The 69,643-nt window shown below is 44.9% G+C and overlaps 6 protein-coding genes across 15 annotated transcripts in view; 3 read left to right on the forward strand and 3 right to left on the reverse strand.

Moving 5' to 3' along the window:
- The first annotated feature begins 6,131 nt into the window (after positions 1–6,131).
- Positions 6,132–17,335, forward strand: LOC126053629 (cell adhesion molecule Dscam2-like). Of its 6 annotated transcripts, none has more exons than XM_064043748.1 (6): positions 6,132–7,019; positions 13,243–13,359; positions 13,439–13,548; positions 15,697–15,874; positions 16,030–16,316; positions 16,528–17,335. In XM_064043748.1, the coding sequence occupies exons 3-6, from the start codon at positions 13,506–13,508 to the stop codon at positions 16,827–16,829; spliced, it is 810 nt and encodes a 269-aa protein (XP_063899818.1). In that variant the 5' UTR covers positions 6,132–7,019; positions 13,243–13,359; positions 13,439–13,505; the 3' UTR covers positions 16,830–17,335. The 6 variants fall into 6 exon arrangements, with proteins under 6 accessions (XP_063899818.1, XP_063899819.1, XP_063899820.1 ...); XM_064043749.1 differs by having other exon boundaries at positions 13,319–13,359; XM_064043750.1 differs by having other exon boundaries at positions 6,132–6,986.
- Positions 17,336–17,776: 441 nt separating this feature from the next.
- LOC126053708 (cell adhesion molecule Dscam2-like) lies at positions 17,777–25,255 on the forward strand. The gene is made up of 19 exons (XM_064043254.1): positions 17,777–18,001; positions 18,098–18,305; positions 18,471–18,776; positions 18,937–19,027; positions 19,517–19,698; positions 19,782–19,927; positions 20,296–20,431; positions 20,500–20,619; positions 20,696–20,899; positions 21,418–21,562; positions 22,007–22,155; positions 22,219–22,399; positions 22,531–22,676; positions 22,819–22,889; positions 22,959–23,346; positions 24,059–24,208; positions 24,291–24,689; positions 24,801–24,962; positions 25,041–25,255. Exons 1-19 carry the CDS (start codon positions 17,777–17,779, stop codon positions 25,253–25,255), a joined length of 3,624 nt encoding a protein of 1,207 aa, XP_063899324.1.
- Positions 25,256–25,419: 164 nt separating this feature from the next.
- Positions 25,420–29,164, forward strand: LOC110383338 (uncharacterized). Of its 3 annotated transcripts, XM_064043752.1 has the most exons (10): positions 25,420–25,874; positions 26,067–26,236; positions 26,313–26,421; positions 26,497–26,661; positions 26,726–26,866; positions 26,978–27,202; positions 27,457–27,555; positions 27,658–27,832; positions 28,072–28,116; positions 28,966–29,164. In XM_064043752.1, exons 1-9 carry the CDS (start codon positions 25,670–25,672, stop codon positions 28,082–28,084), a joined length of 1,302 nt encoding a protein of 433 aa, XP_063899822.1. In that variant the 5' UTR covers positions 25,420–25,669; the 3' UTR covers positions 28,085–28,116; positions 28,966–29,164. The 3 variants fall into 3 exon arrangements, with proteins under 3 accessions (XP_063899822.1, XP_063899821.1, XP_049692118.2); XM_064043751.1 differs by having other exon boundaries at positions 28,072–29,164; XM_049836161.2 differs by lacking the exon at positions 28,072–28,116.
- A 1,694-nt stretch (positions 29,165–30,858) lies between these two features.
- On the reverse strand, positions 30,859–41,911 carry LOC110383340 (odorant receptor 94a). Of its 3 annotated transcripts, none has more exons than XM_064043754.1 (9): positions 40,331–41,911; positions 40,111–40,240; positions 39,839–40,043; positions 39,640–39,762; positions 37,851–37,973; positions 37,667–37,766; positions 37,215–37,319; positions 36,932–37,087; positions 30,859–31,120 (listed from the first exon to the last, which is right to left on the reverse strand). In XM_064043754.1, exons 2-9 carry the CDS (start codon positions 40,226–40,228, stop codon positions 31,070–31,072), a joined length of 981 nt encoding a protein of 326 aa, XP_063899824.1. In that variant the 5' UTR covers positions 40,229–40,240; positions 40,331–41,911; the 3' UTR covers positions 30,859–31,069. The 3 variants fall into 3 exon arrangements, 2 of the variants coding, with proteins under 2 accessions (XP_063899824.1, XP_063899823.1); XM_064043753.1 differs by having other exon boundaries at positions 36,607–37,087; XR_010278197.1 differs by lacking the exons at positions 36,932–37,087; positions 37,215–37,319; positions 37,667–37,766; ... (3 more) ...; positions 40,111–40,240; positions 40,331–41,911 and adding exons at positions 31,470–32,252; positions 32,349–32,546 and having other exon boundaries at positions 31,106–31,120.
- A 2,002-nt stretch (positions 41,912–43,913) lies between these two features.
- Positions 43,914–52,570, reverse strand: LOC126053622 (odorant receptor 4). The gene is made up of 9 exons (XM_049836184.2): positions 52,336–52,570; positions 51,030–51,159; positions 50,759–50,963; positions 49,737–49,859; positions 47,817–47,939; positions 47,654–47,753; positions 47,480–47,584; positions 47,253–47,408; positions 43,914–45,468 (listed from the first exon to the last, which is right to left on the reverse strand). The coding sequence occupies exons 1-9, from the start codon at positions 52,534–52,536 to the stop codon at positions 45,418–45,420; spliced, it is 1,194 nt and encodes a 397-aa protein (XP_049692141.2). The 5' UTR covers positions 52,537–52,570; the 3' UTR covers positions 43,914–45,417.
- A 13,601-nt stretch (positions 52,571–66,171) lies between these two features.
- Positions 66,172–69,643, reverse strand: part of LOC135119210 (uncharacterized) — a 5,107-nt gene continuing 1,635 nt past the window's right edge. The window contains exon 2 of the mRNA XM_064043263.1: positions 66,172–69,643. This exon is cut by the window's right edge and continues 170 nt beyond it. Within this exon, the coding sequence (XP_063899333.1) occupies positions 66,172–69,643 (3,472 nt within the window).

A 69,643-nucleotide genomic window follows, 5' to 3' on the forward strand; every position in this document is an offset into this window, starting at 1 on the left:
TATATATACAATGAAACCTTCCTCGAGAATCATACTATCGAGTGATGAAAACCGATGTAATCTTGAAAATCGGTGTAGTAAGTAGTTTTTGATTTTATCGCGAACAGACAGACACGGTTTGCTACTTTGTCTGATAATAATGTTAAATTAAGTAAAAACAAGATAGGTACTGTAAAAATGAATAATTAGATAGCAAAGAAAAGCACCTGGCATCGAACCCGCGCGCTCGTGCTTTAACCATTACACCATCATACGTTCATGCCAATTTAATATTCCGCAATTAATATTATTCAGCGATATAATAAAATACTCCAATTTTACTGTACTAACTAAAACTGTCAGGAGCACGCACGATGCGGGATATTACTCTCTGTTTGTGTAAAGTAAATAACATCGGTTTCAGTGCAAACAGCGAACTCCTCAGACGACCAACTGTTATTATTTCGGTTAATTTTTCATGCAATTTTCATCGTGTGGCGTCCCCCGCTGCGCTATCATACAAATGTATAAGCTGTAACGATTTCTATTAAAACTTAGGTGTTTTCTTCCTTTTGGTATTCAGTACTACGATATTTTAATGAAAAGTGAGCTCAGAGATGTAGTACAATGTATGACACCAGTGTTCGTGTATCGATGCAACACGGACAGTGCCCCCCCGCCCCGCACGGCGGGGGGGTGAGCGCGGGCGGCTCATTGCTGTTGCTGATCGCTTTGTAATGCGTGCTCACAGAACCACTCAAGCGATTCATTCCTTTGTTCACTTATTTAATACAATAATTTATGATTTAATTTAATTTAATTTAATTTGTGAGTTCACATGTTTCTGTTGTTTCATATACTATTTGATGTATGAGATGAACATTACGGTTGCTGCAGTATTATCTATACTGTTTAATGGCGTATTGTGCGAGTTCAGCCCGGCCAGCTGTTGCTGATCCAACAGTAGCGAGTTTGTCAGCATTTCTCACAAAGTGCTTCAGCAATGTATGAGGGTGTCACGGCGGCTCGACGACTGCGGACGACTGTCTCGACAGGTTGCACACATTGTTCGGGTGTTTGTTCATTACATACATACTTATTGTTTTCCTTTACCTCGTTGTATACAGTGCTGCCATGAGGTTTATACGATAAATGTCGCGGTAGCAAAGTATTCATTACGTTATCATAACGTAACAAAGCTACGTGTTTATAATAAACAAAAACCGACTCCCAAAAACACTGAAAAGCAAAAAAAAACTATTCTTTGGTGCATCGGCGTAGAAGTCAGTGTCTAATGGATGTAACTAAGTTTATAACGCCACCGACTTCTAGGCCGATGCACCTAAGAATAGTTTTTTTTTTTGCTTTTCAGTGTTTTTGGGAGTCGGTTTAATTTTTTTGTAAAAAGTTTTTTATTTTTAGCTTTTCAGTGACAAGCATAGTTGTCACTATCCGCACGTCATATCCGCAGTGGAAAGTTCTCATCAATACGAACAATATAAGCCCAAACACGAGGTAGTTTACATATTCAATTGTCGAGTTCCCTCGACCTTCGCTGGTCTCCATCATCAGGTCAGCTTCAAACTTTCACTGTTGCATAGTGTTATCAGGCATACGCCTTAGTGTCAAGTTTTTACCCTACGTATGCCTACAATTTTCGATAGTTGCCTTCGATTTCTCAGGGTTTCCATCATCAGATCCTGACCTGGTGACTATGGGACCACCTGGGAGGTAAACACTATCAAACAAAAAAAAAATCGGTCGAGGCGTCTCCGAGTAATTGGTGAACATACATAAAAAAAAAAAAAGATCCCGACGAATTGAGAACCTCCTCCTTTTTGGGAAGTCGGTTAAAAACACAGTATCCCAAGTCGCCTTACTTACATTTACTTCCGCGACAGCTTCTGTTTACTCCAGTTGTTATTGTTATGTTTGCAATGATTTCGTCCACTAAGAAGCAAACGATAGTAGTTAGCCATATAACGTAGTCAACAGGTACAAGCCGAGCGGCGATGAATAGCGACCACTCGCGCACTCACTGCCCTGACTTCAGTACACTACACCACAGTATTTCATTAAAATATTGTATTTTGCACAGAACTTAAAAAAAATATGATAGTTGTATTAGCCGGTTCTGGCGCGGAGTGTGAGATGCGATGTAATGTATCGAGCACCGCGAGTGACGTCACGCGCCGGCCGCCGCGACCTGCCTCACGCCGCTGCACTGACGGCGGACATCAACGACTCATCACCCTACTTCTGTACACGACATACAGCGCGTCATCTCGCTGCCACTGAACAGTCTCCAAACCACGAAATGTATTTATTTATTCAAATATTTATTTTTTTAGTTAGAATCTTGGGGGTGTTTATTTACATGGATATTTACAATACATACTTACAATAAAAATCAAAAACTATCCTAGTAAAACAAACAACTAAAAAGCGTAAAAAAATTCGTCCCCATCGCTGTCAACTGGAAGCGTGCCCAAGAGGCTGGCAGCATTACCTCGTTGGATCGCCATGCTGATTCTTTGTCCGAGGTAATAGCCAGCCTTCTGGTCACGAGAAGCGTCAACCAGCCGCCTAGAGAGATCTTTAAATAGAATGTGGGCATTCGGACCCCACGACCCGAGGGTTTCAACCCCAAACGGTTCGAAAATATAGTTTCCGACAAGGCCACTATATTTCCGCCGCTTGAGGTTCTCCGCAGCGAGCAGCAGCACAGCACGCAGAACTTGGAAGGTGGGATGGCGCAAGAGTATCGACACAGGTTGCGTCCCATACTAAAGGACTACCCATCTTCCAAGGGAATAACGACATGCCGTCTGGTCTTTTACCGTCGTCGCGTGCCAAGCCGTTTGGTTCTAATACAGCTGGTACCCCGACGGCAACAAGAGCTCGACGTATCATGTCATTGATGTTTGCATGCCGCGCAATAAATATTTATTTGAATTCTATGTTATTTTATGTCACAATAAGTTTAAAATTAGGTACAATTATGGACCCTGTCTAAGTCGCAACAATGCTACATTGCAGTATCTACTAGGTACTCATACGAGACATGTTTTTATCACATACGTAGAGTGTACATATATTTAGGGATGTCTGTACCGCTCTCGAGAATTCTCATCAGATAGGTAACGAAGTTGTCGCGAATTTTGTATGCGGGCTGCGGGTCGTCCGCCGCGCCTTAGTGTTCTCACGGTGGTCGCACACCATTCAACGTCTCGTTAAAATTATAAAATAAAAACTCCGGAAAGCTTTATGCAAAATATAAAAACTAAGAAGAATAGTGAATGTGAGGGCGGCAGGGGCGCGCACTGTCTGCGCTCTATCATCTCGGTTTCATTTTCTTTTCATCACGGTGTGTTCACGCTCGACGGACGACGTCTCCGCGTGAGCCTCGCCCCCTCCCCCCGCCGCCCGCCGCCGCCCCGCGGACCTCCCTTGCCTTCTCGTTTTGATAACGTTTTACATTTTTTAAGTTTATTAATGCTGCAGTGAAATAAGAGACCACTCGAAGCGGACGGCTCGCCCGCTCCACCGCGACTACGCCCCGACATCGCCGCGACATCACCGCGACACTCGAGCGACACGCCACACGCCCTCTGCTTTCTTCAAATATTAATATTTATTAGATGTTTCATTAAATACGCGTATTTAGGAGCTTCATTTTATTAGTATGAATAATAGAAAACATCACGACCGGCGAATTATTGAAAAGATGGTATGACGATACACAAAAAAGTCTTGAATGAATGATGTTGATTTGCCAGAAATTTTCAAAAATTCTGCGGACAGTTTTGGGGTGATGAGGTCCTTATAACCTATAATATTCAAGCTGTTGATTTGAATCTATGCCAAATTCAAAGAGGTTGAAGTAAAATACGTAAATAATAAATTGCTATAACTGCCTCGTTGGTCTAGCTGTCGCAAGAGGTCTCAGGTTCGATGCCCGGGTCGGGCCGAAATCGCTTTGAAGGTTTTAGAAACTTTCACGAAGCAACCCGGAGCCTGGAAGTTGGTGATTGGTACACCCGTGCATCTGGAAGCACGTAATTGCACGTAATTTATGAATGACCATTGCGTATGCTTTGTGTTTGCGTTCGTGTGAGAGCGCAGCGCAGTAACGTGTGTAACTAGCTAGCACCGAGTTCAAATACGGCTGGGTATCACTGACGGATTTTCGTAAATAATAAAAAAAACCTATTGATTTGGGTCGAGAATCATTAGAATAATGACGTCCTTTTTGGCACGGATGCAAAACAACAGCTTGTATATGAAACAGCCAGTCACTTTGGAAGAGTTCAGAAATGCTTATGCGTATGGTCAGGGTTCTAGATTTATAGGATAACATCGTTGTCGGTCAACAGTGAATGTCCGCTGATACATGTTCACACAGAGATACAAAATTATACAAGATATAAAACATTACAGGAATTTAAAATAAACACATAATTTTACGACAAGAAAAAGATACAAAAGTTGAATCGGAAACAAAATAATGAGATATGTGAACCCTTCAAGCCAACCTTGAAACAAATCAAATCCCAAGAAGTTTACTTATTTAGAATTATAATTATTTGGCAAGGTGCAATACCTTGTAGCCCAAGCATTGAAATAAACTGAAAACTAGTAATGTTACAGTAACTCGTTTACTTTTAGGAACTTTTCAGCAGTTGGTGATCATCTCACATTTCTTACAGAACTCAGCTTCCCACTCAGCACAAACATTTGCGAGAATTAAAACACCATTTATGAGTCAGTCATTACAAATAACGGAAATTCTCCCTTGAAAATTAACAGCTGTCAACTGATCAAAACATTTGATACCTAACTTTATCTCTGCTTTACACATCATGTTGTAAAATTATGAAAACGAAAATTGACTTTTGTGGTTAATCACTGAATGGATTAGATTATTTTTTTCACAATTCGCCATAGAATATTATAAAGTACCTATATGATCTAGACACACGGCAGTGTGTCCGCCAAGTTCGAGCAAAAAAAGCGACACACCGGCCGTGGGTTATATTACACGAACCATTTCGTGCCAAATTCGACCCCCCTGTAACTCAAAATCTATTTTATTTACGCATATCAAATTTCTAGTATCTGTTGAGACCCCCTCACTTATCTAAAATACAAAATTTCATTAATATACCTATTGTAGGTCTTGAGATATTGACGTCAGAAAATCGCTATTTTTACTATACACTCACTGACTGACTGACTGACTGACTGACTGACTGACTCACTCACTCATCAAAAACCTAGACCACTTCCAATGGTCGTATTGACTTGAAATTTTACATGGAGGTAGGTCTTTATGTCAAGGTAAAGGGAAAAATCTGAAAATGGCCAAGTGTGAGTCGGTTTCAAAATAATGAAGGTGTTTTATACCCGGTGTAAATTTATACCCCTAAGGAACTAAAACGAACTATATTTATATAATATATCTTCGAATGGTCGTACCGATCTGAAATTCGTAACAAAAGTTTGTATTTAGTCAAAGTAAAGTAAAAATCTAAAAACGGCCAAGTGTGAATCACTTTTGAAAATAACGAAAGTGTAACTTTTATCCACGAACATAATATATGATAACATGTCATGTCAGTCAGTTGGTAAATCTAGTCCATTTAGTTAATCTAGTTCATTTCTTTGTAAGAAACATAGTGCATATTAAAAAATCTGAAAGATAGTATAAATGAGACATTTCTTTAACTAACTTCATCATAAGAACAAAATAAAATAAAAAACCTTACAAAAATAAATGAAATCCCACCCAAAACAAAAATGTGAAAGACTGCCAAGTTCGATAATATGGGAATGCTTCGCCTATAAAAGAAGTGAGATCTTAATAAGTACCAAGTTCCATACACATACCTCAGTTAAAAATAGTTACTTTTTAATGATGATTACTTGGCAAGTTTTAATAGAAAATTAAATACTTGATTCATTGCGTGTAGTAGGTTTATAACAAGGTGTGTGAAATCTTGCCAAGTAACATCATTAAAAAGTAACTATTTTTAACTGAGGTATGTGTATGGAACTTGGTACTTATTAAGATCTCACTTCTTTTATAGGCGAAGCATTCCCATATTATCGAACTTGGCAGTCTTTCACATTTTTGTTTTGGGTGGGTAGAATTTAATGTGATTAGGTACGACACATCTGATATATCCAGATGTTTTTGGCCTATGCCATGTTGAACGAGTATTTGTCAAAAATAATAAATTATCATGTATTTTTTAACAAGACGAAAATAGCTTAGCAGCGTATAGAAGCTTGCTTCGTAGCTGCTGGCGTAGCATAGCAGCGTCGTAGCTGCTGGCGTAGCATGGCAGCGTCGTAGCTGCTGGCGTAGCATGGCAGCGTCGTAGCAGCGTAGCGTGCCAACAAATAGTTTGATCGGCAATTAGTGTGAGCGGGGCGGTGGAGACAAAGGATTAATGAAATCATTGAGCAGGCAATATCATGTCACAATTGGTAGGTAACTACGCGCGGCGTGCTCGCCGAGCGCCTCACCGGCCGCGCTCGCCAGTCGACGCTCGGGAGCCGGCGGCGCGGACGTGTCGTGCGGCGCTCTCGCGGTGCTCTTCGCGGCAACTACTTCACGTGCGTCGAGTTTATCCTGTGTTCATCCAGTGTGTGCTGCTATTCATTATTGCATTACTAATCTACATTAACATATTTAAACTAACTAAACATGGAGTTTACGTCATCATCTCAGTGAAAAAGTTTATTGTAGCCCAAAAATATTGTGAAGTTATTCTTAAATCTGTTGCTCTTGTTTTTTAACACGCTTATTTATAATCGCACATCACTTTAGTAACAGTGAATTTAATATTTTAAAAAGTGCAGTGAAATCAGTTTATCAGGCAGTTGCTTGAATGAGACTCACAGTGATGTTACAACATATATCTGTCATTCACAAGTTTAAGTTGAGGTGTGCGAGCATCAGGTCGGCGTGCTGACTTGCTGAGCGAGTGTCACGCTCCGGGGTAGGCTTCAATCTTGAATCATGAATTCATAGGGTATGCACAAGAAAATACGTACCTAGTTTAAGATTTCAGCATACATAGGGATGGACAGACGACGACACCGACTTTGCTTTATACTATACCAGCGACCCGCTCCGACTTCGCACGGGATGACGGGATAGCAGTATTTCCCCACTATGTTATTATGCATATAAGCCTTCCTCTTTAATTACTCCATCTATTAAAAAACAGCACGAAAACTGGTTGCGTAGTTTTGAAGATTTAAGCGTACAAAGGGACAATGGGACAGAAAAACCGGCCAAGTGCGAGTCGGACTCGCGGACGAGGGGTTCCGTACCATTATTTATAAAACGGACAAAAAAAAAACACATTTTTTGTATGGGAGCCCTAAAATATGTATTTAATTCTAGTTTTCAGTATTTGTTGTTATAGCGGCAACAGAAATATATCACCTGTGACAGCTCTCTAACTATCACGGTTCATGAGATACAGCCTGCTGACAGACAGACGGACAGACGGACGGATGGACGGACAGAGGAGCGAAAACAATAGGGTCCCGGTTTACCCTTTGGGTACGGAACCCTAAAAATCGACTTTGCTATTAACTATGTAGTCATAGTGATGATTCTTGACTTTCGACTATAAAAGTCAATAACATAAATCATAATAGTTAAGTAAGTAGGTACATAACTTAAAAATAAAGATAATATCAAAATTTCTAAAAACTTAAAGTATAATATAATGTTAGATATGAATCCTCCTTGCTACCAACCTGGCCTGACCGGGCTGGTATAGAAGAAGAAGTTATGACGGATAGAAGGATGACGGACGTTGAAGATGTCACATTGTGATCTTATAATTAATTATCAATATTGTATTTGCTATTCAAAGTTGGCTTCTGCTAAATCCTTTGTAAGAAATAAACCTTACCAGGTTAAATGTTTATAGACGTGTGTTATTCATTTTCAAGTACCACTTCTGATCTGACCTCTAAGAATAATAACAATAGGGTCCCGCCTATTGTTTTCGCTCCTCTGTCCGTCCGTCCGTCTGTCTGTCACCAGGCTGTATCTCATGAACCGTGATAGTTAGAGAGTTGAAATTTTCACAGATGATAGATTTCTGTTGCCGCTATAACAACAAATACTGAAAACTATAATATAATAATATATGTCGAGGGGCTCTCATACAACAAACGTGATTTTTTTGCTCATTTTTGCTCGATATCCATAAATATATATAGAATACTAGCTGTTGCCCGCGACTTCGTCTGCGTGGGCAATATAGAATTTTATATAGCCTATGGAATGTCACTATCACAAAGGATCACCAAAGTAAAGAATGTTCTCGCGCACGAAGCCACAAATATAGAAGGATGCACTCATAGATATCGTAACTCGTAACACGTGCTCTGAAATGCGACAGGATGGATTGACATATTAGTTGGTTGTCAAAAATTAATAATGTTATTCATTTTCAAGTACCACTTCTGATCTGACCTCTAAGATCAGAAGTGGGATCGCCACGCGTACTTTACCCTTTGCCATCTGATTCCAATAATGATTTATTTTATTCATGAAATTACATCTCAACCGTAAATAAGTTTTATTTCTTACACTCGAGAGTATTCTGAAGAAAAAGTATGAACTAGTTATAGTTCCGATACCGTTGCGATTCTATGAATGATCCTCATGTGCTGTGAAACAACCACGATATAACCGACAGCACATTGGAAGCCACAACATCAACATTATGGCAAAGAACTGGTCAAAGTCTTGACTAGAAATTGCGAGAGGAAAAGTGACAGCTGCTGTGTCTTGTTTGTAAAACAAAAAGCGATCGAATGCTGGAGATACTGAAGATAGCCCACCAGCTGGAACAGTCTCAGTTCGATCTTACGAAGATTCCTTTCAGCAGCAGATTTGTGTTTTAGAGTGAACCTCTTCTCTTGGATTTCTTTTTCAGGATGTGTAAAGCACTGAAGCTCGAAGACAGTGGCCCTGAAAAGCCATGTTGAAGTTTTACAAGTTGCACATAATAAATTTATGATCAATATTTTATGATTTGAACAGTTTTTAATTATGAATTTTGCAGATAGGGCTGAAACTTTTCAACTTATCATAGTACGAGGTATAAGTATGTCTGGCGAAGAAGCGCTGTATCGTGTCCCTACCTTTTGTCACGCTTTTAGAAAATGATTTCAACATAAAGGCCTAAAACTGGCAACTGTTAAAACAAATTGAATATTCTGTGCGATGCATGATTTGCTGTACTAAAAATTGTGTTGAAAGAAGAGTATCGGTGTTGTTTTCATTATTCTTGGATACATTTTAAGAAATAATGGGAAATAATTTCTACTTATAATAACAAGGCCGCTTGTAGCTACAAAAAAATATCACCGGTTTCCATGGTGACATATCAAAGTTGTTATCCAGTTATTGTGTTTTTATGTTTCATGTGGTACATTTGTCTTATGGCGAGAATAGTAGGTATCTAATACGTGAGCTGGGAACATGTATCCTGTCTGTCGAGTGGAGCAGCTCATCAACATATCGCGAGGTCGCTCGTGCGTTTCGTGTGGAAGGAACCTCTACTCCTGTCTCGCTGTGGTGTCACATAATGTGATTCCCTGCTGTTATCATAAAGCGCAAAGGCCTAGCGCTGTTTGCAGAGATATTACAAGAAGCATGGAGTGATAATGCCTGGTGAGATCAATCCAGTTCTTATGTATCCCATCATGACCTTTTACCATTATTTTATAAAAGATGATTAAAACTGCATACGTGTCAATTTTAACCTTTGATCACTTATGTTTGTTGGCACTTGATATGAGTAATGATGATATTTTGGATTACTATTTTGATTTTATGTGTCAAAGTTATGTGTGTCGTGCAGCTATTGGCTTATTTAGCCATAAAAGAAAGTGATTGCGGCACTAATAACCGCATAGACAAGCACTGCCACAATCGTCTGACCAAGATGCTATGTGGCCAATGATGATGATGATGATGTCAAAGTTATAATTAAGTCATGGATTTATTTCTTTGGAAACTTAGATCCTTCAAATGAATGGTCAGCAGTGGCCGAGCGAAATGTGACCTCCTTGGCTTTCTTTGAGAGCTGCAAGGCAATTTGACAATGACAAGGACTTTGAGGACGTTCGAATGTACATGAGTCTTTGTGTGCGTGCCATGAAAGGGTGCATGAATATTGATGTGTTGATCTAATTGACCTACTTTCAATGACTGATTTTGACCTTGACTGTAATTTTAGCTTGGAAATGGTCTTTTCCTTGATTTTGACTTTGACATACTGATGGTGCTAGTTGTCTAGACCACTTTGAGAGAACATACGACGGTATGGGTCTCTGTTCCACGTCTTCATAGTATGCTACCTATAGCTTATATGCGTGCCTATGCTATGAGCGTGTGTAATGACAAGCAAACTGGGAGCCTCTGTCACCGAGAACATACGGACGCATGGGTCTCTGTTTCACATCGTCATAGTATGCAACCTATAGCCTAAATGCGTGCCTATGCTATGAATTTGTGAAATGACATGCAACATTTTTTTTGTTACCCTTCCTTTTCTCCTGCTTCAGACTTATACACAAAAACGACTACTACGAGTAAATTACTAATACCTTGCTTAACATGTTTCAGATCATGAGCAACATGTCGGTGATCAGCTTATGGGGAGTTGATCTGATGCTGAAGAGGCGAATAATACTGCTGGCGAGGACGCCGCAGGGTCAGGAACGGCCGTGTTAGATATGAATCCTCCTTGCTACCAACCTGGCCTGACCGGGCTGGTATAGAAGAAGAAGTTATGACGGATAGAAGGATGACGGACGTTGAAGATGTCACATTGTGATCTTATAATTAATTATCAATATTGTATTTGCTATTCAAAGTTGGCTTCTGCTAAATCCTTTGTAAGAAATAAACCTTACCAGGTTAAATGTTTATAGACGTGTGTTATTCATTTTCAAGTACCACTTCTGATCTGACCTCTAAGAATAATAACAATAGGGTCCCGCCTATTGTTTTCGCTCCTCTGTCCGTCCGTCCGTCTGTCTGTCACCAGGCTGTATCTCATGAACCGTGATAGTTAGAGAGTTGAAATTTTCACAGATGATAGATTTCTGTTGCCGCTATAACAACAAATACTGAAAACTATAATATAATAATATATGTCGAGGGGCTCTCATACAACAAACGTGATTTTTTTGCTCATTTTTGCTCGATATCCATAAATATATATAGAATACTAGCTGTTGCCCGCGACTTCGTCTGCGTGGGCAATATAGAATTTTATATAGCCTATGGAATGTCACTATCACAAAGGATCACCAAAGTAAAGAATGTTCTCGCGCACGAAGCCACAAATATAGAAGGATGCACTCATAGATATCGTAACTCGTAACACGTGCTCTGAAATGCGACAGGATGGATTGACATATTAGTTGGTTGTCAAATCTAATGTCAAATATTATGATTGCGTTCAGAAATTTAACTTAAGATTTATAATTTAATTTCTGACAAAACTGAAGATTTATCTTTCGATTTCTATATAGTCTTATTAAAAAAATAATCGGACAGATTAACAACTGAAGTTGGTTAAAATTGAGTTTCTCGAAGCCGACCACTATCTATGTACTATGTATTTTGAGACTATGCAATTTTGTCGCGTTTGTTGAGTTTCAGAACGCGATATTAGATCCTCCAACGCGCACGCGAATTTGAACTTTATAAAGCGGTAATAAATTACAAATTGACTCTCCATTTTATTTAGAAAACGTTTGTATGGGAAATAGAAAAATGCTGTTTTGAAGATTTTCCCGGCAATTATTAGAATTTTTCTCACCTTTTAAACCTTCCCTGGATCTCTACAAACATTTTAAAACCAAAATCAGCTCAATCGGCCCAGCCGTTCTCGAGTTTTAGCGAGACTAACGAACAGCAATTCATTTTTATATATATAGAGATATATAGAGATTAGTTTGTATAGCACGGAACCCTACGTGCGCGAGTCCGACTCGCACTTGGCCGGTTTTTTTTACTGTTAGTTCACGCCCGGCTTTACCTTATATGTCATACGTTACCATTATATCTATTGGTAAAGCGTGTGTTTTTCGCATCTCGTAGTACATTTGCTGCGGACTGCTACGGAAGCTACGAGCGCTACGACGCTACGTAGCACGTGTAGCCGCCGGAGGCGCTCGGTGCTGAACGTAACAACAGACTGATACTTACTACACTGCCGAGCTACGCCTGATTGTTGTGTGCTTTCTTATAACGTCGTACATTCCCGAACCACTCTGTGGTACTCGTGTCACACAGTTCTAAAATGTTACCACTACACAAACACTAAATTCTTGCTATGAATTCCGTCACTGTTATCTATCGCATAAAAAATGAAAACTTACAGCTCGACTACGGTAACTAGTCTCGCCGCTTCCAAAACCACCGACCAAATGCAATAACCATCTCGGCCAATCAAACGATTTTTTAATGCTTTTAGTTTTAGCTTCTGTACAAGAATAGTTCTTAATGTAAATATTTTTATGGACTAAATAAAAAATATTGAATGAAACGACTAATAAATGACCTAATCAGGTTAAGAGAACACTGCAAACTTTTAGTCAGCCGATAGTTTGTTTGAGCTCATAATCTAGATGGATGATGATAATATAATCGGTCACGGAGGCTGCTGTTATCGTTTAGAGTTAGCCAACTGCGAAGGGCATGTTATAGTGCACAAGCATGTGCACGAACACAAGTGCAACACCGGAGAGAGATCAGACTCCGGGAAACTTAGTGAAAGTTTCTGAAACCCACAAAGCGAATGCGGGCCGGTGCACGACCCGGAAATCAAACCCGATCCCTCATGTACAGCAGCCACGCTATGCGACAGCTAGACATACATTATAAATATCAGGTTGTTTTAGCATCAGCACCTGCAACACAAGCCAATAAATAAGTTTATCATGGGGCTAACCGACCGTGTGTGCAAGATATATTATTATTATTTCTCGTTACTTTTTAAATACCTCACATCTATACGTGGGTGAAATTGGCACGGGCCGAAGCCAGGTACGGTTAAGTAGAATTAATTGTTGTTATTAAGTATTTAATCATGTTCGGGTTAATCTGCATGTGTTTACAACAGCTTTTTTCTGGAATAGAATAGAATAGAACCTATAAATAGATATAAGTAGACAGACTAATTATCAATAACTTAGGCTATTGTACAGGTTGTTTGGGATGACTCCTGCTAGATATTTTGCTGGATAGTATGATAGAATTGTCTTGACATGGGTAATATTCCAGTGTGTTAGTATCAAGAGGGCAACAGGGACATGAGCGGCTGAAGAGGTTACCTCGGTGGACTTTAAACGCAGATCACGCGCTCCGTGTGCGCACACTCGCCACTTATGTGTGACTTGTCGGAAGGTTGGAAAGCCGGCGCGGGCGCGGGTCGCGGTGTGCGGGGCGCGGGGCGCGGGCGGGGGGAGACATGCCGCCGCTGCTGCCGCTGCTGCTGGCGCTGCTCGTGCCGCGTGAGTATCCCGCACTGGCGCACCTGTGTACTTGTCGCATCATTTCCTAACACATACAGTCGTGGTCACATAATTAAAGACACCCCCCAACTCGAAGTGAAATAAATAGTTATGGTACTGACATGAGCTTAAGCACGGTATAAAATGTAATGTAATTTATTATTAGAACAAACATTACATTGTGTTCTTCAAATTAAGTACAAAAAATATTTACTTTCTTTAATACTTTCAGTCAGCTAATTAAAGACAGTTAAAGCCCAGTTAAGAAAAAAAAGCGAAAGATAGAAATAGTTGCCATACTTTTTTTTAGAAGTGGGTAAATACTTATGAAAACTCGAATTAGGTAATGATTTAGGTTTCTTTCATTAAAATTTTTCATTTTAGTCCTATCAATAAGACTAGAACAAAAATTCTGGTAAGTAAAATGTTTTAGGCTTTTTTATATTATATTTTAACATGCGGTACCACTTGATCTGTAGTAAGGACATGGTAATAAATTTATTATTAAAGATTCCTTATCAATGGCACTAAAAAAGGCATGGTTTGAGAACAAGTCAAAACCGACCCCAAGGAAAACTTGTCCGCAAACAGACTTTAAGGCGGTGCTATAGGCAAATAGTGAACCATTTACATGATTCGGTACTGGCTTTTTTGGGAGTCATCTGATGCTAAAAGGACGACAATTGTGTCTGCAGAACTTTTAGACTACAACCGGGTCGGGAAAAGCTGTAAGGCATGGGTATCGGAAGATGTTACTTTTGGAATAGCACCGCGTGTCCATACTGTAGTTGGCTATTTCTATCAAATGTGAAAGGTGCAGTGAACAAGTGTTCAAAAATGATTTTTTTTGATTTTGACTTTGACTTTGACTTTATCGGAAGATGTTACTTTTGGAATAGCACCGCGTGTCCTTACTGTAGTTGGCTATTTCTATCAAATGTGAAAGGTGCAGTGAACAAGTGTTCAAAAATGATTTTTTTTCTCATTAAACAAAGGGATACGAATAATTCTAAAATAATGTATCGAAATTAGTCGCCTCCAAAACATGAGATGGAACCAAAGTACCTACACTAAAAAGTTCTCAAACATAGGAGGCGAAAAAGTAATAGTGTGGGGCTTCTCTCTACTACTTGGTGTGGTGATCCTTTAGAAAGATATTATTAAAAATAGGCGAATTCAAGTACTATAATATTTTAGAAATAGCATGTTGTTATATGCTAAGCATAATTTACCGGTCCTTAGCGCTTTCCAAATTAGAAAAGTTCTGAAAAACACTGTAAGAGTAGTAAAAAGGACTCTTTGATCGAGCAATTTAACTTATGACGGTTTTGGTTTGGCCCATCGCAAATTTAATAGAAAAAAAACTGGTGATCGGCCAGAAAACACAATGGCGATAAGTCATACATGAAACATTGATCAATTTTACACAGATAGCATGGAAGAAAATTCCCGTAGCGACTTAAAACAAAACTGACCGCTTGCACGCTTAGGGATGTCGTGCTGTCATTGAGGTAAAAGGAAATAAACCGAATATTAGTACTCATTAGTATGCTTCGTTATAGTGTAGGGAATGTTGTTTATAGAAAATTACCATCAATAATATTAATAATTTGCATTTCTTCCTCTGAGCAAATGGAGTGTCTTTAATTAGTTGACCACGACTGTATATATTTATGTAGTTTAGGCAGCAATCGAGCGATACCACTAATTCAACACGTTCCTCGCTAGCCGAATGATCCCTGACTGCGAAATGTTTAATATCATCTGAGATGACAATAAAAGCAATGGTTACTCAATCTAACTGTAAAAGTAAACAAATACTATAAGCAAGAAGCAACCAACTCAACTGAATTACACATTTGAGGACAATTCTGTGAGAGGACAGCGACGCAACTTTCACAAAGTAGCGGCGGCCGCGCGCCCGCTCGCTCCCGCCGACAAACGGCCACTTTTTTTAGGTCAAACGGTTTTAAAACTGAAGTTGCGCTGTTAGACTTTTAAGTGGCTTAAAGTTAGTCTTTGTTTGTGTGCGGAATCCCACCGCGGGCTCTCAAACTCGTATCTTGGAATAAATTCGTAATTGTTCTCAGAAGAAATCGCATAAAAATACGTAGGTCGTGAGGTACGAGTGATAACACAATGGCGTAGGTTTGCGCGCGGAGCTGACGATGCGCGCGCCGGTGCTGGTGCGCGAGCCGCCGCCGCGCGTGACGTACGCGGCGCGCGCCGGCGTGCGGCTCACGTGCGCCGCGCGCGCAGACCCGCCGCCCGACATCACGTGGCTCGCCGACGACGGCGCCGTGCTGCGGGACCTGCCGCCGCACAGGTGCGCACACACCAATTACTATCTCACGTCTCACCTTGTAGACTTTGGTTCTTAATTCCAGCTAAAAATCTAAATCTTAAACTTTAATAGTATTAATTTATAGAAAAGCATGTAAACTGTCATATGAGTAGGAAAGATATTCGGTGTGGATACAGGCGCATATACAACAACGGCACGCTGGAGATATTGGCGACGAGCGCGCACGCGGCGGCGGCGCAGACGACGGTGCGGTGCCGCGCCGCCAACGCGCACGGCGTGACACTGTCGCGCGACGTGACGCTGGTGCCGGTGGGCGAGGCGGCGTGGGAGGCGGCGGCGCGCGCGGCGGACGCGGCGGCGGGCGCGGTGGCGGCCGTGCACTGCGGCGCCGCCGACCCGCTGGTGCGCGCCGAGCTCTGGTACCGCGGCGACGCGCTGCTGCACCTCGACCCGCCCGCGCCAGGTACCTATCACTTCATAAAACAAATTATTGACTCTCTAACGAAAACCACCTCAATAGCCAAGAAGAGAGCTGGTTGACCGCGGCCATCATTGTATCTCTGCCGGAAGTCTTTGTTGTGTAATTAGATGACGACGTGCGCGCCAGCTAAGTGTAACATATGTAGACACAAACATGTATAGCAGTGGTAGTGTGAGTGTGGGTGTGTGTACAGAGTCGCGCTACCTGGTGGCGGGCAACACGCTGCTGATCCGCGAGGCGGGCGCGGCGGACGCGGGCGCGTACAGCTGCCTGGCGCGCCACGCGCTGACCGGCGCGGCCCGGCGCGCGCGCCCCGCCACGCTGTCGGTGCGCGGCGCGGGCCCCGCGTCGGCGCCGCGCCTGCTGGCCGCGCCCGCCGAGCTCAGCGTGCCGGCCGGCCAGCTCGTGTGTCTGCCGTGCGTCGCCTCCGACCACCCCCCGCCGCAGTACACGTACGCATTGTCTATCATGTTAATACATGACCAAAACGCTTAAGCTCTTCACTAAGTTAATATCACGTATGCTGCTACTACTTCTTCTTTCTTTCTCCTGCCCTGTTCCCAAATTTTACTTGGGGTCGGCGCAATATGTCATTTTCTTCCATTTTCCCCTGTCACTCGTCATACTGACACTCACTCCCTTCCTATTCATATCATCTTACAGGCAATCCATCCATCTTTTCTTAGGTCTTCCTCTTCCTCTCCATCCATCTACAGCTGCTACTACTTCTAATGGCTTAATAAGTTTTTAGATAATATGTTTTGCACCCTGTATTCGGTTTTATCTGCTAGGTTAGGATTCTTTTATTAATTAATCTTCTTCGGTTTTATCTAAGTACATAGTTATATTTAGTTTCTTTTATTTCATCATCATCATCACCCGAGCCTTTACCCAATTGTTGGGGTCGGCTTCCAGTCTAGCCGGATTCAGTTGAGTACCAGTGTTTAACAAGGAGCTACTGCCTATCTGACCTCCTCAACCCAAGTACTCCGGCAACCCAATACCCCTTGGTTAGACTGGTGTCAGACTTACTGGCTTCTGACTACCCGTAACGACTGCCAAGGATGTTCAATGACAGCCGGGACCAACAGTTTAACGTGAAATCCGAAACACAGCCATTGGTGTCAAGATATACTTAGAATGTATGTACATAAAAACTTAGAAAAATTGCATTGGTACTCGTCGTCATACTTGATAGGTTGGCTCTTTACTCACTAGGCCACCACGACCTTTATTTAGATTCTTTTATTTATTTATCTATTACCTATATTATACTTTTTTGTATGATTGTTATATTGTTTACTTTTTGATTCCTTTAAGAAAAATAAACACGCTCACGTCGCTAGCGGCTTCTTTCTCAAATTTGCATTTTTTTGATGTGATCATCATGATTTTTAAAAGCTTGTTGTTAATTGCCAAGTGGCAGGTAGTGAAGTGTGCGTATGTGGCGCAGGTGGTACCGCTCGCGCGAGGGTCGTCTGCAGCCGGCCAGCGCGCCGGAGGACGGCTGGGCGTGGGGCGGCGGCGCAGCTCGCTGCGTGCGCGCCGCCGCCCACCACGCCGGCCTCTGGATCTGCAAGGCTTACAATGTGTTCGGCGACGCCACCGCGCACACCACGCTGCACGTGCAGGACTCACTCAGCGTCACCGTCACGCCCACCGTGCTAGTGAGCGCACTCGCCACTTTACTAATCGAATATCAAAATAATGTTTTAAACGGAGCTCCGTCTCCCAACTGTAGACTGAGCATCTGTACCGTGCAGGTGGCACAGGCGGGCAGCACGGCGCGGTTCAACTGCAGCGCGTCGGACGCGCGCGCGGCGCTGAGCTGGCTGCACGACGGCGCGCCGGCGGGCGCGGGCGCGGCGCTGCTGCTGCGCGGCGTGGCGCGCGCGAGTCGCGGCGTCTACCAGTGCGTGGCGCGCCGCGCGCACGACTCCGCGCAGGCCGCCGCGGAGCTGCGCCTTGGCGGTGAGCGCGCGCTATCTATGTTGTTCCACTGAACTTTCAACTTACACCTGCTGTATTTACATTTATTTTGACCCAAATCTTCACAAATAAGTGCCTACTCAAATGGAGCATATCTTTTTTGGAGTATTGACTCCACGAAAAATGAGTGATATTGCATGTGCGCAGATTCGACACCGGAACTGCACTACACGTTCATCGAGCAGGCGCTGCGGCCGGGCGGCGCGGTGTCGCTGCGCTGCGCCGCGTCCGCGTCGCCGGCGCCGCGCTTCACGTGGCTGCTGGACGAGCAGCCGCTCGAGCACGTGCGCGCGCCGCACCGCTACTTCATCAGCGAGGAGACGTCGCTCAGCGGCGACGTGGTGTCCACGCTCAACATGAGCTCGGTGGCGCCGGAGGACGGCGGCCGCTACACGTGCCGCGCGCACAACGCGCTCGGCCACGCGCACCACTCCGCACGCCTCAACATATACGGTACTCACCTCCGCAGCGCTCGCGGTGTGCCGACACCCGCTACGGCTTATACGAACAACTAGCAAACTTGATAAGATTATTATCGAAACAATAAACTGTTAGGATTGGAATGAACTCTTATCGGTGTCACTAATGAATAGTGTACTTTGATACACCGCAGGGCCGCCGTCAATCCGCGCGCTGGGCCCGGTGCGCGTGGTGGCGGGCGCCAACGCTACCGTCTACTGCCCCTACGCCGGATATCCGATCAGGTCCATAGAGGTGCATTTTGATAGGATATTTCCTAAATTTACTAGTGCTAGGTCAATCGATGATAGACCATGCGTCATTTTCGTTGTGGTATAAAAAGACACGATAACGCTGGCATTGAACTAATCACATTAAATTAAATAGGTACGTTAATATGTATATGTTTGTCGATTAACACAGAGTAAATATAACAAAATTTTGCTAGAATTAGAACAACATTTACCCAAGTCATTACAAACAGTATATACAAATGTACTTTGTGGATTTTTTTCGTAATAAGCTTCCCCCTATAAATAACTGTTACACTTTAGTTTGTTACTATTAATAAATATTATGAAATTGTGATTTCTACTGTATATTCCGACAATATGTGTCTAGTTTATGAGAACTGCTTGAAAAAGAGGTGGATTATGTCGGTATTGAGAAATATGAGTCATTTAAAGAAAGACAGCGGCTGGAGCGTTGAGGTATCGTATGATGTGTTGTGGCAGCTCCATCTCGTGGTGGCGGCGCGGGGCGGGCGTGGCGGTGGGCGGCGCGGGCCGCGTGAGCGCGCGCGGCCCCGAGCTGCGCCTGGCGCCGGCGCTGGCGTCCGACGCGGGCGTCTACGCCTGCGCCGTGGCGGCGCCCGCGGGCCCGGCCGCTCGCCGCGACATCGACATACAAGTCCGCAGTCAGTACACACCACTTCAAATTACTGACCTTGTTATTCAAACTACAAATGTTCGATTGAAATAAATATTTATTTTTTTCCAGACCCTCCGAAAATTTCTCCATTTATTTTTTCATCGGAACTCACTGAGGGTAGTTCAGTGCAGGTGCTGTGCGGCGTGTCGTCCGGGGACAAGCCCATGTACTTCACATGGCTTAAGGACGGGGCTCCTCTGCCGCCGAACCTACAGGTACCGTGCTGTTACATACTGCTGCCGGCGTCAGTCTCCTCGACCAATCTTGAAAGTTTAACCGATAACATTTCATGCTCACATTGTCATTCAACTTACTAAACATCATAATCTTGACCTTTTATTTATTTATTTTATTCACTATTTCTTTATCCCAGCAAGGCTTACTGCAGTTACAGCCTCATTATCACAGGCATTATCAAGTGTCTAACCTTTTCCCATTATGTTGGAATCGGCTTCCAGTCTAACCTGGTGCAGCGAGTGCCTCAATAACCTGGGCAACCCTTGGTAAGACGGTTGTCAGACTTATTATAAAACAAGATGAACTGCCAACGGTAACTCAATGAAACGATTTTGTGTTCGTACAGATAGAAGAAAAGAGTCTGAATGAGTTCTCTCTACTGATGTTCTCGGATCTGACGGCACGACACAGTGGCGAGTACACGTGTCGCGTGTCCAACCACGCCGCCACCGTCAACTACACCGCGCAGCTCAGCGTCAAGGGTGAGTGTGCCCCGCCTCCTGCGCACTGCGCCCGGCAGCCAAGGTGACCGTTGCTTTGCTCGCTGCAGTGGCTCCGGCGTGGGCCACGGAGCCCCTGGACGCGGCCGTGCTGCTGGGCGCGCCGCTGCAGCTCGAGTGCGCCGCGCGCGGACATCCCGCGCCCGCTGTCACGTGGTACCGCCGTATGGGTCAGTTACATCATTGCTTGTGCGGTTAACTTGCCTTTCTGCAACTTTGTTCCTACCAGTGAGCCCTTACTTCCAGGCGAGGGCGCTTCGCTAGGCGGTGACAGTGGAGAGCAGTGGGAGCCGGTGGGGGCAGGCGAATGGGGAGCAGACGGAGTGCGGGCGCGCAACGGTTCGCTCGCAGCCAGCGCGGCGGCGCGCGCGCACCAGGGCCTGTACCGCTGCGTGGCCGACAACGGAGTGGGGCCGCCGCTGCTCAAGCACGTCAACATTACTGTGCACGGTACCAAGCTCATCAACGTCTGCAATAGTGCGCTCATATTCCGTTCCATCATCATCAGACTACCTAATCTGTACCTAAATACGGTATCATAACCCGGTGTAGCCAAGTTGGCACCAATGTTTACTACTGCGGTGCCCTAAGGTACGTGCTGTACGAAGCACGAAAGAAGCTACACTATCCCCGAGTAACATATTTTAACTAGCCGTTTCCCCGCGGTTTCACCCGCGTCCCGAGGGAGCTACTGCCCGCCCCGGGATAAAATATAGCCTATGTTACTCGCAAATAATATAGCTTTCTAATGGTGAAAGAATATTTCAAATCGGTCCAATAGTTTTTGAGTTTATCCATTACAACCAAACAAACAAAGTTTTCCTCTTTATAATATTAGTATAGACTAGAGAAGAAGTTCCCCCAGGACGAGGGTAAAACCGCGGGAAAACAGCTAGTGCAACAATAAGAACGAATTCGAAAGTCGTTTGAGGCTAGTTATGTTCGCACTCATGCGCGTGTATGTGCAGAGCCGGCGCACCTGGAGGGCGCGGGCGGCAACGCGTCCAGCGTGCGCGGCCAGCCCGCCGCGCTCGCGTGCGTGGCGCGAGGCGACGCGCCGCTGCACGTGCACTGGACGCACCGCGGCGCGCGCCTCGACACTGCCTCCTACCGGTGCGCATACACTTCTCTACATAATTTACTATCTTGTGGACAATTCATACAAACGTACTCATACGTGCTAGGCTTTCTTTAAATGACTCATATTCCTCAATACTCGGTAAATCTACTAATAATACTACTTTAGGGATTGTAGTTAGGTGGGATCCCTGATTGAGCACTGCCTCTTCTGGTCGTGGGGCGCAGGGGGTTTAGTGAAACACGGTGTTAGGATACCGGATATATTTCGCGTAAACCCCCAGATAGAACCGTTCATTCGGACCAGTGCGCAGTAACTGTCCGTGCATCGCATACTTCACGCTCACACAAGTTTTTGCTTGCCTTGCACTCTGCCATACACACTTACATGTGTCCCTACACTACCCTAGATACACCTATAAAGGGATAAATAGTTGAGTTAGCCGTACGAGCACGACGTGAGCAGTGAGTGTCACGCAGGTGGGCAGTGACGGAGACGCGCGCGGGCGGCGCGCTGCGCTCCACGCTGCAGCTGCGCGCCGCCGAGCGCGCCGACGCCGGCGAGTACCGCTGCCACGCGCACAACCAGTTCGGGCGCAGCGAGCAACTGCACTACCTGCACGTGGAAGGTATGCCTCGGCGTGCGCGCGCCCGGCGCCGCGCGCTGCCTGCTCACGCTCCGTGTGTCGCAGAGCCGCCGGAGGCGCCGCGCGGGCTGCGGCTGGGCGGCGTGGGCGCGCGCTGGGTGCGGCTGCAGTGGGCCGCGCCGCCGGGGCTGCAGTACGCGGCGCGCTACACGGCGCTGCACGCGCTGCCCGCCGCCGCCGACCGCTCCGCCGCCGCCAACCTCTCCGTGCGGGACGATGGGCCCAGGTGGACACCTTATCTCACACTCACACATCTCACACTCACACTCACACATCAATAGTTATTGCGTTAGACTATTTTGTTATCACCACCATTAAGTTAGGTACCTTCTGTTCTATAGATTTATATTTTTATAGAACAGACGCAGACGGGCTGCACACGCTGTCTGCCAGGTTGGAGGGACTGCGCCCTGCCGCCGCCTACTCCCTGCGCCTCACGGCGGCCAACCACGTGGGCGTGTCTCCGCACTCTGAACCTCTCATGTTTACTACGCTGGAAGAAGGTACAGCTCGTATCATTGATAGAGTGCTTGTCAACATTAAAGTATATAATTTATACTCGTGCGATTTATAGGTCGAAATATATAAATAAAATAAATAAATAGGACCGTAGTCAGACCAGAATATTGTCTATATTGCCCACAGCTCCCACTGCCTCTCCGCAAAATGTAAGAGTGAGAGCGGCTAATCCCGGGGAGCTGCACGTGTCGTGGTCGGTAAGTACGACATGCTACAGAGGATGTCGCCGTCGGTAGGCTGCATGAACAGGCGTGATGTTCGTACAGGCGCCGCCCCAGGACAGCTGGAACGGGGAGCTGCTGGGCTACGTGGCGACGTGGCGCGAGCTGGGCCGCGTGGAGGAGGAGGCGGGGGCGGCGCGCGCCGGCAGCGCGGTGGCGCCCGGCTGGAGCAGCGCCGAGCTCGCGCTGGGCGGGCTGCGCTCGTCCGCGCGCTACGCGCTCAGCCTGCGCGCCTACAACCGCGCGGGCGCCGGGCCCGCCTCGCCCGCCGCCTACGCCAGCACGCCGGACGGCGAGCCCGACGCCGCGCCGGCGCACGTGGCGTGCGAGGCGCTGTCGCCGCGCGAGCTGCGCGTGCGCTGGGCGCCGCTGCCCTCCGCGCATGCGCTCCGGGGCTACGACCTCCACTACGCACCGCTGCACTTTGCTACCTGTAAATGACATCACTAACTGAATATTTGTATGTTTACTTACAATGTTTAGGGAAGGACTGGTCGCTAAACCGCTCGGATCATTTTACCAGGGATCGTCAGAAGATGGAAAGTCAGAAAACCATCTTATCAGGGGGTATTTTGTTGCCTGGGCAACGGATTTGTGGAGATCAAATCATCATCTACCAAGCCTTTTCCCAACTATGTTGGGGTCGGCTTCCAGTTTAAGCGGAAGCAGCTGAGAGCCACTCAGAGCGAGTGTTTTACGTGAAGCGACTGGCTATATAATATCGGGTAATAATAATAATGGCGTCCCAGCCGATTGTCAACCACGGCGGGTGCTCTCATAAGCTAGTTATTACCTGGGACATATCCTACACATGCATTTGCGCCTCTATCGGTCAAATTCGACTATACAAATCCCACAACAACAACAATTACACACACAAACGTACACCTCTCACCCTAAACGCATATACCTGCTCCGTTCCGTCGTGGGTAAAAAGCATTTAAATGTTATATTCAAAATAGGTATTTTGCATTTTGTATTTACAATTTAAATAGAAATACTTCAAATAAATCGGATCTGTGGCTATATTAATATTTTGTTATTCCTAATCAGTTATGGCAATGAACGTAATTTGCTAGAAATAGCGAAATAATATTTGGCGGTAGGTGTAAGCGGTACGCTAGCTAATTGTGTGTGTGTGACAGCGTGGAGTGGCGCGCGCGCCGGGCCGGGCGGCGAGGCCACGCTGCAGGGGCTGCGCGCCGCCACCAACTACTCCGTGTGGGTGCGAGCACGCGCCGCCGCCGGGCCCGGCCCGCCCGCGCCGCCCGTCTACTGCGCCACCGCCGACGACGGTCAGTACCTACCCACCCGCGCCCCCATCCTGCGCCCCCACCCCGCGCCCCCACCCCGCGCTCACCGCCCGCCTGACCGCAGTGCCCGAGCCCGTGCAGCACGTGCGCGCGCTGCCGGCGGGCGCGGCCGCCGTGCGCGTCACGTGGCTGTCGCCGGCCGCCGCGCACCTCACGCACTACACCCTGTACACGCGGGAGCTCGGCAAGTTCGTATGTTACTCGCTCGCATGCCTCACTACCGGAGACAATGTGCACTGCGCTGGTGGTGCAATAGCTTCTGAGATGTGTAGAGTGGGCGGCGAGTGGGCACAGCGCGTGGAGGCCGCGGCGCCGGAGAGCGCGCTGGGCGGCGCGCTGGAGCAGTGGCGCGAGGTGCGCGGCCTGCGCGAGCGCACCGTGTACGAGTTCTGGCTGCGCGCCGCGTCGGCCGCCGGCGCCGGCGCGCCCAGCCGCCCCGTCACGGCCGCGCCCGCTCCCTCACGTACGTTTAAGAAACCATGCAGATAAGCGGCTTTCCTGAAACTGTTTTGTGCACTTACCTAAATGACTGCGTTATAAATGCTGGCAATTTAATTACCTGAACCGACTCTAGTGATGGCCAGGATATCGTCGTTCAGTCGCGTGGTGGTCGCAGCTCTCGGGTCGCGCGTGCGGCTGCGCTGCGCGGCGGTCGGGGCTCCGCCGCTGCGCTGGCGCTGGTCGCCGCTGCCCGGCGCACACACGGTCACTGACGACGGGGATCTCATCATACACAGTAAGGGCGTGCGCTAATACGCTGAGCGAGCTGGCACGGGCAGCGAGACAGCGGCCATAGTATCGGGTGTGTCCGCAGAGGTGGAGGCGGCGGCGAGCGGCAACTACACGTGCGAGGTGCGCAACGCGCTGGGCTCGGACGCGCTGGGCGTGGCGCTGTCGGTGCGCGCGCCGCCCGCCGCGCCCGCGCCGCGCCTGCGCAGCGCCGCCGCGCACGAGCTGCGCCTCGCCTGGGACCCGCCGCACGACGGTGGCGCGCACATACTCGGTAACACGAGCCTAATCAACTTCTAAATCGGCCAACACGCTTCACACCTTATTGGCATCCAGTCGAACTGAATGCAGTTGAACAACTCTAAAATTAGCAAATTCTACAAATAAGGAAAGTGAAACTTTGCACATGACGTTGATATACCTATGTATGTTTTGTACCCTTTCTCGTATATACTACTACAATTTGAGGTGCCTCTAGATCAGAATAATAAGTTCTTGGGGTTTCTTAGGGTGCAGGAGGTAGTTGCCTCAGGAACCCATGATACGGCGGCTCTACATTGGAGCCGTAAATTCTTGCAAGCTTATGAAAACGTTTTAAAAAAATTAAGATGGTGAACCCCGCGAAAACCATCCACGTTCACGTTCACGCCTGTTGACGGGGCTTCACGGCACTAATGTGGAGCCGCCAATGTAGCGTCAGCCATTGCCGGAGTGATGAGCCTAGAGGCCGCGGCAGGGTACACGGTGTGGTGGTCGGGCGGCGCGGCGTCGGGCTCGCGGCGGCTGCCGGCGGCGGACACGGCGCTGCGCCTGGCGCGGCTGGCGTGCGGCGCGCGCTACCGCGTCACGCTGCAGGCGCACAACGTCGTCGGCGCCTCGCCGCACTCCGCGCCGCTGCTGGCGCGCACCAGGGGGGACAGTCAGTTCATTATCTACATCTTACGTCTGCTCCATAAATAGACTACTCAAATAACATCATGTTTTTACAGTTGCTATCGTTTAAATAACTTTCATAAAACTGCTACTATCAAATTGGAAGGTTGTCAGATGGATTCGATTGTGTCTATTCATTGCTCTTGTTTGAGAGAATGAGAGAATATACTGTGCATAGAGGCTAAGCCACCTCCGGGCAAAGAGTTCGTGTGGGCTAACAGCACGGCTCTGCGCCTCAACCTGCTGGCGTGGGGAGGCCGCTGCCCCGTGGCGGCGTGGTCCTTAGCGCTGCGGCCTGCAGGCGCGGGCGCCTGGCGTGACCTGCCCAGCGACGGGGAGACTGCCGAAGTAAGACCACGTGTTTGGATCGCTTGCCGAGCACTGACGTCACTGACACTTGTGCTTACTTACTAACCTCTTGCAGGCTGGCGGGCTGCAGCCGGGCGCTTGGTACGAGGTGCGCGTAGAAGCACGGTCACCGGCCGGCGACACCACGGCACTGTACCGTGCCGCCACACATACGCTCAGCGGAGGTACATACACAGCCTTTACATGCTATGTTCCAGCTTTAGTTAAATAGCACACTTCAACAGTTTTACGTGCAACAGAACGCATAGGCGAGCCGGTGGAGATGCCAAGCGAGGTGCGCGGGGTCGTGTTGGGCGGCGCAGGCGAGAGCTCGCCGGGAGGCTCCGGCGCGGCGCTGTGGCGAGCCGGCCTGGCGCCCGCGCTGCTGGGAGGAGGCCTGGCTGCGCTGCTGGCGGCGCTCGCGGGTACGTCCCGTGTGCCGCACTGCAGTCTCTCACGACTTGATGTAATTCATATTGGACTGTGCAGGGCTGGTGGTAGCTCGGCGACGGCAGGCAGCCTCCTGCCTGCGCCGCGACTGCTCCTTGCACCGCGTGTGCCAGCCGCACCCTCAGCTGTACACCACTGAGCCCAGTAAACGCAATGGCAAAACTCTTACTCCACCCGATCGTAAGTGTTGGTTTCCGAGATACGTAACTCTCTGAATTAACTAAAATATCGTAACAAGGCTGATATACATAATATGTATGTAGGTATATGTGTAAACGTGTACTTGTACAGTTGCTGGTGAATTGCACGAGATCAGTCCGTATGCAACGTTCAGTATGGCTGGAGGCGCAGGCGGCGCGGGTGGCGGGGGCGGTGCGGGGGGTGCGGGGGCTGCGACGCCGAGCGAGGGGGGCGGCGGGGGGGGCTGCGCGCTGCACCTGCGCACGTTCGGCCGCGCCGAGCCGCTCGACCTGGCCGCGCCGCCGCCCCGTCCCAACCTCCTGGCGCACACACCAGGTATTAACTTTCTACCATTACCATTGTCAAATAAAATTATTAACACTGATACGTACGTAGTTAGAAGGTAGGTAACACTAATGATCCAATCCTCTATGGGTGCAGCGGAAGTTAGTGCCGGACTTTAGTACTGACTAAACCTATCTAGGTTCTTTAAAGAGCTATTCGTCTACAAGTATGCGCTTACTCTTAGGAATAAAACTTTTTGATAACCCACATAGTTCAAATCATAAAAAATGTATTGTATGTGTCAGAGTACGGGCATTCTCGCGAAAGCGACTCGGAGTCGAGCGGCTCACCATGCGCCGCGTGCGCCGCGGAGCTGTACCGCGTGCCCGCCGCGCACCTGTCCGGTGAGCCCCGCGCGCCCCGCCCCGCGCCCCACCCCGCGCCCCGCCCCGCGCCCCGCCCCGCGCCCCGCCCGCTCGTCGCGCTCATCCGTCTCTGTGCCGCAGACACGCTACCTGCCGTGGACTCCAGCGCCGAGGACTCGGTGTACGCACCGGGAGCACCGGGGCCCCGCGCGCCGGGCTCCCACCAGCCGGGGGCCAGGGGCCCGCGTGGCCGCCCCGCGCCCCGCGCCCGCCGCCGACGTGACCACCCGCGCCACGCCGACCCGCCTACCGTCAGGTGAATGCGCACTATTCGCACACATTAAGCGTACTTTCTGCAGCCGGTACGCTACAATATTATCTATCACACAAAAGCACGTACTTAAATTACAAATAAATTATTTTCAATTAGGTAGGTATAACTTACACTGTGAAATAATACATAATTATGTTACTGTAATCTATAATATCTAAGCTGTGCTAATATTCGAACACATCATCAGGATAGTAAACTGGCATTTTCTGTTTTCAATGAAGCCACCGTTTCTAAGAAGAAGACGATATAGAGGACCGTTAGACTCGGTAATTACTTATTAAACCTGCATCGACTAGTGAGCCAGTCGCGACCCCAGCATGGCTTGTGCTTGCCGACGCTAACAACACACAGCGATCGCAGACTCTGCATGTTACCCCACCCCTTCCTCCTGCCAAGTAGATCATAGTGACTCAGACCTGATGTGAAGTCCCAAACGCTCCCATCCTTTTTGTTTCGGGGGATATCTTCATGGACTACCTCCGCCTGGGGAGAGGCAGAGGGGCTTACCGGACTCTTACCGCCTAAAAACCCCGGCGACCTCCTTGTTCGTGCGCGCGGGGCCGCAGGAATCCAGAATCTCTCGCTCGGGCCTCATCTCTTGCACGGGGTAGTAACGTGTTCACCAACTCCTTGCTTCACCGCGTGATACACACGCGCGTCTCACCGTCTCGAGTCCATTGAGAAGGGGGTGGGGACTTCCCCAAGTCTCTCGCCCTTGGACCCATTCATGGGGGCGGAAGAGGATGTTGTCCGCCCTTCTCCTGCCCCCGGTACGCCTTCTGCGTCCCATCAGGGTCCATAATTGTGATAATCTTTGTATATTTTCCACTTAATATATGTAGGTACATTATGGAATGCAATAAACTATGATATGAAATCTCCCTCTCCCGTTCTCCTTCTGAAACGCTCCCGTCCTTCGTTAACGCAGAGAGAAGGATACGTTACCTAATTGTATTACCCATACCGGACATGATACCTTCAGTATTTTTACTGGGCGGTCCCGTATGCATCTTGAGAGTCCCGACCAGTATCATTCATTATTAGAATTAGAGACTTACATACTTGGTTCTGCTTAAAATGATTGTTTGGATCAATGTACAGCAAATTGCTAACAGTGCCAGCAGGCGAGTAGCGCCGGAGCTGCAGTAGCGGCTGGCGTGGGGCGGGCACGAGGCGGACACGAGGCGGCCTCGGGCGCGTGCCGCAGCTGTCCACGCGACCTGCTGTGCACGCTGTACATACTCACCTAGCTGTAAGCGTTGTCGTGTCATACCACTTACCACATGTTGATTAAACTTATTTCCATGAGTTTCAGTACTTTGTTTCATTTCACTATCGAAATGCATGTGTCCTGTTGAAGAAGAACCGATCGTTCTGTGTGCCGTTAGACTCTGATCTACTATGTGAGACAATAGTTATTTTCATCCCACCATCTCGGCAAGAGTAGTTTTGCTCTTCGATATTGAAGTGCAAAAGCCGTTTTTATCCTCTAGCTAAACTCTAGAGCTTCAAAGTAATTTGAATTTCGAACATCGTCGTGTACAATACTCCATTTCTGACAACCGTGACAAGGCTTTTTAAACAAATAGATCCCACCAAAAACATTACATTATTGTAAAAAAAAGCCAATCCTCTACGCAATTCCTCCACCGTAAAAAGTTTTGAGATCGCATAGAAGCCAAGTCCTGTTCAACTTTATTTGTACTAATAAATCAATATTTGGTGACTATATCAATAGTTTTGTTCACTTGGCCATTAATTTATTTCGCGATAAATCAAAAATCAATACAATGATAAAAAAAATATGTTAAATAACTCTTTATGGGGAGCCATTTTAAACTCCCTTTCGGCCTTACGGATAGCATTGTAACACTGTTAGACTGCAAGCTGACCCCAATATAGTCAGAAATGAAGCCAGTGCATAACAATTACATAAAAACTTCATAAAAATAATAAATTAGTAAATAAGTAATTTTATTATTAACTATTAACTAATTTATAATAAGTTAGTATTTACCCGACTGCCAAAGAAGGAGGGTAATGTTTTTCGAGTGTATGTAAGTATGTATGTATGTCTGTTCCTTTGTGACCTCCTGTAGCCTAAACGGCTTGATGGATTTTGATGTATGAGGTATCGTTAGATTTGTCTTGATTACGGGAGTGTCATAGGATACATTTTATCCTAAAAGTCCCACGGGATATTTTTTCTAAATTTCCCTTTAAAAAAATATGTATGCGGTATCATTAGATTCATTTCAATCACGGGAGTAATTAATATAGGATACGTTTTTTCTCAAAATTCCCACGGGAACATGTTAATTCTGCGTCAACGCAAAGCAACTCATGCGTTAGCAAGCAAAAAGCGATTCTTTTGGCGATACAATCACGTCGTCTTGATCAAATGCATGAACGTCGTCTTGATCGTCTTGAACGTCGCATTGGCGGTAAATTTATGTTGCGGAGTAACATCACTCGTAATCTAAAGCCAAATGTCGTCGAAATAATTTAAAATGGTACTTACATATACATAGTCTTCTACATCTACAACATTTTCGTTAAATAAAACAGCTAAAAGTTATAAATAAAAGAATTATTATTAAAAACAAAATACCCGACTGCACACTAAAAGAGTAAAACAAGCCCCACAATAATATTGATCAATACAACTTTACTGAATATAATTTATAAATATTGATGGAAAGCATCGCAGGCGGGGACCACCTTGACCGCCACCAACGAAAATTCTGCTAAATGGTGCACAACCGAAATGACTATAAATAAGCCTCTGTTGGTCCCCGCCTGCGATGCTTTCCATCAATATTTATAAATTATATTCAGTAAAGTTGTATTGATCAATATTATTGTGGGGCTTGTTTTACTCTTTTTTTAGTGTGCAGTCGGGTATTTTGTTTTTTTAATAATAATTTAAATAAGTGCCTCACTAACGCATTGGATGTACCTGTCTGTAATGTTAGTGGTAAGGTTGAGAAATAAATAAATATCCAAAATGAAACGAAAAATTTTATTGCAGCATTTTCCAGAATTATTTATATACATATATAGTATTCGCCGTAGAACGTACTAACAATGCAATCAAAATAAAACTCAAAACCATAATAGATGCATCTAGGTAAATGTTTTAGCAATCAATTGAAACTACAATATTATAAATTGCAACAAATATTATAAAAGCAGTAGGGAGTGCGCTGTATCGTCGCTCTACTTTGTCTGCCGAAGAACCGCATAAAAAGTGTATGAAGACTTTATTATCTGAAAAAGAAAAATATATCTACTTACACTAAATAAAGATTTTCCTATTGGACACGAAAAGATGATAAAGGTTACGCAGAAACTCTCAACAGAACAAAAAAACACCCGATTTCGAAACATTATTCATTTCTGCTCCGCTCCTATTAGTCTTAGCGTGAAGATATAGCCTATAGCCTTCTTCAATAAATGGGCGATCTAACGTTCAAAGAGTTTTCCAAATCGGAAAAGTACTTTCGGGGGTAGGTGAACGAAAAGTAAATACGTGTCTCAGATGCTCTGAGTGTTTTAAAATATATTTAATAGTATTTTAACAGTTTTTTAAAATAAATTTAATTTATTACTTACTTACATAACATATTTATATGTAATAGTTGTGTAAAAATATCACCTGCCACATCACCTTCATCACATCTACTTAGTCACAGAAAGCACAACCACTATGTCACAGTTATCGGAGATCTTGTCCATTCAGAAGAGCCTTGAGGAACATTTCACCAAGAAAATGGATCAACTCGGAGCCCAAATTCAAGCAGCGGGTCCGGTGAAGGACACGGTGGCCAAGGTTGCAGAGGAGTTCCGAGCCTTCAGGGAACTGATCTACAGTGTGTTGGGTTTGCTGCGTAAGCAAATTGCTGAGTGTGTTTCACACATTGACATGCTGGAGATGAGACACCGTAGGAAGGCGTTAATTTTTCAAGGACTTCCTGAAGCTGAGAAGGAAGACTGTTCTTCCAAAATAATCCATCTTCTTAGCAGTAAATTGGCTCTGAGAAACATCACAGCAGCGAACATTAAAGTTGCTCACAGACTTGGCAGTCCTGGTAAAGATCACCCGAGGCCCATTCTTGTGAGATTTTCTAATCTAGAGGTAAAATCTTTGATTTGGAAAGCGAAGACTGGCTTGAAGGGGTCCAAAATCTCAGTAAAGGAATTTCTGACGAAGACTAGGCAGTCCGTCTTCACTCAGGCACGGCAGCACTTCGGAATGCGGTCATGTTGGACGCAGGACGGCGTGATTGTTGTTAAGGCCTCAGACGGAACTCGCCACAAGATTACTTCGATGGACGAGTTAAAGCCGCTCCTGGACAAGTACCCCACTAAGTCTTCGCCCTCGTCGACTGCTTGAGACCTTCTGGAATGCAAATAACACCGTATGTAATGAATAGTTCTTGGATATCGATTTTATCTCATTCTCTTTTTTTTATATAAAATTAGTGAAGGTACTTACTAGTTGTTAGGTTAGATTTTCTTAGTAAAGTAGTTTTTTGCATGGTCATGTTTGTTCTCGTCCTTTTTGTATTTCTTAATTCTGTACCCTCACTAGGTAATTAAAATGCAGCTTTTTTTTTTTTTAATTCTATCGTTGCATGTATCGATCACAGAATTAAATCTTGTGTTGCAGTGTTGATGTAAATTGTAATGTCATTGTCACTTGTCACTGTATTGCACGCACGTAATGTCAAAATCAAACATGCACAGATTAAGGTTTTTTTTTCGTTCAGAAATTGTGTCTGAGACAGACTGCATCATGTTGATTTTTATTTTTATTATTTTTTTGTATGTTCGTTATCATTTGTTTTTTGTGTTTTTTTTTGTTATATAATCATAATTTTATAGTAGTATAGTTCAAGCATAACGTTAATTTTTCTTATCATGTTCTATGGGTGTTAGCTGGCGGGTGAAGTTAAGAAAGTACTGTAAGGTATTTGTTCGAGTATTTTTTTTTTTTTTTTTTAATATTATATTTTGTTGTAAATTAATTTTATATATATATTTTATTTATTACATATGTATTCGGATAACGACAGTTTTCATTCTGCCAATGAATCCTTGGATGGTGATGATAGTTTTTGTTCTTTAACCGATACGCTTGGGGATACTCTGAGAACACAGTTTAATCAATCGGACAAGCTGTTTAACGTGTGTCATATAAATGCTCAAAGTGTTGCTAGTCACTACAGTGAGCTCTTTGAGACTTTTTCTAATATGAATGTGCATGCCATTCTGATTTCCGAGAGTTGGCTCAAACCAAATCTCTTGTCCACCTCATACCCCCTTTCTGGTTATGTTCTCATTCGGAATGATCGGCTTGGTAGAAGAGGGGGTGGCGTGGCAATATACCTTCGATCTGACTTTTCTTACAAAGCCCTGGCTGCCTCTCCTAGTCATCAGGCTTGCGCGGAATACCTCTTTCTGGAGGTTTCTGTTAAAGGAGCTAAAGCCGTCGTTGGTGTTGTTTATTGCCCCCCTTCTGTCGACTACTTCACTGATTTTGAATCGGTTTTAGAATCGATAGGTTCCGAGTATGCACATTATATCATCATGGGCGATTTCAATACAAATCTCCTTGCTCCTAATTCTCCTCGATCCCGTAAACTCCTTCATCTTGTGGAATCATCTAGTTTACACATTTTGCCCTTGCAGGCAACTCACCGATCTACAGTAGGTGATGATTCCTGGCTGGATTTAATCCTTACTTCCGACCTTTCCCTTGTTTCCTCTCATGGTCAATTTATTGCTCCTGGTTTTTCTCATCACGACCTAATTTTCCTCTCCTACATCCTTAAACCTCCTAAGTCCAAGCCTAAGGTTCTGCATAGGCGTTGCTTTGCACGTATGAACGTAGATCAGCTTCTCAATGATGCTGCTGAAATTGACTGGACTCCATTGATAGAAGCTGACTCAGTTAATGATAAGCTTGAAATTTTTAACAACCGGGTGAACGCTTTGTATGATCTCCATGCACCCGTTAAGAGAGTTAGAGTAAAACGTCCACCAGCACCGTGGATGACCGAGCTTATTAAGATCGCAATGCGTAGGAGGGATCGTGCGTTCAGGAAGTTTAAGAGGGACCGTACGGACGAAAATTGGGCTCAATTTAAAACTGCAAGGAATCGGTGTAATCTTATGATACGTAACGCCAAACGCCGCCATATACTAAACAATATCTCTACTTCTTCTTCTGCTAATATCTGGAAGTTCCTAGGAACACTCGGTATTGGCAAATCGCGACATTTAGACCTACCTAACTCGATTAGTTTAGACACTTTAAATAGTCATTTCTGCACTTCTTCCAATTTGGATAATGTAATCAAGCAAGCAACTCTTAACTATATTGCTGGTCTATCGCGTCCTGACATCAAAACTTTTAATTTTTCACCGGTTGATGAGGAAGAGGTCAAAAAAATTATCCTATCCATTAAATCGAAAGCGGTGGGCTGGGACAATATCAGTCGCCAAATGATTACTTCTATTCTAGTCCCAATTCTTCCTGCTATCACCCACATTATCAACTTTTCCCTATTCTCTGGGGTTTTTCCTTCACTTTGGAGGAAAGCGTACGTCTGTCCTCTTCCTAAAATTTCTAATCCAACTCTCCCCAATCATTTCCGTCCAATCTCGATCCTGCCATTCTTATCCAAAGTGCTAGAGGCTTGTGCCCATAAACAATTCGCTCGTTTTGTCTACGAAAACCAACTTATGAGCCCATTTCAATCTGGATTTAGGCCAGGCCACAGCACTTCCTCTGCCCTTCTCAAAGTGACTGGCGATATTCGACACGCCATGGAAGACGCTAAGCTGACAGTGTTGGTTTTAGTCGATTTCTCAAATGCGTTTAATACCGTCAGTCACGATATCCTTTTATCTATCCTGTCATATATCATGGTCTCTTCCGATGCATTGGACTGGTTTTCTTCTTATCTTCGGGAGCGCCAGCAGTCGGTTCGGGTAGATGAAGTCTCGTCAACCTGGTGTAATTTGGATGCTGGCGTTCCTCAAGGCGGCATACTCTCACCCCTTTTGTTTGCAGTATTCATAAATTTACTTACTCCTGAGCTTCAGTGTTCGTATCACCTCTATGCCGATGACTTGCAGTTATATCGACAGTTGATGATTTGGTTGACACGCTCGATAAGGTTAACGCAGACTTGGCGGTTGTGAAAAATTGGGCGGACAGGTTTGGAGTGGCAGTCAACCCTGGGAAATGCCAAGCCATCATTATTGGTGGCTCGAGGAATATTATCAGGGTGGATACTTCCAGCTTGCCGCCAGTAGTATTCAATGGTATGACAGTACCTTATAGTGGCAACGTCAAGAACCTTGGGTTACAAATGGACACCACACTGAATTGGCAACCACAAGTCGCAGCTGTCAGCCAAAAAGTCACTAACATACTACGGTTCCTCTACCGCCTGAAAAATTTGCTTCCGCCCAGTGTGAAAGCGATGCTTATGCGAACCTTAATCTTCCCCATAATCGACTATGGTGATGTGTGCTACTATGACCTGAATGCAGATCTGCTCAACAAACTTGACCGGCTTCTCAATAATTGCATTCGATTCGTTTTTAATCTTCGCAAGTACGATCATGTGTCAGTGTATCGAACGCAGCTCAGATGGCTGCCTATTAGGCAGCGTCGTGAGGTGAGGGCATTGACTACTCTTTTCTCTATTCTTCACACTCCTACTTCACCTTCTTATTTAACTTCTCATTTCAAATATCTTGGCTCACATCATGACAAAAATTTACGCTCTTTTAACAATCGCCTTATACACATCGTTCTGATATCATACACTCTTCCTTCTTTGTAAAATCTATTCTTCTCTGGAATGAGTTACCTCTGGAGATCAGGATGGTAAATACCCGTCACACCTTCAAACTCAAAGTTCGTGACCACTATCTTGGGAAATTGGCAGAAATATAAATAGTCAGTTTCAAATTAACTTTCTTAATATGTTATTAGTATTGTTTGTAGTGTACATATTTATATAGTTATATATATACATATATATTATTATTAATTTATTTGTGTATTGAAATATATGTAGGTATATGTTTCACACTAGTTTTTCTGATTTGTTTGCACCTACCAACGCTTTCTCTCCGCCACCCAAAGGTAGACTGGTAGAGAACGCCTAAGGCGTTAAGTCCGCCATTGTACTATTTGTGCAAGAAGTATTTTAAATAAATAAATAAAAAAAATAAAAAGTAGTTCCTGAGGTTCAACAAACAAACTCTTCAGCTTTATAATACCTCCTATTAATATAGATTGTGCAGTTACCGATGTTGGGTTTATAGATAGCCCATTTGTCGAAGAAGGCTATAGGCTACTTTTTATTCGGGTGTGTGCAGAAGAATTCGACTTGGAAGACTTCTTCGCTGTTGATTGACAGAGATAATTATATACTACGAATTGTAAACGTGACAGACAGACGGAGGCCGCTTGGCGCGTTCCATCACCAGCACCAGCGAGCGCCGGAACGTCAGCCGCGCGCGTCGCCACTCCATGCTGTACAGCGACTGCACACGTGGAAGAGAGACGCACCTTGACGAAGGTGTCGAGCGAGAGGGATGACGCGGCCGGCGGCGGGCGCAGCGGCCGCTTGGCGCGCTCCATCACCAGCACCAGCGAGCGCCGGAACGTCAGCCGCGCGCGTCGCCACTCCATGCTGTACAGCGACTGCACACGTGGAAGAGAGACGCACCTTGACGAAGGTGTCGAGCGAGAGCGGGATGACGCGGCCGGCGGCGGGGCGCAGCGGCCGCTTGGCGCGCTCCATCACCAGCACCAGCGAGCGCCGGAACGTCAGCCGCGCGCGTCGCCACTCCATGCTGTACAGCGACTGCACACGTGGAAGAGAGACGCACCTTGACGAAGGTGTCGAGCGAGAGCGGGATGACGCGGCCGGCGGCGGGCGCAGCGGCCGCTTGGCGCGCTCCATCACCAGCACCAGCGAGCGCCGGAACGTCAGCCGCGCGCGTCGCCACTCCATGCTGTACAGCGACTGCACACGTGGAAGAGAGACGCACCTTGACGAAGGTGTCGAGCGAGAGCGGGATGACGCGGCCGGCGGCGGGGCGCAGCGGCCGCTTGGCGCGCTCCATCACCAGCACCAGCGAGCGCCGGAACGTCAGCCGCGCGCGTCGCCACTCCATGCTGTACAGCGACTGAGACACGCGCTCGCTCTGACAAAACACAACAGAAAAGTCAGATGCGAAAAGTGTGTAAAATTGCATTCCTATCCTTTCCTCATCCATCCATAGAAAATGGAACAATCGTATAAAATAGATAATTTGTAAGATTGATATTGACCTCGTCAGTGACTTCATTTCCGTAGTAGCAGTAGAGGAACAGCTCCGTCAGGATGCAGCTGATGAACAGCGCCATCGACGCAAACTCCACGCTCAGCATGTTCAGCTACAAATACAAGCCCCTATAGTTTATGCAAAACAAAAGCATCCAAAGTGGCGTTCTATAATCCCCACAAAATTTTTTGGCCAATAGATGGCGAAACGATAAGAATTATATACCCCGCGGTTTCATATGCGTCCCATGAGAATTACTGCCAGTAACAGGATAAAATGTAGCCTATGTTACTTGGAGACAGTACTTATAGCTTTCCAACGGTGAAAGAATTTTTGTAGTAGTTTAGATTACTTTTTTTTATATTTGTTCTTTCTCGACATTTATTCAAAAGGTTTATAATAAATTAATGAAATAATCAACGAAGTACATGAAAAGGAATAAAAACCAGCAGCACTTACGCTTACAATCTTGTAGGCGGCCATGCACAGGATCCATCCACCAATCCCAAATTGAATAAGAATAGCTGTGCCGAAAATGTTCTGTAACATTTTGGCGGTCCTGTACAGCATGCACACGAGTCATTATTGGCAAGCACAGGAGTCAAACGTTTCCAAGTGAGCAGTTGATCAAAGTAAAGCATACTCAGTGATCTTCTCGTAGTGCACGAGACACTCGCGGAACAGCGCGAACAGCGCCGCGTCGTACGAGCCGCCCAGCTGCCGGCTCAGCGCCGCCGCGCGCTCCGGCAGGCACTCGAAGTTCATCCTGCCACGACCAAACGCTTCTATTATCGGACGGCCTACCAGACAACATCCTGGGACGAACAATGACTTCATTACGCTAAACAAATTAGGTACAACACATTAATAGTTGCCATCACGCCATAAACACTATCAACTTATTCATTATCTACAGTAAATATATGTATTTATGTAAATGAAGTTCAATACTTACAGCCTAGGCTTGGTACAAATAAAAATATTTTGCTGTCCATCGAGGCTATGTTCAGGTTAAGTACAGGCACGTTGTACGCTCCAGACTAAGAGTGAGTCCTGCGTGGGTGAAACAACGCGAATGTGCTGCGCTGAACCGTAAAGATGTGGTCATCTTTCACTACCGGTGTAGTGAAGCTGAGCCAAGTTGGCACAATAATGGCGTAAGCTCCATTGAGGCATAGGGTTGTCACTTTTAATGGTAGATGATACTTTTGATGGTCTTTTTTTTAACGACATCAAAAATCATCAAACGACCCCTCACGCTGTGGGTTAGCAGCGGTGAGGGAGTGTCAGACTCTTACTGACTAAAAACCGTCGTATTCCGTCATAGGCCTTTTATGTACCAGGGCCGCGGTATCTCTTTCGAACAACCCGCAGCCCCGGCAGGCCTTGGCCCTGCTGGGCCCCACTGGGGTTGCTGACATCTCGTTGAGGAGCGCGTGGAACAACGCGCGCCGTCGACACGGGTCTGTCGTCTAAGCAGACAGAGGGACGATGAGCCACCCGAACTCACCGCCCACAGACCCACGCCTACGGTGGCCGGGACACCCGGCGTCATCTCGCGACACCCGGCGCCCATGGTGTCTACCTGGTCCAGCGCGGCGGCCGGGATGAGAGGTGCGAACTCTCTGGCGTTCCGCCTCCACCTTCTCGAGCATGACCGCTTCGCAGAAGGAGGCGACGGCATCCCATTCCCTCTCGCCCCGGACCATGGCCTGAACCAGGGCCGGACGCCAGATGTCGCCGCCGCCCAAAGCCTCGACGAGGACCCGGCGGTGCCCTTCCCACGCAGGGCACTCCTGGACTGTGTGGTCCACCATGTCCGGGGCTGTCCACACAGTGGTGACACCCGGGCGCCCCCTCAGGACCGATTCGATGCAGGTACCTCCCGAAACAACCTTGTCCGGTGAGGACCTGCGTCATGCGATACGTGAGGTCGCCGTGACTCCTCCCGAGCCACTCCTCAAAGAGGGGACTTACCGCCACACTCTTGATGGTCTTACCGCGACACTTAGTACTGACAGCACCGAGAGCACCGATAAAAGCTGGTCGATGCACATGCATGTGTGAGTGACACAAACGTTAGTAGGCACCGTTACGCGTAGTTACGCGTAGTAGGCGTAGTTTCACAACTGTTTACAAGAGAATATAGATATATTTTATTATATACATCGACTGTTTGATGTTTTCCGCATTCAGATCTATCACATAGACCTGATGAAATACTCGTAACAAGCAATTCAGCTACGTCTACCTATAAGTAAGGCCTCGTGGATAGGGAACCCTGTTTTGTCCCTTTTGATTCATTCCAAAATGTGCCTTTGTATCCCGGAACCAATCTGACTCTTTCAAATAATCAATTAAACTAAATAAAAGATTCAAATGTTGTAAAAAGTAAATTCAAAATTGTGTGGAGTGACTTCACGCCTACTTACCGTAATAGTCTGAGTTGTGTTTTGCATTGATTCAGAACAGTAGCCATAAATGCGTCCATGGTTGTGTTTGCTATGCCCACGAGTGTGGTTACATAGTAAGAATATGCAAGTACCAAGATGAACCTGAAAATTACTTGTGTCAGGAATTTGTATTATTAATCCGCAGCCGTTTTCTCAGATGTTTTCTTGTAAGACTAACATTGTTGGTCGATTATAGTCAACGGTAATCCAAAAAGGGAATTCAACGGGCAGTCCCTGCAGGCGGTACATGACAGGGAAGGTGATCCACAGCGTGCACGTGACCACGGCGCAGCCCGAGTAGGCGCGCACGAAGCGCGAGGCGCTGGCCGCCGTGGCGCCCAGCAGCCGGCGGTGCGCCTCCTCCGGCTGGTTGTACAGCGGATCTGCACAGACGCACAAGCTCAGTCGCCGCCGCGCCGCGCCGCTCCCTACCGCTCGCGCCGCACGTACCCTCCAGCCCGGCCAACATCTCGTCGATGCGCTCCGCTTTTAGGTGAAACACGAGTTGCTTCGCAATAGACGTGATGTGGCACAGCAGCAAGAACATCACTCGGGCTAACTTGTCCATATCTTGCTGTACCTACCAACATTACATATGAACATAATGTGCAGGTCTTTTCTAGAATCGTTCTAAAAGAGATTACAAGATTTGATCCATATTCGGTTGAACCTGGTAGGCGTAAACGCACTCCTGTAGCAGGTAGACCGTGGTGAGTGCGAGCGTTAGAGCTCGGTAGAGCGCATGCAGCCGGGACAGACGCGCGCCGCCCGCCAGCCGGCAGTAGCCGCACCAGCGCAGCAGCCGCAGGTGCGTGGCGAGGCTCGCCGACGACAGCGACCTGTCACACACACCCCACTGTACCGCACTGCGGGCAGCGCTCTACTCTACACTGACCAAACAATATTCGTAATGGCTTCATAATTTGTATCAGTTTTATGGAATGCGTGGTGTAGTTACTCGATGTAAATAAATAAATTAATACATAAACATGGCTAGCTTGAAGGCTAGCTTGTTGACTGGAGTAAGGAAAGTATATAAAAGTACATACTTCATGTATGTAAACAACAACTCATTACATTAATCTCTAGAAAAGGAGATGGAAGGAGCGTGTCATGTGGATACTCTTTACTTGACAACACTTGTCAACCACCTTAAATCTGATCCTAGACCAATTAATAATTTTGTTTCCGTTCACACAATATGTAATTGTTTTGGCCATTATTTTCCACTCTGTTAGTCGTCATACAAATTACAATCTTTTTTGTACACTTGAAATTCATCCACATTTACCGACCAGCTTCAATAATGTATCTATTTTAGAAATAATATAGGTATTTGAGCATTACATATAAACATATATTTGAACATTTTATTTTCTAACATTTTGGAATCCATGTAGCTGTGGCACTGAAATCTATATCACAAATCTGACAGCGTTCTGTTTCAGTAATGAGTTAATTATACATTTATGTACAGGGACTGTAATTACACGTCGATCACATCAACAGATTAATGACACGGTTGGAGCGGCACGCCCCTCGCGTGCGCCGCCCTGCCACGCTAATGACTTATTCGTCGAAGAATACATTAATGTCATCATGCATTTAATTATACACCTATTAAGTTACTTACTTTTCATTTTCCAATACGATTGCATAAAAATAAGTTTTAGGTTTATAGAATCATGTCAGTGGTTGCCTGCTATGCAAGGGTGGGGGCTGCGTATTACCAGCCTCACGAGCAGGGTGCGCTCGTCAGTCCGGCTGGCGCTATGCCGTGTAACTGTTAGCTTAGTATGTATAAACAATAAGTGTTAAGGGTTAGAAATTATGCCTATCAGTCTTGTCTTATCTAACTTACTTGTACCAGATCCGTACTTTTTCAGAAAAAATAAAGGTAGGTATAATGGAAGCCTTTTTAGGGTTAAGAATACTAAAGAAGGCATATAAGACTGCACTTACTTCGCAATTATAGATTTGGAAAAGGCCTTTGATAAATTTAACTATCTCTACATAAAATTCCTCCTCTACCTAAAGTTTGACTGGTAAAGAACGCCTAAGGCGTTAAGTCCGACTTTGTACATTGTTTTTCATGTTTGTAAAATGTATGCAAAAGTATAAATAAATAAAATCATGATAGCACTTAAGAAGCACTTAAGTAAGGAGGAAGACGCAAAAATCAAGAAATGATAAAAATAGGAGATGAGAAAGCTATAGTCAAAATAAAACCTGGAATTCCACAAAGCTGTACCTTATCGCCACTATAATTAATTATTTTCACTAAGCGGGCAATAGCAAAAAAGCAGACTTTTCGGAGGGTTAAAGGTTTTATAAGATTTGTATATTGTTCGGGACGGACGTAGCTCAGAAGCAGGTACTATGGGGTGGCTTCGAGACGTTGACGCCCCGTCGGTCGCTGGTTCTTGGACGTCTGGGCGAGTGGACTGTATTTACGATGTGGCGAGAAACATGAATTTCAGAAACAAGAATACGTTTAGACGGGTTTTAGACTTTCTGCTACTATAGGTTCAGGAATGCCGGTGAAATAATAAGTCTTCATATATTTTTCAGGAGTCTTGAAGGGACGAGCTTCGACGCACTTACCATACTATAATTACACTATTTACTTTTCACTATTTACTTGTTATACTATCAAAAAATCCATACCGATGACTACGATTTGTACGGCGGCGCTTGCGCACCGAATGAGCTCGAAACTTTACCGTGACGAGCACCTCGATTTCTCGTCCCTCCGACCAACCTCAGTTTTATTGACCTTTCAATTTAACAGCAGTATTACAAACAATTGGTACATGATATCATTACAGGACACATAGCGTCAGACGCCCCATGAAGTGCGCTACTGAACTATACCACACACACCCTGCATACCTTCAGGGCTGAAATACTATAACCGAATAACTATAAAAAACTATGTGAAATCGGCCCTTATGTGAAGATTATCTCGAGATAAAAAACAAACTATGGGGGGTATCTCGATACGAAAGGCAGTGTGTGTTAGGGCATTTCATGGGCTATCTGGCGATAGTAATCCTAACAATGTGATCTAAGCCCTAGTATTGTTAATTTGCATGTGAAATGAAAGTCAAAACACAGACATTATTTATTGCTCTATAACTTAAACTATTAACAATATTTCTATAAATTAAGTTATTTTCTATACAATGAGACCTAGGCTTTCAGTTAAACACTATTTCACTAATGAAAGTCTAGGATTTTTGCTATCGAGAAATGTTTACATAGGTAAATCAGGCCTTAAACGGCAGAACTATTATGTTTATTATACAAAACTATGTAGGTTAAGGTTACCGCTACAAAACTATTACAATTTGGCATCAAAAAACACTATAATTTACAAATTAAAGCACTATCAAAATCTGAACACAATTCTATAACAATTTAGAAGGAGGGTGCACGTGAAAAACATACCTTGGCGCGGCTCACGGCACTTTTTGCTCATCACCCTCATCACAAAATTGTTAGAGTATAAATAGTGACGCGCATACACGAACACTCAGGCATTATGATTTTGCACTCGCGGCGCACGGATGCGTCTGTCGCGAACATATATGTTACCGGAAATATATGAAGTCTAGGAATTGTATACACCTCCTAAGAAATTTATACAATTCGGAAGCTATGTAGGAAATGTATGAAATATTCTTTCAATAATTATTATTTGATACTATTAGGCATTGTATAAAATTCCAATATCGTATTAGGAAATGTATAAGAACAATGGTTTCTGTCGGGTTCCATCTATCTGGCAGAATTGGCGTACTATGAAGATGGTAGAATTTCATTTGGATTCATTTTATTAGGCATATTGCCATTTATAATCTTCAATGAAAACACGTTGTATTAAAAATTGAAGGGTAATGACGAAAGCGAATCGCTGCAAAACCGACTCCACGTAGTCTTGTTTGCCCTACCCCTAGAGTGCAATTCAAAACCGCGTAGGCGCGGAGGGGCGAGGCGGCCTGCGAGCTGACGCGCAGGTAGTTTTAAGGGTCGCCGTTTTAAGGTGAGCGTGAAAACCATCTGCGACCATAAGCTCGCATGGGACCGCCGGTGCCCCGCAGCGCCGGAGCCGTGACAGAAGCCATTCTTGCCGCATGTTGCATGTTTGCTTCCATGCTGCATGCCTTCTTGCATGCTTCGCTTCAATCAGGTAACATTGCGCCTGATATCTTAAACATACATTTCCGATTACTATTTAGGAAATGTATAGATTTCCTACGAAATGTGTCTAGTGTAATTTATTTAACACTTTTCCGCGGGCGGTTTAAGGAATTTATATTAATACAAAAAAAAACCGTCAGTAAAGCAACAGCTTTGTTAACATCATCAATAATAAATAAAATTTTGATAATTTGAAACATGATCTTATGACATTTAAAATACATATTAAAAAGTATAATAGGTCCTAAGGGGGAACCTAGCGGTACTCCGGAACTTTCTAAACAGGGGTGAGAAAGATGCTCATTTATTGAAACCATTGAATGGCTATATTAACTAAATATTATTTGAACCACTTTAGACGCCCATGGCTGATAAAAAGGTGAAGGAAAACATCTCTAGGAAACCTTGTCTATATAGTCTGAAATCACCAACCCGCACTATGCAAGCCTGGTGATTAACGCTCAATCCTTCTCTGTGTAAGAGGAGGCCTGTGCCCAGAAGTAGGACGATAAAAAAGGCTGTAGCTATCATTGAACCTCCTACACTAAAGAGTTAAAGTTTTCCGAGTAAGAGAGAGTGGTCGACTTTGTCTTTGTTTGGCTTTGTTAAAATCAGTGTAAACAGCATCCACTGGGATGCGTCGGTATAGTAATGTGTATATTGATGGTGTGTAGCACAGGCGATTTGGTGTGGTGGATCTTGATTTATTTCAGAGTATTAGTTGTTTGTGTTGTATGGTGTTTATTGTGTTCTTACATTAGATGAAGTCTGAAAGTAGCGACAGTTACAGAAAAGATGAGAAGTAGAAGATTGTCAAGGTATGGGCATGTAATGAGGAGGGATGCAACAAAGTGTGTGCTAAGTATGAATGTAGATGGATGGAGAGGAAGAGGAAGACCTAAGAAAAGATGATTGGATTGCCTGAAAGATGACATGAATAGGAAGGGAGTGAGTGTCAGTATGACGAGTGACAGGGGAAAATGGAAGAGAATGACCAAACCCAAGTAAAATTGGGAACAGGGCAGGAGAAAGAAGAGGTGTTTATTGTGTGCTGATAAACTATGGGTGACTAATTTACTTAGAACCTTGCCAAAAATAACAGATAGAAATATTAATAACACCTTTTTTTAACGACGCCAAAAATCATCAAATAATGACCCCTCTCGCTGTGGCTTAGCAGTGGTGAGGAAGTAGTAGTCCGTCGTAGGCCTTTTATGTACCAGGGTCGCGGTAACTCTTTCGAACAATCCCGCAGCCCCGGCAGGGACATAGATACCCCTCATTTTGATATTCAGTTGGTCTTTGTAAATACCTACACTATATTGCATATTTACATCATTACTGAGAGGAACATGTGCGGTTAGTAGCGTCTCGCTTACCCGGCTCCCGGGCCACATGAGCCAGTCCACGTAAAGTGGTAAGCAAGATTTCAGTATTTTTTTAAGGAAAGGCAAAAGTATTTTAAAACATGATTTAATAGATTAGTAACAGATAAACATACAATTACTTTTTGCAATTTATGATAATATTACATGATTACTTTTTTTCGTCCGTTTACTTAGTTTGTCTCAGGACTGCATAAAAACTGTACGATGATTTCAAAATCTGAAAACAAAAATAAACAAGTATTTCACATTGCAATATCCTCGTGACTCGTGACTGTATTTCAATCAGAGTATCCACGCTGACGCTGGCACCGTCATCGTCGCCGTCATGTCATGTTGAGTTGGTGGGCCACGGCTGTTAAGAACATCGTCAGTCATAACGGAAACTCAAAGCCAGAAAGTCTGGCAACTAGTCGAGTTGAATCCGATCTATTAGGAGAAGGGTAGGCAGATATATATCGGGTATTTCATACCTAATGACATTAAATCCTATCACTTATACTTTTACTTTATGATATTCTATGGCGAATTGTTAAAAAAATAACCTAATCCATCCAGTGGTTTAGCCGCAGGAATCATTTTTCGTTTTCATAATTTACAACATCATGTGTAAAGCAGAGATAAAGTTAGGAGTATGAAATGTTTTGACCAGTTGACAGCTGTCGGTTTTCAAGGGAGAATTTCCGTTGTTTGTAATGACTGACTCTTATACCTATTGTACAAAGTACAGGTTATTGATGTCAATCGCGCGCGCAGTCAGCAGTTCCACGCTGACCCAAATATTTAGTTATAATATTAAAATTATTATAAAGTTAGTTAACGATCGGTCACCAACCAAGCCGCGTTTGCTCATACCATTAACCATTACCATTTCAACAACCAATATGCCATATTTCTACCATACGAGTTTTTACTATTTATTTGTTGGATTTACGCCCGACGCCTAATACTCGCACATATTATTTACTTTTTTTGAATTTTTTTATTTTTACGTATTTTATTTTTTCTTTGTGCTAATCGACATATATTAACCAGTATAATAACGTAGGTACGACACACTCGGTATAAGGAGGAATACACAATTAAATCCTATATTAAAATTTAAGTATTTTTTGAGAGAGCAAAGTTGTTCATGGGGAAGGTTTTTTGATGCCATGCTGCACAGCGACTGCACACGTGGAAGAGAGACGCACCTTGACGAAGGTGTCGAGCGAGAGCGGGATGACGCGGCCGGCGGCGGGGCGCAGCGGCCGCTTGGCGCGCTCCATCACCAGCACCAGCGAGCGCCGGAACGTCAGCCGCGCGCGTCGCCACTCCATGCTGTACAGCGACTGCACACGTGGAAGAGAGACGCACCTTGACGAAGGTGTCGAGCGAGAGCGGGATGACGCGGCCGGCGGCGGGGCGCAGCGGCCGCTTGGCGCGCTCCATCACCAGCACCAGCGAGCGCCGGAACGTCAGCCGCGCGCGTCGCCACTCCATGCTGTACAGCGACTGCACACGTGGAAGAGAGACGCACCTTGACGAAGGTGTCGAGCGAGAGCGGGATGACGCGGCCGGCGGCGGGCGCAGCGGCCGCTTGGCGCGCTCCATCACCAGCACCAGCGAGCGCCGGAACGTCAGCCGCGCGCGTCGCCACTCCATGCTGTACAGCGACTGCACACGTGGAAGAGAGACGCACCTTGACGAAGGTGTCGAGCGAGAGCGGGATGACGCGGCCGGCGGCGGGCGCAGCGGCCGCTTGGCGCGCTCCATCACCAGCACCAGCGAGCGCCGGAACGTCAGCCGCGCGCGTCGCCACTCCATGCTGTACAGCGACTGCACGTGGAAGAGAGACGCACCTTGACGAAGGTGTCGAGCGAGAGCGGGATGACGCGGCCGGCGGCGGGGCGCAGCGGCCGCTTGGCGCGCTCCATCACCAGCACCAGCGAGCGCCGGAACGTCAGCCGCGCGCGTCGCCACTCCATGCTGTACAGCGACTGCACACGTGGAAGAGAGACGCACCTTGACGAAGGTGTCGAGCGAGAGCGGGATGACGCGGCCGGCGGCGGGGCGCAGCGGCCGCTTGGCGCGCTCCATCACCAGCACCAGCGAGCGCCGGAACGTCAGCCGCGCGCGTCGCCACTCCATGCTGTACAGCGACTGCGACACGCGCTCGCTCTGACAAAACAGTTTATTTGTTTCGTATTTGACCAACTAATTACTAATTTGCGATCAAAATTACCAATTACCTCCACTGTGACTTCATTCCCGTAATAGCAGAATATGAAGAGCTCTATAAGAATACATGTGATGAATAGTGTTATGGACGCAAATTCGATGCTGAGCACGTCGAGCTGAAATAACACACCAATACAAAATTATGCAACAATCGATGAGTGTGACGATCAATGTGACATACTCACGCTGACTATCTTGTAAGCGGCCATGCACAGAATCCAGCCCCCCACGCCGAACTGTACGAGCAGCGGCACAGCGAACACGTCGTGCAGCTCCGTGCACATCCTGCACAAGGCTCGGTCAGACACCGCTTACCTCACACTGCAGGCCGCATGGGGAGCCACTTACTCGGTTATCTTGTTGTAGTGCACCAAGCAGTCAACGAATAATTTGTCAAGTATCGTGTCATAATTTTCTCCGGATTCCACATGCAAGGCTCTAGCTCTCTCAGGCAACGACTCAAAATTTATTCTGTAAAAAATAATTAAGGTTCATGTCATCATCTGCCTAGCCTTTTCCCAACTATATCGTGGTTAGATAAATAAGATAGATAAAACTTTTATTCAACACAAACAGAAAGACAACAAAGATACACAATAAGAAATAAAAAAAACAAATGGTGGGTAAAAAGAGAAACATAAAATGCAAACAGAAATTATTATTATTTGCACCGAATTACTGAAATCCAGCTTAGTATGTGTCAGGTAGCACACCTGAAGCTGGTATTCTGCTAGATCCCTATAATGACGTACGGACTTCGAGTAAACCGAACAATGAACAACATTATTTGGCATGTAGTCTAAAAGAAAGCGTGGAGCGTTTTGTCTAAAAAGAGTAAAGATTACATAAACGCTCCACGCTATCTTCCATCAAACTAAATGTCTGAATCATTCAAAAATTTTAAAAAGCGTGTTCCTTAAACATTTTTATTTTATTCGTTTTATACATAACTGAACTGGAAAGGACGAGGCATCAACATCAATGGCGAACACATCTCTCACTTGCGATTTGCTGACGATATCGTCATCATGGCGGAAACGCTGCAGGACCTACAACAGATGCTGAACGACCTGGCTGAATCTTCTCTACGCATCGGCCTACGGATGAACTTGGACAAAACCAAGGTCATGTTCAATGAACATGTTCTACCGGAACCGATTGCGATACACGGCGCTGTTCTCGAAGTTGTTCGGAAATATGTATACCTCGGGCAGACATTGCAGTTAGGTAGAAACAACTTTGAGGACAAGGTGAATAGGAGAATTCAGTTGGGTTGGGCTGCATTTGGGAAGCTGCGTCGAGTCCTAACATCGTCGATCACACAGTGCCTAAAGACAAAAGTCTTCAATCAGTGCGTCCTACCTGTCATGACTTACGGAGCCGAAACGTGGACACTGACGGTACGGCTGGTCCACAAGTTTAAAGTCGCTCAGCGGGCTATGGAAAGGGCTATGCTCGGCATTTCTCTGAGGGATCGCATCAGAAATGAGGTAATCCGTCAGAGAACCAAGGTCATCGACATAGCCTACCGAATCAGCAAGCTGAAGTGGCAGTGGGCTGGCCATATTAGCCGAAGAACCGATAACCGTTGGGGCAAACGCGTTCTAGAGTGGAGACCACGCCTCGGCAAACGTAGTGTAGGACGTCCTCAGGCACGGTGGAGTGATGACTTGCGCAAGGTGGCTGGCAGGAGCTGGATGCGAGCAGCCGAAAATCGATCTCAGTGACGTGCACTTGGAGAGGCCTATGTCCAGCAGTGGACTGCGATAGGCTGATGATGATACATAAATCCTAGGTCTGCATTTCAATCTGCCGGCTCAGGACAGCGGCCATGTTGGATTTCAGCTACATGACCATTTTTTTGGTATTTCTGACAGCAAACCCTTTCATTTGATACCCACATCATAGGAAGCCGCCTTATTGGATTTGTAATGACGTTTGTTAGCTAGTCATGTATTGACATCAGAACTCAAATCGTTTGCAAAATTTCATCCTAATCCAAGACCGGAAAGTGGGTCAAATTAAGATTCCAAGGTTTTGTTACATGCATAGTAACAAGTGAAGCCATTGTTTTGTTAATAACAAAACAATCGTCTTCACGAGCTATTCATTAATGGCGTTCATGTTATAGTTCGTCGAATTATTACTTTATACTAGTTAGTCGCCATTCGTGACCAGCCGCCAGTCGACTGCAATTGTGGTCAGATTTGCATCATGCAATCATGCTGCTTGTGAGGACTAACATATTGAGAACAGAAGACGACATACCGCAGTATTCTCAGTTGAGTTTTACATTGATCGAGAATCGTGGCCATGAATGCATCCATCGACGTGTTGCCGATGGCTACCAAGTTAGTGCAGTAGAACGATTGGAGCAGCACCAAGGTGAACCTGAATACGGAGGGACATACGGTGTTACTCCTTCTTTTGATTATTTTATTAATATCAAAAGAAATCGGCAAAGTGCGTATCGAACTCACGCGAAACCATTATAATTCCATCATATCCTTGCGCATGTTTACTTTCTAAGTATATCTTAGACACCAATGACTTAGTTTCGGATGGCACGTTAAACTGTAGGTATCGGCTCTCATTGAACAGCCTTGACAGTCGTTACGGGTTGTCAGAAGCCAGCAAGTCCGACGACAGTCTAACCAAGGGGTATCGGGTTGCCCAGGTAACTGAGTTGAGGAGGTCAGACAGGCAGTCGCTGCTTGTAAAGCACTGGTACTCAGCTGAATCCGATGAGACTGGAAGCCGACCACAACATAGTTGGGAAGAGGCTCGGGAGATGATGATCCGTGCGCATGTTTCTAAATGGTTAGTGCGTGAAATGCTTGGCTAACATTTTTAACCCCGCCGACAAACTGCTATATTAAAATCAAAATTTGTTTGTTATTATAAGTGAGGACGATTCTTAACCGACTTCGCTCTGTTATTTACACCGTGTCGAGTTCCACAAACATAGATTTGTTTAAACATTCAGAGATTCTCTAACGTTTTAGGGCTCCGTAGGCAACTAGAAATCTTTATAGTTTCGCCATGTCTGTCTGACCGTCCGTCCGCTGATAATGTCAGTGTTTACCTACATATTTGTCGGCATGATTTATATACAACCACAACGCGAAGATAGTTCAGTTCAGTTAGGTGTCAAAGAGACCCAAACTGTTAAATACTAATTATGCGCCATAAGAGATGACTTGAAAGTGGGTACAATCAGTAAGTCGAGACGCACCAGTCTGGGTTTTAGGGGTATTAATACTTTATTTTCGGCAAATTAAAGGTCTTACACAGCGTTGTGGTCGTAACTAAAACCAGTCCAAAATGGGAATTCGAATGAGATTCCTTGGATTCTATTGATGACGGGGAAGACGATCCACAGCACGCAAGTAGCGACCGCGCAGCCGGCGTACGTGCGCAGCAGCCGCGCCGCGCCGCGCGCCGTGCCTCGCAGCAGCGCGCCGCGCTCGCCCGCGCACTGGTTCAGCAGCGGCTCTGCAACACACGCGCGCTGTAGCCGCACTCGCACTCGCACGCGCCCTGCGCCGCGCGCTCGCTCACCGTCTAGCGACGCGATCAGTCGGTCGATGCGGTCCGCGTCCACGTGGAACGCGATCTGCTTCACGACGCACGTCACGTGGCACAGCATCAGGAACATCACTTGAGACAGTTTGTCCATGTCGCCCCTTTCCTGCACATTGGGACTTTCTCAGAAACATCTACAGTAGTGTGTCGAACTCGGAGAGCTGTACGACCAGAACATGGTTTTAATCGATTACAATCACAACATTTTTGTCATATTTTTTTTGGTTAACCAATTTTAGGTCTCTTTGTTTCTTCTTTCCACTACACCTTACGTCTTGAATCAGTTTTGTAACTGTACTTTTAATCCTAATTAATATGTAATTTCCAATTTGTAAAGTCTAATGCCCATTCTTGATACCAACATATTTTTTATTATGACTATGTAAGTAGGTACTTAATTTCTATGTAAGACCAAACCAAATGGAATAAAAAAGAATTGTGTAAAGCTTTTATGGATTGAATAAAGGTGCGTACGTATTGCGCGTACCCTGGTAAGCGTACTCAGTTTACGCGTATCCGGAACGCCTAGTCCATACCTGCAGCTACGCGTTCACTGTTGGGGTACGCGTACCGCGCGAGCCAACTCGCAGCGCGAGCCACCGTCTGTCGGTTTTTGGTCGCGCTTCAAAGAGGACGCACGCGGCCGGCTACGCTATATTTGGACGGCAAAATGAATAAACACGCGTGTTCTTGTCGGAGTCGTGGTGGCCTAGTGGGCAAAGAACCGACCTCTCGAGTATGAGGGCGCGGGTTCGATTCCAGGTCAGGCAAGTACCAATGCAACTTTTCTAAGTTTGTATGTACTTTCTAAGTATATCTTAGACACCAATGACTGTGTTTCGGATGGCACGTTAAACTGTAGGTCCCGGCTGTCATTGAACATCCTTGGCAGTCGTTACGGGTAGTCAGAAGCCAGTAAGTCTGACACCAGTCTAACCAAGGGGTATCAAGTTGCCCGGGTAACTGGGTTGAGGGGGTCAGATAGGCAGTCGCTTCTTGTAAAGCACTGGTACTCAGCTGAATCCGGTTAGACTGGAAGCCGACCCCAACATAGTTTGGGAAAAGGCTCAGCGGATGATGATGTTCTTGTCGGAGTCATGGCGAATGACTGGGGCTCGCGGAGCGCTCTGGATCGATTGACCTCGCGTACAGGTTCGCGGCGGTCCGTACAGGAGCTGTACGCGTATCCAATGTACGCGTGGAAAGTGTTTCCCAACTACGCGTAACACAGGAACGCGCTATCCGTACGCACCTTAAGAAGCAGTAGTTAGAGTAGACTCGCCTGGTACGCGTATACTGCCTGCTGCAGCACGTAGAGGGAGGTGGCGGCCAGCGCCAGCGCGTGGTATCCGCGCAGCACCAGTCGCTGGGCGCGCGGCCGCGAGCTCAGCGCCGCGCCGCGCAGGAAGCCCACGCGCCGCAGCACGCGCACGTGCGGCGCAACGCTGCGCGCGCACTCCGAGTCCGACCTGCGCACACACATTACTGCACTTCATGTGTTGCTATACACGCCTACATCTTCCCTCTCTATCTAACTTTATCAATTTAAAAGACAACTTTGTTGTGAAGCTCTACCATCCAAGAAATTAACCAGTGATCATGCATTCATATTTCAAACGCAATTTGATTTTGTTTTTGTTGAGGATGATGTATTTTATAAATGATTAGCTTTAATCTATTTTAAATACAACCTCAAGACGGCCATGCAACATCGAGACTCCACTGTCATGTTAGCCCTACTAGCACTCGCAAAGTCCCTAGTCGCTAGCGGGAAATGAGACCAATCCCAATCCGTTCCTGTCCCATAATCGTGTCAAACTAAGTTGCCTAAGTCCATTTGTATAGTGTTAAGTATTGTGTAATAAAAATTATATGTATATGTGTATATATATATATATAAATATTTAAAATAGATACATGAGTACGCGGTGGACTCACATAGTCTTAAGACAAGAAGTCAGTAGACATAAGTTTGTGAGGCCAAGACGACGAAAATTATAATTATGTAAAAAAAAATTACAAAAATAGATAAGTTTAAAAAAGTTTTTTATTTACAGCTTTTCAGTGATACGAATAGCTGTCACTATCCGGATAAGTGAAAGTTCTCATCAATAGAAAATAATTTAATCCCAAATACGAGGTATTTTACATATTCATTTCATTTCAGTTTTTGAGTTCCCTCGACCGTCTTTGGTCTTCATCATCAGGTCAGCTCCAAACCTTCACTGTTGCAAAGGTCTCGTCAATACAAATAATATAAGCCCAAACACGAGGTTGTTTACATATTCAGTTGTCGAGTTCCCTCGACCCTCTCTGGTCTCCATCATCAGGTCACCTTCAAACCTTCACTGTTGAATAGTGCTCTGAGGCATACACCTGAGTGTCAAGTTTTTACCCTATGTATGCCTACAACTTTTGAAGGTTGCCCTCGATTTTTCAGGGTTTCCATCATCAGATCCTGACCTGATGACAATGGGACCAACTGGCAACTATTCCGCGTCGAACAAAAAAAGAATCACGTAAATCGGTCTATAAACCTCGGCGTAATCGATGTACATACATAGAAAAAAAAAAACATACCGGCCGAATTGAGAACCTCCTCCTTTTTGGGAAGTCGGTTAAAAACATGTAAATAAAAGCGCGGACCCCCAAGTCTGCGGTAAGGTTTTATGAATAAAAAAAACCATTCGATAAATTAATTTACGATAAAATAACAAACTTGTATGAGATTCGGTGTTATATTATACGCGGTAGCAAAATGTTTTAATTTAATAATGTTTAGCTCATCCCCGTGCGTTACAGCGTAATTAATGTTGCCTTATTTGTTACTCTGATGAAAAATATAAAAAAAAGTCTGTTGACCTGCCTGCAGTAAACTTTCTAACAAGTATAAGTGTGATGTTACTTAATACATCTACAAATTTTACCTCAGAGACATCTCTTATCACAATATAATTGAACTGCTTAGCTAATTGTGATATATTACACATATGTATCCAAAGACTCACGCAGTGCTCCTGCAGCTATCTATAGAGGAACTGAATCTAGTTTATATACCCGCATTTTAAACACTTCAAGGAAACTGTTTCACGGTCTATTATTTTGCAATGGTGACAGTTGCAAAGTATAAAATTATAGGTATAGCTCTATCCTTTCCTATAGCTGAAGGCCATTAGAAACATGAAAAATTCATAGCTCGTTTACAACCAACAACAGACTATCAACAATCAATGTCAACGTCCAGGCTGAGGACACAGTGCGCAGACACAAACGTAGTCACACTACTCACCTTCTTCTTTCACCAGCTAGTTCGGCATCCAGTCTAACCGGATGCAGCTGAGTACCAGTGCGCCACATTGAGCGCCTGCCTTCCTTACCCCCATCAACCTGATTCCTTTTGGTAAGACTGGGTGACCGACTTTATGGCTTTCGGGCTACAAAAGATGTTCAAATGACAGCCGGAATGTACCAATTTTTCATGGCTTCCTAAAAATGAAGGAACCTGTCACCTAAAACCGATCGTATAATGGGCACGTGGCACCAGTACACATACTGGAGTCAGCTATGTATAACTGTACATATATACATATGTATGTACTGAATCCCAAAACATGAGCACTTATTTATTTGCTGTTCTGTCGGCCGTCGCGTCGCTACCTAACGTAGCTTCTGCCTCATATTTGTGACTTAATTGCCCGCATTCAACCTTATGTCAATAATTATTACAAACATTGTTTTTGCGATTGTGTATCTAATAACAAGGACATGACATGAATGCTTTATATAAATACTGCAATGCAGTGACGGACTGGCTACTTTTTCATTCTGTGGTAGACTCATGAAAAAGATATCTTAGTGGGAAATGATGATAACGAAAAATTACTTCTGTGGCTAAACCACTAAATGGGTTAGGTTATTTTTTTTACAATTTGCCATAGACTCATAAAGTATATGTATGTGATAGGATTTAATGTGATTTGTGATGACATTAAGGAGTACATAAGGAAGTTCATAAGAGAAGTACATTAAAGGAGTACATAAGGGGAGTATAAAAGGAAGTATATGAGGAGAGTACATTAGGAAAGTACATCTTGTGGATAGTGTAGCTTTCGAATGGTGACAGAATGTTTAAAAACGGTCCAGTAGTTTTTGAGCCTATTCATTACAACCAAACAAACATACAAAGATTTCCTCTCTATAATATTAATATAGATAGTATAGATATTTAAGGAAGTTTTTTTTAATTGCACCCGCCATCTTGGGTACTGCAGTGTACCTCTGACTCTCTGACATAATCAGAGACCTGTATGTCTTAAAGGGTTTTTTGTCACATTTATTTTGTTGTGAACAGAAATGCTCCGATTTAATCTGATGCGTTCCTCTCCACAACAATTTTGCCGATGTGTTCCGCGTAGGATTTAAAATGACTTCTTGTCCTATTGTCTGCGACAATCACATCTTTTTTTTATTTTTTGGGTGAGGTCGAAACGTTTAGTTCCAAACACTGGGCACTCAAATAAAATGTGCTGGACAGATTCCTCGACCGCAGGGTCGCGGACACATGACGGGCTCTCCCGACACTTGAAGCGGTGCAAATATTGGGAGAACCCCCCTGGCCCGTAAAGATGCTAGTTCGGATTCCCTGCGGCTGTATTTTCCGCACCAAGCGATATGCCTCCATCGCGTCCGGGAAGAATACCCCCACTCAAGCGAAGTTAACATTTTAATTTATATGCACCAACAATTGCACCTATAAATGACTTCATTAATATCACATTACCGCAATAGTCTGTCTGTGGTCGGTCTGTGGAAATAAATCGTGTTTGTATCAAGATACAGAACCAATAGGAAACAGGATTCACACACTGATGCAAGAAGATCAGGTGTTGGCAAAAGCAGAGGATGTATATCATGACATACACCACTACGTGATGATATACGTCATTATTGGTATAATTGCCATCACATTAGCGATATTTGTCATTCGTAGAGTACATTGTCTGTGGCAATGTACTCTACGAATGACAAATATCGCTGCTGATTTTCTTATTTTGTGCGCGTGTGCAGATTTTTTAATAAGGTGTGTAAGCAGTTTGACTTCGACATATTTAAATCAAGTGTGACTTCGATGAAAAAGAGTTTAGCATTGAATTTCTTTAAAAATTAAATTAATTTTTCCCATTTTTTAATACCTACTTAACATTTCTATCACAAAATCCTTAATTCCTAATTCAATCCAAATTCTATGTTCGCGGTTACTTTACAAGGACATCGCGAAAAGGCTTGTCGACGCTTCGCGTGACCAGAGGGCTGGCTTATTCTTTGGACAAAGAATTAGCATTGCCATTCAACGTGGCAGTGAAGCGGAGGAATACTTCGACGCCTGATCGATGTTCTTTTATATATGTTTTATGTTTATATATATTTTGTGTCCAAATTCTTAATTGTTTAATTATTGTTTTGTTTATTTTTGCTCAGGCGTTATAAGCAGTGTGTTGTGTTGGTTCCACTGTCCTTTTTTATGTTAAACTAGTTTTAGAAGTGAAGACATAATTGGCTGTCAGTAAGTCACACAATCACCATATTGTACGGTAGACCGCACATCAGTGGTAACTGTCATGCACTTTAACTCAATAGTAATAAGTGCGATTTTCCTATAAAACTGTTACCACTGACCTGAAGTTGACTGTACTTAGCTGTAAGTCTTCCATACTCATAAATTTTTATTTTTTATCATTTGTCACGTTAACATATTTGTATTAATTTGACTTGTGCGCCGCAGCCTCCTCATCTCCCCCAGGGAAGAATGTACAAAGTACATATTTGTGTTGAATTGCATTTTTCTACATATTGAACAGACATTACATTTTACTTAGCAGCCAGTTTTCATTTGACCGTACAAGTGTGTACACAAGTTATTTTAATATCAAGTTTGGATTTTAATTAAATTATTTTATTGTCTGCAAGTCATCAAGTTTTATTTATCAAGTGTAACTCCATCAAGATTATCAATACATCAAGACAAAAAAACAGCTCCAAACAAATCTCATATCTAGATAAAAGCAGTCTAGGTATACCTATGCAATTCTGATGTCTAAATTATACCTATTAACTTTCAGTAGATTTTGTTTGATTGCGTAACAAACATACAATACTATGGAAGTTTCAGGTATTTGCAAATTAGGAAATACCTAAGTTAATAAAGGAAAGAGAGAGAAATATTTAATTGAAAGATAAGGCATATACATATTTACAACTAGCTTCTGCCAGCGACTTCGTCCGCGTTAGATTCGGTCTTTGTGCAAGAAGAGGACGAAATTATAACCAGCCTATCACAGCATAAAATAAACATTATTCTTTATAGATGTCTATAACTGTTGAACAGCTTCATACACAAAACTGATATTTGCTTTTTGTCGGGTCGACTTATCGAAAAGTTAATATCAAAACACTCGCATGACACTCCCTGGTATGACTATGAGGGTTTTGTTAGAACAAAAGATGTTTGTGCGGGCAACCACAAGCCATTTCGAGACAAATTACATTCAAAACGCGGTAATCACAATATGACCTTGAGGCAAAGTTTACCTGCCCTGTACACACCGGGTGGGTGGGCGGGGCATTTTTTGACGTTTCATAAAAGATATCGAAACGCGAGGGGTGTCAAAAGAAGCGTCTTGGCGAGAGCTATCCAATGGTATGTGTTTGAGAGTAAGTATAGAACAAAATTTCAATGATTTGGTCGAAAATTTGATTTTACCTAAAAGTGTCAAAAATTCACAAAGAATAACGTTTGGTTTGCCGAAATTGGTAGGCAAAAGTCGCACTCCATAGGCCCGATAAGAAAGCACATGTTTTGTCACATATATCTATCACAAATTGACTATCAGAGTGAAAATAACTCAATTTTATGACACATAAGCGTTCATATTCATATTAATTTTATTTATTTGCATTCCACAATGTATAAAATAGGTGTAACAATATGGCTTAGAGCTAAGAACAATCGTTGACCCTGTAGGGTACAGCAAATTAAATTAAAATTAAACTTACATCTAGCATAATAATTAATAAATGTATAGAGAGAAGTTAAACATAATCTTAAATACATAACCGCAATATGCGGTTCTCTACGGTGGTCTAACCTTCTTACAAACAAACTAATGACTGCTAAAACGTGACCTTCTCCCACTGGAACCTCACGAAGTAAGACCTAACGTCCCGAAACCAAACATAACGCAAAGTTATGGACTTCCAGAAATCTAATTTTGTGCAACGTACAATATTCGAACACAACTTTGAGCAACCCAACGTAGCGAAACCTAACTTTGAAAAACCTCATGTAGCAAAACCTAACTTTGAGTAACCTAACCCAGTGAAACCTATTTGTGGGCAACCCAACGTAGCGAAACCTAACTTTGAGAAACCTAACCTAGTGAAACCTAACTTTGAGCAACGAAATGAAGTGAAACCTAACTCTGAGTAACCTAACCTACTGAAACCTAATTGTGAGAAACCCAACGTAATGAAACCTAACTTTGAGTAACCTAACCTAATGAAACCTAATTGTGAGCAACCCAACGTAGCGAATCCTAACTTTGAAAAACCCAATGTAGCAAAACCTAACTTTGAGTAACCTAACCTAGTGAAACCTATCTGTGAGCAACCCAACGTAGCGAAACCTAACTTTGAGTAACCTAACCTAGTGAAACCTATGTGTGGGCAACCCAACGTAGCGAATCCTAACTTTGAAAAACCCAATGTAGCAAAACCTAACTTTGAGTAACCTAACCTAGTGAAACCTATCTGTGGGCAACCCAACGTAGCGAAACCTAACTTTGAGTAACCTAACCTAGTGAAACCTATGTGTGGGCAACCCAACGTAGCGAAACCTGACTTTGAGTAACCTAACCTAGTGAAACCTAACTTTGAGCAACGAAATGTAGTGAAACCTAACTTTGAGTAACCTATCCTAATGAAACCTAATTGTGAGCAACCCAAAGTAGCGAAACCTAACTTTGAGCAACCCAATGTAGCGTAACCTAACTTTGAGTAACCTAACCTAGTGAAACCTATTTGTGGGCAACCCAACGTAGCGAAACCTAACTTTGAGTAACCTAACCTAGGGAAACCTAACTTTGAGCAACGAAATGTAGTGAAACCTAACTCTGAGTAACTTAACCTAATGAAACCTAATTGTGAGCAACCCAAAGTAGCGAAACCTAACTTTGAGCAACTTAATGTAGTAAAACCTAACTCTGGGTAACCTAACCTAGTGGAACCTAATTGTGAGAAACCCAACGTAGCGAAACCTAACTTTGAGCAACCCATTGTAGCGTAACCTAACTTTGAGTAACCTAACCTAGTAGAACCTAGGTGTGAGCAACCCAAAAAAGTGAAACCTAACTTTGAGAAACCCAATGTAGCAAAACCTAACTTTTAGTAACCTAACTTAGTGAAACCTAACTTTGAGCAACCAAATGTAGCGAAACCTAACTTTGAAAAACCCAATGTAACAAAACCTAACTTTGAGTAACCTAACCTAGTGAAACCTATCTGTGGGCAACCCAACGTAGCGAAACCTAACTTTGAGTAACCTAACCTAGTGAAACCTAATTGTGAGCAACCCAACGTAGCGAATCCTAACTTTGAAAAACCCAATATAGCAAAACCTAACTTTGAGTAACCTAACCTAGTGAAACCTATCTGTGGGCAACCCAACGTAGCGAAACCTAACTTTGAGTAACCTAACCTAGTGAAACCTATGTGTGGGCAACCCAACGTAGCGAAACCTGACTTTGAGTAACCTAACCTAGTGAAACCTAACTTTGAGCAACGAAATGTAGTGAAACCTAACTTTGAGTAACCTAACCTAATGAAACCTAATTGTGAGCAACCCAAAGTAGCGAAACCTAACTTTGAGCAACCCAATGTAGCGTAACCTAACTTTGAGTAACCTAACCTAGTGAAACCTATTTGTGGGCAACCCAACGTAGCGAAACCTAACTTTGAGTAACCTAACCTAGTGAAACCTAACTTTGAGCAACGAAATGTAGTGAAACCTAACTCTGAGTAACTTAACCTAATGAAACCTAATTGTAAGCAACCCAAAGTAGCGAAACCTAACTTTGAGCAACTTAATGTAGTAAAACCTAACTCTGGGTAACCTAACCTAGTGGAACCTAATTGTGAGAAACAAAACGTAGCGAAACCTAACTTTGAGCAACCCATTGTAGCGTAACCTAACTTTGAGTAACCTAACCTAGTAGAACCTAGGTGTGAGCAACCCAAAAAAGTGAAACCTAACTTTGAGAAACCCAATGTAGCAAAACCTAACTTTTAGTAACCTAACTTAGTGAAACCTAACTTTGAGCAACCAAATGTAGCGAAACCTAACTTTGAAAAACCCAATGTAGCAAAACCTAACTTTGAGTAACCTAACCTAGTGAAACCTAATTGTGAGAAACCCAACGTAGTGAAACCTAACTTTGAGCAACCCAATGCAGTGAAACCTAACTTTCGTTGCTCAAAGTTAGGTTTCACTAGGTTAGGATACTCAAAGTTAGGTTTCGCTACGTTGGGTTGCCCACAAATAGGTTTAACTGGGTTAGGTTACTCAAACAGGTTTTGGTTAGGTTAGAAAGGTTAGGTTAGGTTAGGTTAGGTTAGGTTAGGTTAGGTTAGGTTAGGTTAGGTTAGGTTAGGTTAGGTTAGGTTTTTTTTCTGCTTTTCCCCGCTCATAAGAACAGCAGGATCTTGTTATTCTACATTCTCATTCATTCCAGTTCTCGCATCTATGCCTCTCGCACTTTCAAGCCGCATACTTTACGCATTCATTCATCATCTTTTATTCTATGCCGGATGGGATTTCCGCTAATAACCTATCTACTATATAGTTTTATTCAGGGAACAAATTTTAAGGTTTTATTATATTTCAATAAAAACTATTAGACTATGTATTTTCAGTTTCCTTACAACATTTTATATTCTTATTATAGGTACTGCTTGATTATATTAAACTATTTTACATTTAAATCTTATATCTATATTTGTATTTTATTATGCTTACACTTTTTCTTCAGTATTTCTTAGCCTAACATTTTTTATTCTTATATTCCAAGTACTCGTTATTACATAATATCTATTTTATCTGGCTTACATAAATCTTACTTTTTACTTATAACTTGTGATAACATTACAAAGTTTGGGAACTTACTTTCTATTTATCTTTATTTAACATTTTATTCTTGTTTTTAGTCTAAGTACTGCTTGGTTACACTTACATTGGTTACATGTATGACACTTAGATAATAAATAATCTTATCTACATAATTCACATAATTTCACAAAGAAGCGCACTCACTGTCACCAGCGACGAAGGGGCATTCCTATGTTTCTGTAGGTACATACATAATTTTATTTATTTACTTTAGGTACTTATTATTTCACAGTTGGATGCAACCGTAAGGATATGGCCTCGTTTTATTTTGTGGTTTGCTCACGTGTATTTTACCTATATATGTTTGCTTTCTTTGTGTATTTATATTAATAATATATATATAAACTTATTTTATATATATTTATTACTTTTCTTAAGCTATTTTTATTTATAAAACATCTTGTTATTGTTGGTTTGTGTGTTTTTGTGTGTTTCGATATGTATGTATATATTCACTATATATTTTCCATATCGTGTTTTGATTGTATTGTGTTTGTCCGGTTTCCATGTCTATTTTTACCACTATATTGTTGCAGTGTTTATTGTACTCCCGGTTTGTGTAATTGTATATGGTTTGTGTGTTTATGTGTGTAATTGTGTGGGTGATATGTGGTGAGTCAAACGTACATCGTTGTTGCACGAGCCAGGTAGTCCCATTTCTTGCGAATGGGGCATTCGGCGCTGAAGGCATTGTGTTCAGTGTTCTGCAGCCTAGAGTGCGAGCAGTTGCAGCACCGCGGTTCGTTGCCCGCAATAAAATCTGCGCATTTCTCGCGCAGATGCGGGCCGCCGCAGTGACTGCACTTGTCCGCACTTTCCGTGCAAAATTTCCGGCCGTGCCCGAATGCCAAGCATTTCGTGCATTGGATGAGCGGAGACTGGTCCTCCACTCTGACCCTTTGCAGGTCGAGGTAGAGGGCTCCAGCCTCCGTCATCCTCCTCCACACAACGGGACTTACCTGGACAATGACGTGCGCGGTTTTGGGGTTTTTTGTGCGTTTTTTGAATTTTATAGTGGTTTCGATTTCTTCTTGTGATAGATTTCCGAATATTTCTGCGTTTTGAATGTGGAGCGCCCTAGTTAACTCCTCGTCGTCGCTTTGCAGGAAGACGTCCTTTAGGATGACGAGCGGATTCTTATTTTTTATATGTGTAACTATTAAACCTTGACCCCTACTTTCGATTGTTTGTTTAACCTTATTTAATTCGTCTTTTGTGTCGCACCCCAAGATGACGGTTTGGTTTTTAGCTTTGCGAACCTTATTAATTTTTAGGCCAGTACTCCTGGCATCGACCGCCTTTTTCACTCGCTCGAGCACCTCGTCGGCAGTCTCCTGATTGCCTTCGAGAGTGACCGCCATCGAGTGAAGTGCCGGCCGGTACCCGGTTTGGCTGCTGCGACGCTCGCGTACGACCTAGGCTCGGATGGCTGCTTTTCTTGCTTCGCGACTTCAGACAGCGTTGCTTTGGTAGCAGCGACATCACCGGCAATACCGTCGAGCTTTTCGTCGAGGGTTATCTGAGTGCGGCTCACCACCTTGACGCCTTGCGTCGCCTGGTTGATGGCCGCCTTAGCCTCGTCGATTTTGTCGACGATCTTGTCGATGATGTCGGACCCGCCATCGTCACGCAGAGTCTTCTGTTCGTCGAAGCACAGCACCATCTTCTCCTCGAGCTTGTTCAGCCGAAGTTGCAGCTGAGTCTCGACATTCTCCAGTTTGTCAATGATGTGGACATCTTTCCAGGCGGCCCGACCGTACTGGGCGCCCGCGTCCTGTCTGCCGCTGCTTCCAGGCTGGTTACCCGCTTGCAAAGCTCAAACAGGGCGCGGAGGCCCTTGTCAGACTGTACCTCCAGGAAGGTCTTGATGTCTTTTCTCATTTGAGAATATTCTTTGATCTTTGAGGGAATGTCCTCAAAGGTCTTCATGACTTCCTGAAGAAGTGTGTCCGTAGTTTTCGTCGCGTAGTCCTCCGTCCGGTATACCGCCATATTATCCAGCGATCTCCTTTTCCGATCTGGTCTCCGGATGAAGGTTTTAGCGGCGTCCTGCGCTGCTGCCGATGCAGTTGTAGTTGCAGAGGGGCTGGGGGTGGCTGGTTTTGTGGCGGCGCCGGAGGTTGTCGGTGTGCGGTACATTGTGTTGCCTAGGTATGTAAAGTGTATTTGTAGTAGTGCGGGTTGTGTGTTGTATAATGTATGTGTGCGGTGGGCCTAGCGGGTGAGTCGGGGAACGTTGTCGATACGTCTATCTGACCCTGTATAGAGGGGTCAGAATCGATGGGTGTATAAGTATTAATCAATGTAAATGTATAAAGTCAGTAAATATGTATTATAGATTACAACTTAATCTATTGTCTAATTAGGCTTTAAGACCTAAGGTCAAATATACACTATTTTAAGATTTAAGCATGGATTAGAATACTATATAAGTAATTTAAAGTATAACAAAATTAAAAAAAATTAAGAAAAATTTGGGGGTAGGGGGGGGGGTCCAAATTATGGGGGGGGGGTTCCTCTTATAAGACTTCTGCCGTGGTGTCTTCGACACCACAAAGGCAGGATTTGAGGTCAGAAACGAGCTATCTCCCCTAGTTTAGGAGATATCAGGTTTTAAAGGATGTTATTTTAGGGTGTATGGGGGAGGGGGTCCAAACCAGGGGGGATGGACGTTTTATACCCGACTTTAACCGTGGTGTCTTCGACACCACAAAGGCCGGATTTGGGGTCAAAAATCGTCTATCTCCCCTGGCTTATGAGATATGATGATGATAAAAGCATAACCTCCTTTTTTAACCCTGCCTGATATGTCGGGTAAATTTTTAACTTGTTAAGGAAGATAGCTCGGCTTTTCCTAGACCGATTTTGTCGAGAGTAGTCTTGTTTTAAAGCTCTTGTCGAGACCTTTATTTTGCCCGTTGAATATTTGTAAAATGTGTCACCCCTTTCGAACTACCCTTGAATTAGTTGATATCGTTTAGGTATTTAGGGTGTAGTTTCGGCTAGCACGTGTTAAGGTCTGTAAGAAGATATTTTGCAAACATGTATAGGTGCCCCCTTCAATATTTACGAGTTGTTTGCGAATTTCCTACCCCTAGGACGGAGTTAATTTTTTATTGTTTACAAAAATTTAGGTCTGTTTATTTCCTGTTCTAGGGAGTTTTCAGGATTTTTGAAAACGTGGGGGATAGTTTTTGACTATGTTCTATCCTGTGCCGGTGTAAAAACTAGAGATTTGCTGTTATTTTCGAAGTCGATTTTCAGATCGCGATCTCGTAGTTAACTTTGTTATGCGGTTTTATCCGTTTGTTTACAAAATCGTTAACTACTACCACGACCTGAATTTTGCTCCGAAAATTATAATTTAAAAACTAACTTATTCGTTAATACCTAACCTATCTATTAAACTAAGTTGCGTCTGCGCGCAGGGGTGATTTCACCCTCTTCTGAAGGGTTTTCTTGGTGACACCCTCCCACACTGACCGCAAAGGCCCTTGTTTATGTGTTAAATTTAAATTAAAGTGGATTTTAATAATTGTAAACGATAAAGATACTATCAAAGTATAATAATTAAATGAAAAGTTTAAGGATTTTTAATAATAACAGGAGTTAATTTAACAATTAAAAAGTTTTAATTATATACTGTATTTTATAATGGAAATTTTGAGAAAACTACAATTTGGAAAAATCTGAAAATGGGTAATTATGTAGAACAGGTATTTAAATGGCTATTTAAATTTAAAAAATGGGGGGTTATCGATTTACTTTTGTGGGAAAATGTCACCAAAGAAAATCACAGTTTTGTCAACCTTTGAAGGGCTGCAGCTCCGTCCAGGGTGGTCCGATTGTCTTGATTCCAGCACCAGGAGACTCGTCTTTCCAAGACGCGTCTTTTGGTATGTAACACGCCGTTCCAACTATGTCGGATGTCGAACCAGGTGGCACGTGGAAAGTGTTTTTCTGGGGTTAAGTCGGCGCTTTTCAACCGGAAAAATCCCGGATAGTGTCCAGACGACGGGGCTCCTCAAGCCGGTTATTTTGACCCCAAAAAAGTGGGGGGTCGTCGATCTCGTTGCTGCAGCGTTTCGAAAAAACACCAAAAATCACAGTTTTTTAAGCACCACTTTCACATACTTTCTCCGATTTTCGGGCGGTTTTCACTTCTATGTTCTCCTCACTGAGACGCGTACGAGGATATATAGCACTACTATATTTACGCGAAAAAACCTATTTTCCCGATTTTTTGCGACGGAGCGTGGAAAAAACGTGGCGCTCGCGGTGGTGGCTGCCAGCAGACTGGGGTTAGGTTAGGTTAGGTTAGGTTAGGTTAGGTTAGGTTAGGTTAGGTTAGGTTAGGTTAGGTTAGGTTAGGTTAGGTTAGGTTAGGTTAGGTTAGGTTAGGTTAGGTTAGGTTAGGTTAGGTTAGGTTAGGTTAGGTTAGGTTAGGTTAGGTTAGGTTAGGTTAGGTTAGGTTAGGTTAGGTTAGGTTAGGTTAGGTTAGGTTAGGTTGGGTTAGGTTAGGTTAGGTTAGGTTAGGTTGGGTTGGGTTAGGTTAGGTTAGGTTAGGTTAGGTTGGGTTAGGTTAGGTTAGGTTAGGTTAGGTTAGGTTAGGTTAGGTTAGGTTGGGTTAGGTTAGGTTAGGTTAGGTTAGGTTAGGTTAGGTTAGGTTAGGTTAGGTTAGGTTAGGTTAGGTTAGGTTAGGTTAGGTTAGGTTAGGTTAGGTTAGGTTAGGTTAGGTTAGGTTAGGTTAGGTTAGGTTAGGTTAGGTTAGGTTAGGTTAGGTTAGGTTAGGTTAGGTTAGGTTTTTTTTTTCTTGTGTACCTCTGACATGATCAGAGACATTTTATGTCTTATCGGTTTGTGTCTCTTTTATAGTTTTGGGGAGGGAAACGCACGGATTTAGTCCGATGCGTTCCTTTCCACTACAGTCCTACATATGGCTTCCGCATATTCCATAAATTCGGCTCTTGTTCTTTTGCTTGCGACGAGCCCGTAGGCTTCGCCGATCGTCACATTGTTTCCTATTTTTTGGGCGAGGTTGTAGCGTTTAGCTCCAAACACTGGACACTCAAATAAAATGTGCTGGACAGACTCTTCAACCGCAGGGTCGCAGACGCATGACGGGCTCTCCCGACACTTGAAGCGGTGCAAGTATTGGGAGAACCCCCCATGGCCCGTAAAGATGCTAGTAACGATGCCCTGCGGCTGTATTTTGCGCACCAAGCGATATGCCTCCCTCGCATCCGGGAAGAACACTTTCGTGACGGAGGCCGTCACGCCCGTTTTATACCTCCTGTTCCATTCGTCAAGAGAGTCGCTTCGAAGATCCCCCTTGGCGAATGAGATCGGACACCGGTTATAATCAGGCTTCCTCCGACTCGAAAGTGCTGCTTCTTTTGCAAGCTCGTCGGCGCGCTCGTTGCCATCGATGCCGGCGTGGGCCTTGATCCAGAACAAGGTCACAGCTTTGCCACGGGTCAAGGCCACGCTGAGGTTTCGGCGCGCCTCGATTGCGAGGGAGTGCATAGACCCGGGATTGGTCACTGTCTGCAAAGCAGCTCGTGAGTCACTGTATATTCCGCAGCTCTCTGCTCCGCTGTTCAGGGCTTCGCTAGTGGCCCTGCATATGGCCAGGAGTTCGGCCTGGTAGACTGTGCAGTACGCTGGCAAGCTCAATTTTTGGCTCCGCAGTTCGGTCTGGTCGTCCCATGTGGACAGCGCAGCACCGACTTTGCCCTGGAGCTTGCTGCCGTCTGTAAATATTCTGAGCGACTGCACGTTGTGTTGGTCTACCAGGCTTCGGTCGTCTAGACTTCTGAAGGTCAGGCCCATACGCAAGGCGGGATGTGGCAGCTCCGCAAATCCTACCACCCGCTCGACCTCCCGGTCTCCTAGCACTAGCCGGGTCGACCCCTTGCGAGCCTCGTATAGCCCGGCTGCTTCCTTTACACGCAAGTCCAAGGGTAGTAACCCGGCCAGTAGTAGGGCCGAGTTTAGGGAGACGGTGCGGTAGGACTTGCAGATTTTTTGTGCGAAGCCCCTCTGGACGGTATTGAGGAGCTTGCGGACACAGATCTTTTCGGCTGCGGGCGACCATGCGGCCGCGGCGTATAAGATGACGGGTTCCACTGCTGCCGTGTATATGGTGCGGATGACATCGGGGTGCAGTCCCCAGCTGATTTTAGCAGCTCGTTGCAGCTGCTTCGCTATGTTTAGGGCCTTCCTACAGACGTTGGCGACGTGGGTGTTAAAAGTCAGCTTGTCGTCTATAGTCAGGCCCAAGATTTTTATATCCCGAGACATGCCAATGTCGACCCCGCCCATGCGCAGGAGTGGGGTGTCATACCTAAGTTTGTTAGTCAGCAGCATTGCGCAGGTCTTATGTGGCGCAAACTTGAGTTTATTTCTGACTCCCCACTCCTGAACAAATTCGAGGGCGGCATTGGCATGTCGCTGCACCTCCAGCGCAGTATGTCCGGCAAACAGCAGAACCACGTCATCGGCGAACGCCTGGCACACAACCCCGCGGTCCTGCAGGCTCTTGAGGAGAGGATCCAGGAGGACATTCCAGAGCATCGGCCCGCTAATCGAGCCTTGGACGCAACCCTTATACGTGTTTCTAAAGTGTTCGACTCCGGCATACCTTAGTCGCACACATCTGTCGCCAAGGTAGCTGTCGAGTAGCCGCCTAATGTTGACCGGACACTTTTCCTCCGCCAGTCTCACCTTTATGGCTGGCCACCAGGCGCTGTCAAAGGCGCCCTCTATATCCAGTGAGACGATGGTGACCAACTTTTTGTTCTTGATTTCGACCTTGATTTGGTTCACTAGATTATAGAGGGCGTCCTCAGTGCTTCTCTGGGGCATAAAGCCGTACTGGCGGGTACTCAGCCTCGGTACTAGGTGCCACTGGAGCCTCGTGACGACCATCTTCTCCAGGACCTTTCCTAACACGGGCAGGAGCCCGATTGGCCTGTATGATTTGGCGCTTGTGTAGTTGTCCTTGCCCGGCTTCCTCAGTACCACGACTGTGGCTTCTTTCCACTTCTTAGGGAAGTGGCCCAGACTGAGGCATTTGTTGGCCAGGGCAAGGAACGCCTCGGGGTCCTGGAGGATTACTTGGCGACAGATGTCCGCGGTGAGACCGTCCGCACCTGGCGCCTTCTTTGGGTTGAAGGAGGACGCCGCGGTCATAAGCTCATGCGCTGTAAACGGCGGGTCATGGTTTTCATCATGATCCGGGTCGTTTACCCGCATGGCCAAACGCCGGATGTTCTTGTGTTCTTCTGTGTCCTCTTCTTCCAGGTCTTCGGGATAAAAGGTCTCAGCCAGGTGCGACGCGGATTCTGCCGGAGTCAAATTCACACCACTTTTTGTTAGGGTTGCGTCTTCGTGTCGTGTTGCGGTTCGTCCGATCACCCTGTAGATGCCCTCCCACATCCCCTCCCTGTCCTGCTTGGTGCAGAACTCTGTCCAGCTCCTAGTTGAGGCGCATTTGGCCTTTGCCTCATATTCGTTTTTTAGTTGCAGGTACTCCTCGACGACGGTCTGCCTTCGGACTGGAGCAGCGCAGCGGACTCTTCTCTTCCTGGTGGCTACCGCCTTCTTTAGGCTGACGAGCTCCTGGGACCACCACGGCAAAGTAATTTTGTCAGAATTTTTCTTTTTGGGTAATGTCTCTTCGCAAGTTTTGTTTACTATATCTAAATAATTTTGTATAGTGGTTTCTAAATCTATTTTATTATTAATTTCTTCTAATTTTTCTTTATTTATGTTCATTTCTATTTTAAACTGGGCCAGTTTCTCATGAAACTGGTCCCAGTTTGCTTTTTTGGTGTTAAATTTCCTAGTCGTTGATTTTACTGCAATGCCAAATGATTTTTGTAGTTTTATATTGAATTTAATGCCGTTGTGGTCGGAACTCGTCAGACCTTCGTCAATTTTCCAGCCTTCCACCAGGCAGAGAAGATCCGCGGAGCATGCCGTCACGTCGACGTGACTGCAGTATCTCCTGCCCCCTCGGATGGTGTCAAAAGTGGGCAGGGTGCCGCTGTTGAGCACCTGCAACTCCAGCTCGTCCAGTGTGGAGCACAGCTCCTCCCCCCTGCTGTCTTCCGTGAGGCTCCCCCACCATGGGCTTTTTGCGTTGAAGTCGCCTCCAATGAGAAGATGGCGACTTCCTAACTTCCGCCGAATCACTCTGAGGTGCTCCAGGTACGAGTCCATGGGCTTGTCCGGCTCGAAGTATACCGACGCCGCTGCGATTTCCCAGGCTCGGGTCCGGATCCTCACCACAGCGATGTTGTGGGTGGTGAGTTCCGGGCACTGGATTACATCGAGGTCATGGTCGAATACTACTACGGCAGCCTTC

This window comes from Helicoverpa armigera, chromosome 3 (genome assembly GCF_030705265.1).
Source record: "Helicoverpa armigera isolate CAAS_96S chromosome 3, ASM3070526v1, whole genome shotgun sequence".
NCBI lineage: Eukaryota > Metazoa > Arthropoda > Insecta > Lepidoptera > Noctuidae > Helicoverpa > Helicoverpa armigera.

Excerpts from the sequence above, each read along its gene's own strand:
- LOC126053629 (XM_064043748.1), top strand. The coding sequence starts at position 13,506 with ATGCCGCCGCTGCTGCCGCTGCTGCTGGCGCTGCTCGTGCCGC. Across the intron at positions 13,549-15,696 it reads GCTGGCGCTGCTCGTGCCGC|GTTTGCGCGCGGAGCTGACG; the intron begins GTGAGTATCCCG and ends ACAATGGCGTAG. Across the intron at positions 15,875-16,029 it reads CGGGACCTGCCGCCGCACAG|GCGCATATACAACAACGGCA; the intron begins GTGCGCACACAC and ends GTGTGGATACAG.
- LOC126053708 (XM_064043254.1), top strand. The coding sequence starts at position 17,777 with ATGTGGCGCAGGTGGTACCGCTCGCGCGAGGGTCGTCTGCAGCCGGCC. Across the intron at positions 19,699-19,781 it reads CATCGACATACAAGTCCGCA|ACCCTCCGAAAATTTCTCCA; the intron begins GTCAGTACACAC and ends ATTTTTTTCCAG. Across the intron at positions 20,620-20,695 it reads CACGTGGTACCGCCGTATGG|GCGAGGGCGCTTCGCTAGGC; the intron begins GTCAGTTACATC and ends CCTTACTTCCAG.
- LOC110383338 (XM_049836161.2), top strand. The coding sequence starts at position 25,670 with ATGAGCCTAGAGGCCGCGGCAGGGTACACGGTGTGGTGGTCGGGCGGC. Across the intron at positions 26,662-26,725 it reads GCTGCTGGCGGCGCTCGCGG|GGCTGGTGGTAGCTCGGCGA; the intron begins GTACGTCCCGTG and ends TGGACTGTGCAG. Across the intron at positions 27,203-27,456 it reads CCTCCTGGCGCACACACCAG|AGTACGGGCATTCTCGCGAA; the intron begins GTATTAACTTTC and ends TGTATGTGTCAG.
- LOC110383340 (XM_064043753.1), bottom strand. The coding sequence starts at position 40,228 with ATGGACAAGTTAGCCCGAGTGATGTTCTTGCTGCTGTGCCACATCACG. Across the intron at positions 40,044-40,110 it reads GATGTTGGCCGGGCTGGAGG|ATCCGCTGTACAACCAGCCG; the intron begins GTACGTGCGGCG and ends GCGTCTGTGCAG. Across the intron at positions 37,767-37,850 it reads CACTACGAGAAGATCACTGA|GACCGCCAAAATGTTACAGA; the intron begins GTATGCTTTACT and ends CATGCTGTACAG.
- LOC126053622 (XM_049836184.2), bottom strand. The coding sequence starts at position 52,536 with ATGTGTGTGCGCAGGTCGGACTCGGAGTGCGCGCGCAGCGTTGCGCCG. Across the intron at positions 50,964-51,029 it reads ACTGATCGCGTCGCTAGACG|AGCCGCTGCTGAACCAGTGC; the intron begins GTGAGCGAGCGC and ends CGTGTGTTGCAG. Across the intron at positions 45,469-47,252 it reads CGCTCGACACCTTCGTCAAG|ATTTTGAAATCATCGTACAG; the intron begins GTGCGTCTCTCT and ends TTTTGTTTTCAG.